This window comes from Sesamum indicum, linkage group LG9, assembly GCF_026168435.1.
Source record: "Sesamum indicum cultivar Baizhima isolate 11 linkage group LG9, ASM2616843v1, whole genome shotgun sequence".
Classification (NCBI taxonomy): domain Eukaryota; kingdom Viridiplantae; phylum Streptophyta; class Magnoliopsida; order Lamiales; family Pedaliaceae; genus Sesamum; species Sesamum indicum.
The window spans coordinates 10,408,503-10,480,591 of NC_142665.1; the positions used below are offsets into that span (position 1 = coordinate 10,408,503).

Sequence of the window (72,089 nt, forward strand, 5' to 3'; positions counted from 1 at the left end):
TTGTATATGTGCACAAAAGAACTATACATTTTTAAATAATTAATGGGTACAAGAATAAAAAATTCATGATAAAATTTTCAATGCTTAAAAATTAGTATATATATTTATTTTATAATTATGAAATTAAGCTAATTTTTTCCACAATTACAAAAACTAATACTTTAAAATTTTGTGTATAGATTATGTTTAGTGGTACGCCTCCTCTACCACATGGTCGTGGACGTTGCCGCGGTCTTGGCCCGCCAGTTCCACCAATGTCGTTTGATGCTTTCCATGTTGGGGAAGCCATCTTTCGACCACCGCCACAACCTGACACGGCCGTACCTTCAGCCACCGCGAATACTCCAAATGATGTTGGACCATCTGCTGTGGCACCCCTCTTTGAGGAGGCCGGACAGCCTTCTGCCATACCAGCGGCTGATCCTGCCCATCCGTGAGCTGCTCCACACCACCAGTAGTTCCTCCACCATCAGCGCACTAGTATATCAGCCTCAATGACGCGAGGTAATTTTGTTTAAGATTAATATTAGGAATTTATGATTAATATTTAGTATTGTTTTATCTTTAGAGAATTAGTAATTAAAATTTCCTTTCAGGTCTGATAAAAAATTTAACGAGCGCATCAATACGGTCGTGCGAGGATATTTTTCCCACCCTTGGGGATGTTCGACGCAGGTGGCGGAAGAGCACCAATAGTTTTGGTTCGAGAGCATGAAGATTTATTTAAATTAATTTATTATCTTATAAGCTAAATTGTTACATGAATTTTATTAATGCTTTTCTAATCTGATTTTGTAGATATGACCTACTGGTGGAATTGTGACGATTTCCTCCACTAGCGGCCCAACACAACCTCCGACAGACCCCGTGCCACCAAACGATGACAATATGAACGAGGCTGACGAGGAGGGTTTACATTAGGGTTTTTTTTTTTCAATTTTGCAATTGAATAATATTTTATATTATAATAATACTTTTCTTAATTATTCATGTTTCATAATTAATATTTAGGCAAAATATCACTTTTGGTCCCATTAGATAGGGTCATTCTCACTTTTGGTCCCACGCTTTACGTGTTCAACACTTGTAGTCCCAAAATCCTAATTTTTTAACACCTTTAGTCCCACTCCGTTAAAAACTGCTTGTCACATGCCGTTAGTCAGCTGGTATGGTCCATGTTGGTCAACAGCAAAATATCATTTTTGGTCCCACTAGATAGGGATCATTCTCACTTTTAGTCTCACGCTTTACGTGTTCAACACTTGTAGTCCCAAAATCCTAATTTTTTAACACCTTTAGTCCCACTCTGTTAAAAACTGACGGAATTGGCGCTGAAAACAGACTACAATGCTTGTGTACAGTGTTTGGAGGGAAATAATGGCACCAAAAACATATTTTTTTGCTATATCTAAACAACCCACAAACACCACACAACATTCTTATCGTTTTTTCATAGGCCAAAAAAACAAGAAATATACTCAAATGCACTGGTTTTGATCATTAATAAAATCTGCCAAATACTACCACAAACAAACCAAAATGTGACAAAAATCTTCTTACAATACCTAGCAATATTTTGTTCCTTGAAACTCCACAAATTTTCCTTGCCAATACAAGCAAAAAATCTGATGCTATACAAACCAAAAACGGCTGCCAACAAGTCATAAAGTCCTTCTAGTCTACGATCAAGCAACTTCTCAAAGTGGCTCACTAAGGCTTGCATATGGAATACATCGACCCCACCTTGTATCGTTTGTCCCGAGTTGTTGTCATCACTTGCTTGAACAACTCCTTTATCTCGATTTTCTGCCATTTAGTAAAATATATATAAATATTTTTATAGAAGCCTCACCAAATTCTTGCCACGCTCTTTTTTTCTCTCTTTATTTTTTCCCTCGTGTTTCACTCCTCACTTAATGGGCTCACACTTTTGGTCCTCATTGATTGTCTCACTTCACTCAACACTCTCTAATCTAAGCTCCTGTGAAACTCAATGCTTTATCTAGTGACTCAAAAACAAATATCAATTCTTTTCTCAACCAAGTATGTGTATGTGGACGCTTCACACTCACCCGTAGCTAGAGAATGGTCTAAAGAAGTTTGATACAACTAGGGAAATGAAGACCAATTGGCTTATAAAGATAAAAGCAAAGTAAAGTGATGAACGAATTTTTTTTTGTTTTTTTTGTTTTTGTCTTTTTAGGCTGCTCTTCCTTTTTTTTTAGCTTTTCTTTTCGATTTTTTTTTATAACAATCGGAGGGGGGGAAGGTACGAAATATTGTAGTGGTAGACAATAGATTCAAGGTAAATCAAACGAAAGAAAGAAATCCTACCGTATCAACTTAAGCTCTGATACCACATGATATGGTATCGACCATAGGTGTCCCAATCTTTACGGCGTAGACTAGAAATGGATAAAGTGGTCCGTGACCTGAGGAATGTAAATAGCCAACCACGTTATATGAACGTGACATACTATTTAGAACATTCAACAAACCACGAGCACGAGTAAACAAATCCACACAACGACACACTTGGGTCGAGCACGAATTGGGGGCTTTGTGAATTTGAATTACCAATCTAATAGACTAGATTGACAAAGCAAAGGTTTCACCAAAGCTAAAACAAGTATATGACTCTCTAAAATAAGAGAACACTCAATATTTTATAAACTTAGATCAATTCTTGAATATTTCGATTATATCCCGCATGCATGGCTGGTATGTGCCTTTTATAAGCCTAAAACACTTCCAAATTAACCTTTCATATCCCCATGTGCCTTTTATAGGCCTAAAACGCCTCCGATTGTGACTTGATCCCATTAGCAAAGACTAAGTTGGATTAGGCTTGAATTACTTCTTGCATTCTCTTCAACCTTTCTCTTGTCATTGGTTCACTTCCAAATGTTAAATCTTGATCCATTGGATCTTGAATTTCTTTTGCTTGTTGGACGCCCTCAGTGTTCCTATCACTTCTCTCTCTCTCCATTTGCATTCTTCTCACTCTCACACACTCTGCTTCAGATGTTGAGTTGCTTTTGATGAAGATTAAGCCTTCACTGCAAGGAACCACTGAGAACTTGCCGTTGTTGTCCTGGAATGTCTTAGTCCCACTCTCCATTAGGGTTTTGGGACTATAAGTGTTGAACACGTAAAGCGTGGGACCAAAAGTGATATTTTGCCGTTGACCAACATGGACCATACCAGCTGACTAACGGCACGTGAGTTTCCATCAGTTTTTAACGTAGTGGGACTAAAGGTGTTAAAAAATTAGGATTTTGGGACTACAAATGTTGAACATGTAAAGCGTGGGACCAAAAGTCAGAATGACCCTATCTAGTGGGACCAAAAGTGATATTTTGCCTAATATTTATTACGTTCTATTATTTCTATTTATTCAATTAATTAAATTAATAATTAAATTAATAATATAATTAATTATAATTTTATTAACTAATTTAATTATTTATTGTAATTTTTTGAAAATATATAAATTAAACTATTTATTAAACTTTATTAAATATATAAATTGAATAATTTATAAAAAAAATTATTTTAAAGTAAAAATTAAGAACAGTTTTAGTAATTGTAAAGAAAATGTTACAAATCTAAACAAATGACAGTTCCTAATACCATTGATAAAACAGTTTTAAACATGTGTTCGTAAAAAAGATTGACCGTCCCTAGTACCACTGCTAAAACAGTTTTAGAAACGTGTTCCTAAATAAGTTGATCGTTCTTAATACCATTGCTCATACAATTTTAAACACGTATTTTTAAATAAGATTGTCGGTTCTTAATACCATTGCTAAAACAGTTTTAAATATGTATTTCTATATAAGTTTGACCGTTCTTAAAACAGTTACAGGAGACTGTTCCAAACAAAAATTTGACCGTGCTAATACTATTGTAAAGATTGACAAGCATGTAAAGATTGACAAGCAAACAATTCCAATGACCGTTGCTAAATATATCACCTATACAAATAAATACGGTTCTAAAATTCAGACATGAGTATTACAAAGACTGTTCCAAAGTAACCCCAAATAAATAATATAACCTCATCCAATCCATTCCAATTAAAAAAAAAAAAGAAATTCTTGTTATAGAAATTCAATATTAAGAACGGTCACCAACAATGTGTTACAGTGACTGTGTCAAATTCGAATGGTCCTTCATCAACCATTACTAAATATTTGTAAGAGGTCCTTTAACTTTTGCGTTCTCATTTTAGCCCCGTAAATTTTTAAAATCACTCAATTTGGTCCCCCGACAGAATCTAAAAAGAATATATGCGGAGCTGGGCTAAATTCTGGACCATTTTACCCCTGAACTACTTTCAAGCACGAATTTTAGTCCATTTTCATTATTCTTGCATTTTTATGCATTTTTCACCCATGCTTGCCTAAAATGGTATCAGAGCCTAGGTTTATTGAAGAAATATATTATTATATTATATTTTGATAATATTCATCCACTAATGAGGAGATTTTCCAAGAGAAAATAAAATCGAACGAAAGTTCGAGTTATTCTGAAAATATGGAATATTTTCAGATTCCGAAAATACAAAGAAGAGAATTTCTCATGAAAATTCTTGACAAATGTGACAACAGTCCCAAGAGGATTGATCCAAAACTTCTCACGCCAAAAGAATAACAAGAGTGGCTGAGAAATTTTGAAGTCCGACAAGTACTACCAGGAAACGCAGTGAGACACATACATTCCACTGAAGTCCATGATAGAATCCTAGCCAGGAGAAATGGAACCGGTAAATTCCTACATAATTTTAGTTCTAAAAATTATGACTGATTGGAAAGAACTCAAGCCGGATACATCAAAGATCTCCCAAGATCTGAGAGAGATACAAAAGACGGTTCAAGACTATGGACATAGGTTAATACATATACCTATGAAAATAGAATCCTTGAGCCAAAAGGTGGACGAGGTCCTTAAGCTCCTTCCCGATCTACACAAGGGTCTTACAGATCTGAAGGCAGAAATTACAGATCTTAAAAGAAATCAACGAGAGAGCCCTCAGACGTCTAGATCCAAACAGGAGCGAATCAGGGATGCCCTTGGAACGATACCTCTTCTACACCAGAAGGGGAAGGCCATGGTGATTCCAAAGCCGAAGTCCAAGAGAAGATCTGGTTATTGCTTCTATTAGATCTATAAAATAATGGAAGTAACAAGAGCAGATCTCTTAGATCTACAAGAATTGGCTTAATCCTTTTCCCAACTCGGGATCGTGGATTTAGTCAATATCCAAACGAATGAGATCACTCCAGCATTACCACTGCCGGAGGGAAGTACATGCTCTAATGATCCTCCATAGGATCAACCAATGAGAGAAAGTGCGGACTTCCACACTAATGCCACTCCAACGTTTGTGGGAACCAGGCTAAAAGAAAATTCAAGAAGAAATCCAAAAAGAGTATTGGAGAATACACCTTGGGCAAGGACCATGCTCCAGCCCTTACATCCATATGGCGCTATACTGAACCTGGATATTATCGATTTTCGAAATACCAAGAAATTGATAAACGAATGGGTTGCAGCAATCAAGATAGCAGCAACTACTCTAGAGCTCGACAAAGAAAACTTCATAAAGCTTGTGAAGTTGAGCTTAGAGGGATCGGTAAAGATTGGATGGGATAATAGCCCAGAAGATACCAAAGCTAGTATCCTTGTTGGAGATTCGAAAGGCGCGATAGAAGATCGGCTAGGAAGGCTTATCAAGATACACTTTATTGGAGATGGATACTTCGAAGGAAGTAGAGCAAAAAAGGCTAGAGAATATGCACAGGCTCTCTTCAGCCTTGAACTTAGGAGTATTTGCGCAGTAGATGAGTACATCTATTGGTTTCGTAAATATTTCTTCCAGAGTGGAGTAGCAACAGAAGGAGCAGCTCCAATGTTCTTCGCAAAGATATGCAGTCCATGGAGGGAAATATTGATCCAATCATACAAAGTACCTGAAGGACAGCTAGATTCAGTAGCGCGAAGAATGTCTTTCCTTAAAGACAAACTGAAGGATTGGTGTTATCAAGCATCCATCCAGAAGAATATGAAAACATTGAGAGGTAAAATCAAATGAACCCCTCTCTGCTGTGATAACAATGATTTTCCAACTATTATAGGAGAATCAAGTGAGGCAAGAAAAAGGAAGAAGCAGAATAGTGACTCCTACCCCAGGAGTTCCAGAAGAACCTTTTCCTGACAGAGATCATGGTGGTCCAAGTCCAAAGCCAGAGCATACAAATATGGACAGAGAACAGGACTAACAAGGGTTTCATCCCAAGGATCTAGACTAATAGATACAAGATCCACCGGAAGGACCCCCACAAAAAGAACTATCATACGAGCCCATACCCGAGCCAATGAAAGTTTCAAAAACTGCAATTGTTGGACCTGCGGAGCAAAAGGACATATATCCCCCGACTGCCCGCAGAAACGTGATGAATTATGAAAATTTGAAGCTACAGGTGACATCTTAGATGCAGTATACTATGGTGACTTGGTACCTATTTACCAATTTGAAGACCTTCCATCAGACGAAAGTATCTATGAGGAAGAAATAGAAACTGATTCGGATGGATCTTCAACCGAGTCAGAATAATTACAACGAGGGAGATAGGCTTCAAACAACCGAACGCCTATCAAGATTCTTTTCCAGAATGACGGTGTCAAACAAAATCATGGAAAGAATCATGCGACAAGATTCCAACCTCAGCCCATACGATGGATTTAGGATTGGAGGAATTGGGAAAGTCCTAAACCAGATAGGACTGAACCAAAGAAAGCATCACCATAATCTACAAAGTAAGTTCAGGTGAATTTGTTATACCAATGGAACTTACTAGTAATGTGATGAAGATGCAACTAGTTCCTAAAGAAGGAATTCTAGAAGAATTAAGTAAGTTTAGAGAAGAAGTAGTTATTACTATGAAATGGATCCACATAGGAACTATTGAAATAGTAATAAAAGCAACTTTTAAGGAAGGAATTGATTCAGAAATACATTTATCAATAATGGATAGAAGAATCAATAACTTAAGAGATGGTTGTCTTGGGACAATGATAGGAAATTTGTACGCAGGAAAACTGATGTTTGACATTCATCCTAGGATTGCATACAACCTAGCAGACCAAGATTTTAGTAAAGTCTTAACCCTTCATCAAGATTTTAAAAGAAAAGATCTAATGAAAGAAGGAAATAGATCGTATTGTATAACCTATAGAATTGCATATGCCCTTTCCAATACCCATCATTCAGATTTGTTTCTTAGGAAAGAATATATTGAGATTCCTAGAATTTTCAAGGAGTTTGCCAAGGTAATGACACCAGACCCTATTAAGATACCTAGAATAGGTGGTGTTGATATTATTATAAAAGACCACCCAGTCTTAGATCGGACACTTAGCTCTAGGACTGAGATTAGTAGTAGGATGTCCTTTTCAGAAGATTAGATTATAGGCTACAAAGGAAAGGAGAAAGAGTTATTAAAAGCTTTAACTCCTCAAGAGATTAGGGTAGACAACGTAAAACTTAGATGCCGTAAAGTATGGAAAGAAATACAAGTTATATTTTACATCACTAAGAAAGAGAATTATTTCCCTTGTGATGACTTATATCATTTGCAGCAACTTGTTGTTGGAAAATATGAGGGCATGCTAGAAATAGCAGGCCATGAAATTTTAGTTGCAGGTGTTGCAGGTCGAGAAAATGGAAGTATGACTTTGGAGATAAGTTTCCTCGAAGATCATAAACCATGGGGAAGAAAAGGTAACGGAAATTCAGTCTTGAGGGTGTTACCATAAGGATTGAATGACGAATCCCTTTTCTATATACATATCTGTTGGTATATTGTATGATCAATATAAGACAGAATATTTTGCAGCTTATCTTGATTCAGGATTAGGAATTTGCACGGCAAAGTCTGGATTTTTCCCTAAGGAAATAGGGGAGACCTTGCCCGTTATTGCAGGAAGGGATTTTTCACAAAAAATCCTGATACTCAATAAGGGAATACGAGAAGCCAAAATCATGATTGGAGGAGCATTTGGATCACCCTGGTTTAGGGTAAAAACACCTCCTATATACTTTCATGATACAGGTGCCGATATTTTGCTAGGTAACAATTTCATTCAAACATTTGCAAAATATATGCAAGATAATCAAAGGAATCTGTTAATCTTTACTACTAACTGTGGTAGTGAGATACAGGTGTTGTGAAGAGAAAAGGCATTTAATAGGATAATGTCAATATATTTTCGTAGCAAACGTGGTGATTTTGATGCCAAACTAACTCATCCAAAAATGCAGGATAAGAGAAAATTTGGTAAGGTTCTTTTGTCTTTCAGGCAACAAGGACTCATAGACAGTGATAGCTTCTATAAGGAATCCAAAAAGGAAATTCTGAACCTTAAAGAAGCACTACTGGAAATGAAATCGCTAGACATCAGCGAAGAGAGCAGGCTTTCTCTTGAGAATGTCAAGAGGCTTATCCAGAGGAACTTCAGTGAAAATCCTCTGGCTTGGTGGGATAGGAACAAGATCGAAAATACTCTGAAGGTCAAAGATGAATGCAAATACGAGTATGTTCGATACAAACCTATCCAGATGAACATGGAGGATAAGAAGGATATGCAGATGATAATCAAAGAACATATCAGTCTTGGACTCATTGAACCCGGAGTCTCTACCTACAGTAGCCCTGGATTTCTGGTAAGAAACCATGGTGAAATTAAGAGAGGTAAATCCAGGTTGGTTATTAACTATCAAGGTATTAATAAGATATTAGAATTTGATGGTTATTACATTTCTAGTAGAGAACACTTAATTGATTGCATTAAAGGAGCAAAAGTGTTTTCTAAATTCGATTACAAATCTGGTTTTTATCAAATTAAGATTGAGAATGAATCAAAAAAATTTACTGCATTCTCCACACCACAGGGACAGTATATCTGGAATGTGCTTCCAATGGGTTTAGCTAATGCACTCCAGATATTTCAAAGAAAAATGGATAATCTTTTCGAAGATTATTTTGAGTTCATGTTTGTCTATATTGACGACATACTAATTGCATCCAAAAATATGAAAGACATTAAACATCTTGAAATATTTTCCAAGACATGCTTTAGAGAAGGTTTAGTACTTTCTGAAAAGAAACCTACTATTGCAGTCAATAAGATTGAATTTTTAGGAATCCTTATTGACGAAACAGGAATTGAGTTGTGGGAACATATTGTGGAGAAAATGCGCAATTTTTCAGATACACTCAAAGACAAGAAGGAATTGCAAAGCTTCTTGGGAGTTGTTAATTTTGCAGGAATCTTCATTAAGGATCTTGCAAGATACAGAAAGGATTTTCGACCACTTCTGAAAGAAACAGAGAATTCAAAGTGGAAATGGGAAGAAATCCACACCAAAAGGGTTCATGAGCTAAAACAAGTTTGCAGTAACCTTCCAAAGCTTCCTGTACCACAAGACGGAGATGAATTGGTAGTCTATACAGACGCCAATGATTACAGATGGGCGGCAGTGCTCATGAAGAAGACAACTACAGGGGAAGAACCCTGTAGATATACCAGAGGGTTGTTCTCAGAACAACAAGCCAAAGTTTGGCACATAAACGAGAAAGAATTCTTTGCAGTTTGGAAGGCTTTCAAAAAATGGCCTTTATTTTTACTTACTAAAGAATTTACTTTAAAAGTTGATAATACTAATGTTAAGGCTTTCTTAAAGAATAAATTAGAATAAAAAATAGAGAAAGCTTGTATTATCAGATGGCAAGCAGAATGCCAAAAATATTATTGTTATAATATTATCGTTATAAAATCTCATGAGAATATTCTTGCAGATTTCTTGACGAGAGATGGAGGCATCTGAAGCAAACTCCATCATGTTGAGACTCAGGCACCTTAGGAAAAACCTCGAGGAGCTTGACAGAAAGTTTGGACAGCTAGCGGTTAACGCCCAAGTTGCCGGACAAATCCAAAGAGCTGATCTAGACACTGTCCAGGTCGCAATAAGGAGTTCCTTATTAGCATCCACCTCGCTATGGAATAACTTAAAAGAACCAATTCGGAAGGCGTCTCCTTCGGGACTGAGGGAGCATGACCCAAAATATGCCTTTAGAGTACAGGGCTCTAGACCTGTAGCGTCGGATTCAAATACCGATTGCACAAGGCCATCACCAGACTCTGGTGAAATGGCAACAATTAAGTCCCAGGAAGTGCAAACTCCTGTTGATTCAAGTCAACCCAGCACCTCCGGGGTTAAGGAGGGAGAGATTAGCCTTAGGCGAGTGACAGGCACCTCTAAGGTTAATACTAACGAGTTAATATCTTCTTCTACTTGGCAGGACTACCAGCGTATGTGGGAAAAATTAATTTCCCACAAAGGAGTAAACCCAGGCAAGACCATTATCGAAACATCCGAAAAATATAAAAGAGTCTGGATGTTAGAGGGGTCTAAACCAGAAGATGTCCGAGAATGGTATGATTTTGGAGCTCTTGCTTCAGTTCATACTATGTCACCAAGTTTTCCGAAAATCTCAAAACATCCGGAGTGGATTAGTGGGGCGGTCATTGATTCATGGCAAAACAACCCCCACTTGAAGAGAGACGATGTTCTGGAGATAAAATTTGTTTTAGTAGCTCTAGAAACTGCAGGAAAGGGGTCTCATCCAGCATTCTATTTCATGAAGCTGCAAAGGCCAGATATGGTAGCTTTCAACAAAATCAAAGCTGCCTCAGGAGAATCTCCCTTGGTATCAGCCATTAGTGAAGATAGTATCTCTACCAGGAGAGCTTGGGGACTATGGGTCTGTCTCACAGAGATGGACAAAGTCAAGTATCCATTCAAGATTTTCTCAAACAAAGTGAATGGATCATTCCTGTTAAATTCCATGACAGGAAAAAGCACAGAGTTTGCTGAAAGCTTATTCGAAAAAAAGAGGATGTTAATCTGGGAAAATAAGTTGCCGGCAACCGAAGCCACAAGGATGAAAACGTGCAACATGTTGCATGTTGGGCAATGACATAACCATTTGTGCCCTTGCTGCAAGAAACAAGAAAAGCCCCTGTTCGGAACAAAGATTCGGGTCACGAAAAATAAACCCGAACCGGACCAACATAAGGGAAAGAGAAAAATTTTTACCAAGAGAAGTAAAACTTAAACGATGTAAAAAATCGAGAGGATAAGACTGTCGGCAGAAAACAACATAAGCCAACAGTCAGCAAAGCAACCAGTTGGAAATCATATGACCGACAAACCATTATGACAGACAGCTAGAAATCACAAGGCATGACGAACGCAATGACGTCATCACAAAATAAGTTTGGAGTCCGAATTACAAGTCCGCGGACGCCTATAAATAAAGATGCAAGAAAGCAGAAGGGGATGATCAGAAAAAACTTCTCCTACTCTTCAAAGCATTATTCTGAGTGTTTTCAATCTTTCTAGTATTTTAATCTTTCAGTTTATGGGGGTTTCCCCAACGAGTCTAGTCCTCTATCCTATGAGAGGCTTAATAGTTGTCTCCTCCAACGGAAGAATAGTATCTATGTAATATTTCTGATATTTTTTCAAATAAAGAAAGGCTTCTGTTCCACTTGTTTATCGAAAAAATTAATAAGTCTCTATTTTGAAACGCCTTTTACGCCTTAAGGTAGGAAACGAAATAGGGCTGTGTTATTTTGTTACTGAAGGAGCCAAGTTTCTGCGAACCATCTGCTGCGGTAGTGTGGTTGGAAGAAGTCCGTAAAATCGAGGACTTGGAATACCCAGAAGCAAGGCGGTCAAACCAAGTTATGAATTTTTAGAGGTTTAGTTATATTTCGGAAGCATGATGGGCCAAACTAGGGCATGTGTATGGACTATATTCATTTTTCCTAAGAAGGGCAAAATGGTCACTAATTTGGCTGGAGGACGAAAATGAGAAAATTTAAAAAGATACGGGACTAAAATGAGAATCTGAAAATTAGGGGACAAAAATGAGAAATCGCAAAAGTTACGGGACTGAAATTGTTTTAAGCCCTATTTGTAATGCCATCTATAAGGATGGAAGAACCGTTCCAAAATCTTTTCAAATTAATTATATCAATTCCAAATTGTTCGAAAGAAAAAAAAAAAGAAAAAAGAAAAATCATTTCTAAATCCGTCCCAAAATTTATTTTTTCTTTTTAATGACCGTACAGGCGGTAAACCGTGCATGGACATATATTTTAGCATCCTCCAACAATCCAAAGAAGATGAAAAAGTGGTTTGGATTGAGAATTCCAATGTTGTAAGTAGATTTGAACAATCCATCCGTGGAAAAACTATATTTTAGATCTTATAGTTATTGGTATAACACTTTTAATCGTAAAACTTATTATATTTTATTTTTTCATTGATGAATTTAATTTTGAATATTTTTTTTTTATAAATTTAGTTCTGTGTTAATAATTTTTAACCCCTTCATATTGCAAAAATCTCATTTTTCTTGTCCTATAATTTTAAATAATTAACACAAATATTGTCAATACAAAACTAAATTTATTAAAAAAAAAAAGAACTAAATGGGAGATGTACAGAACTAAATTATTAAAAAAAAATTAAAATACAAATAAGGTAAGTTATAGAACTAAAAGGACTAACAATTCATAATTACATGATCAAAATTACAATTTTGCCAAAAAAAAAATATACTGGTTATACAATGTGGAGAAGTAGGGTGCATGGGATCCATGCCTGTTTGTTCTGCGCCATACCAACGCAACCTTAATTCATTGTCGGGGAATACCAAATCCCCAACCATATTTGAGTTCCATATAAATTTCACAATACTGTCAGGCCCCATCATGTCTTTTATATATATATATATATATATATATGCTGAAAATATGCAATAAGTACAACCTTCGAACTACGACTTCTACCCATCATCCTACGCCTTCCTCCCCCCCCCCCCCCCCCCTCCCCTAATTCTGAGCATATTTTTATTACAAAATACATACGAAAACACACACACACACAGTTGTCTGCGTGTCCATGTATATATATGTATATAACATAAACATGCAGATATAGAGAGTGACCAATTGGGACCTTTTATGTTATTTATTTTTTCTTTAATTTTTTTTTCTTTGAGGAAATTAAAGGTTAGATCGAGCAATTAAATTTGTTGCGACCGTTTCAACTAAGAGAATCTAATTATCATAGTTCTTTTTTTTATCTAAATTTGATGGACATTACCGACCTAATCACCACAGTCTCATTGTAAATTTTAATTTTTTATCATCTATTATAAGAAAAGACATTAGCTTATAATACGTTGGCATAACAATTAAAATATTTAACTATTTAATTAATAAAATTGGTTACTAAATTATAAATAAAAATTCATAAATTATCACACTTGGATAAATTTATTTTAATTATTAAACAGTGTAATTTTTATAAAATTAAAATTAGTTAATAAAATATATAGTTAAACTTGAATTTGAAATTTGTATAAATAATTAAAAAAACATATATGAATTATATTACTCATCCCTATTAAAAGTTACTTTCAAACCCATCTACTTTTTGATAATTATAAAAACATCCCTTGAGGGTATTTTTATCCTTAAAATTTATATTAAAGGTTGATTGAGTCAATAGGATATTTTTTAATTTTTATTAAGTTTTTTGACAGAAAAAAGATTTTCATGGATAGTTTCTGTAATTTTTTAAAAGATAGGAGTGGTGATTTGTGTTAAAAGAAAATAGATTAAAGGGTATAATATATAGGGAAAACTATTATTTTAGTTCGGTAAGTATGCCTAATTTTAATTTTAGTCCGATAACTATGTCCATATTTGTTTAGGTCCAATAACTTATGAAATTGCTTACTTTTAGTCCTTTGACAGATTTTTGGATAATTTTATCCCTATACAACATTTGAAAGGCAATTTTAGTCCACATGCACTCAGAGGGGTAAAATTGTCCGAAAATATGCCAGGGGACTAAAAGTAAGCAATTTCGTAAGTTACTGGACCTAAATAAAAATGGACATAGTTATTGGACTAAAATTAAAATTAGGCATACTTAGCGGACTAAAATAATACTTTTCCCTAATATATATTTATCCCTTTAAATTACACACGTTCATCAAGTTTGTTTCGACAATCATTTGCTATAAATTTTAGGATCGAATACAACATATATTTATCACTGGAAGAAATATGGCTTTTCATTATGATCAATTATTATGTTTAATGTCAAAAATTGTGGTGGATATTAACCACGATTGTGCAACAAGTACTTCTGCAAGTGCGATGCCAAAATATTTACTACAATCAAACACTGTAACAAATACTTTGTATAGATAAAATCAGGAAAAAGTATTATTTTAGTCCCTAAGTATGCCTAATTTTACTTTTAGTCCGATAACTATGTTCATTTTTATTTAGGTCCACTAACTTACGAAATTGATTACTTTTAGTCCTCTGGCAGATTTTCGCACAATTTTACCCCTATGCAACTTTTGAAAGGCAGTTTTAGTCCATATGCACTCATAGAGTTAAAATTGTCCGAAAATCTGCCAGAGGACTAAAAGTAAGCAATTTCGTAAGTTACTAGATCTAAACAAAAATAGACATAATTATCGGACTAAAATTAAAATTAGGCATACTTAGCGGACTAAAATAATACTTTTCCCATAAAATCATAACTACAGTAAAAAAAATCGAAGTTTTTGTGTCGATTTTTCCAACTGCAATAGATATTATATAAGATTTACTATAGTTTTTAAAGTGTAGTAATTAATAGCATACAGAATAATCATTTCTTTTGCAGTGTATTTGTCTTCTTAACTTTTATGTTCTGATATCAAATTGTTGTTATAATTAGCCAATTCTTGAAAATAATCAAAATTCATATAGACCAAGAAATACATAAAATAAAATAAAAAAAAATTACTGACATTGGTAATATATAATGATGTAATTAAGGTGGATGAATACTAAACTAATCCAAACACATTTATATAAATATAGGTTAATTAAGGTGGTAGGTATAGTAATAGTAGAAACTAAAATAGTAACCTATACTATGGGTACCCCTAAGCCCCCACTAAGTTAGTTAAGCTGTATTTGTCCAAACCCTATGTCTATATATATATACAGTTCCCAGCTACCTACATTCATGAACCCCATTAGTTTACCCAACCCCCTCTATACCTCCTTTAATGTGGGACAACATTAATTATTTATGTATATTTAGAAAAATAATTAATTAAAATAATATATCCAAAGAAGGATTACCCTCTTTTTATAATTGAAGCAATAATCAGGGAAAGTCATATTTTTAGTCCCACAAATTAAATTTATTATCAATTTTAATTCGTTCAATATTGCATTTCATAAGTTAGAATTTTTTTTTTCATTTTTAGTCCTCACGTAAATTTTTCATCCAATAATTAATAGAGAAGTCACATAATTGTTAGTCCAGCACGTGTTTAACCAAAGGTTCCGTGAATTTTTCGTTAATTACGAAGACTAAAAATGAGAAAATTTCTAGCTTTATGAAATTAAAATTACAGTTTTTCTCAATAGTTTGTAAATTAGAAAAGTACTTTTACCTATACTTGATTTGACTAAACATAATCCATTGTAATGTTATGCTTGAATTGGATTGACAGACGAAGACGTAAAAGTTTACTGATTTAATCTATTTTAGTGATCATAGGGTTATAAGTGTAATTTCTTAAGCTACTATATTCATTTTTATTTCTTGTACCATTTTTGTTCTTATGATTATATTACAAGAAAATGGACTCAATAGCGATAAAAAAAAATTATTATCAAGCTAATTAATTGGTTAGTAAATAAAATTTTTATTGTAAATTTACATTATTTAATACAAGAAAATTTATTTTGTGATGAATTTAGCAACGAGAATTTTACTTGTTAACGAATGTAACAACAAATTACTTAGAATATATATTAAATAATGTAGATTAGCTATGAAAGTTTTACTTACTAATTAATTGGAAAAAGTATTATATTAGTCCACTAAGTATGCCTAATTTTAATTTTAGTCCGATAACTATGTTCATTTTTGTTTAGATCCAATAACTTACGAAATTGCTTACTTTTAGTTCTCTGGTAGATTTTCGGACAATTTTACCCCTATGAGTGCATATGGACTAAAACTGCCTTTCAAAAGTTGCATAGAGGTAAAATTGTCCGAAAATCTGCCAGAGGACTAAAAGTAAGCAATTCCGTAAGTTACTGGATTTAAACAAAAATGGACATAGTTATCGGATTAAAATAAAAATTAAGCATACTTAATGAATTAAAATAATACTTTTTTTTAATTAATTTAATACTGATTTTAACATCAAATTCTTTATGTAAGAATTAAGCTATTTTTTTACAGTGTTGGTAGGATTAGGGACTAGGGGAAATTACATAATTTGGTCGGCTAAATATATTTTCAGTCACATTACTTATATATTTTTAAAAATAGTTTAATAACTTGCAAAAATTTAATTTTCAACCCATCTTCCAACTGCCCTTAGCAAATTACGATGATCGAATTGGATAGTATCACTCTCAAAAAAAAAAAAAAAAAGAAAGAAAGAAAATTGGATAGTATGACGACTTTACCCTTATTAACTTCGAATTTCTAGCAACATCAATTACTATAGTTGTGGGAAGTGCTGCAAGAAAAGGGACCAATGAAGTTGATAAATTGCAATGCAAGAAAGCAGTCTGCAAAAAGTGATGAAATGTGTGGAAAACATTTATTGTGTTTTGAAGAAATAGCAAGGAACGAGGTTTGTTTTGTTTCTACTCAATCAAGTAACAAGATTCTTGCCTAGGAACATCATCGATACGTTGCCTCCTACATATATATATATATATATATATATATATAATTTTATCTGAAATCGAGTTTTATCAAATTTAAATTAATTATATTATAAGTATATTATATTTATTGCAGATTGGAATATAATTTAAAAAAATAATTAATTTTATTGTAAATGTAACCCTGCAATGTAATTAGCTTAGTTCGATCAAATTTAATTTAATTAAAAATTTTCATATATATATATATATATATATATCATCCATGAATATGTTTGAAATTCAAAGAAAAATTACATATGTTTGTTCTGTAATTATGTTAAATTAGGATTAATTAAAGAATTATAGATGTTTGTTTTTTTAATTATATATAATTATGAATATATATATACTACATATTAATGAAAATCTTTCCTTTTTCCAATTGGCAGTGGTGAAATATTATTTATTTTTTGTAACTGGGGGATTAATGACTTTAATTTATATACATATACTCTTTGTCCGTAAAGGATGTTAAGATTAATTCTTTTTATGACATAAACATAAAAACTTATTTCTTCCCGTTAATTATATCTTTATATGCTGTAAAATATATATATATATATAAAAAAAAGGAGTAAAATAGTTTTGGAATAGCCATCATTAATTAAATCCTCAAATAGTATCATATTTATCTGAAATTAAAATACAAGGCTCAAGGAAAATTAAAGTTCAAACCAAGCATCAAATCTACGTACAAATTTATTTATTTATTTACTAATTATACATACTTTTCATTTTAATTATTAAATTTAATTATTTCTTTGATAGAAAGAACGAAGTAATAGTTAAACATAAATTATTAAATGTATTTAATGACGTATCGCGAATATATAATTCATATTTAAATTACATAATTGCATATATAGTATAGCTGCATTTTTACATATTTTTAGACATAAAATAACTTTTTTTCCGTCCCATATATATATATACTATATAGCTACGACATATGTAAGCTCAACATAAAATCACCATCTCTAATTAAAATCTCACCAAAGTTGACTTTGATATTTCATATTTTCTTAGGCCAATATGGTGATAATTGATCTTCGTAATAAATTGATTATTTCATACACGTTTTTAGTATTTATATATAGCACTCGTACTAGTTAAGAAAATAAATAATATATAGTAATAAAAGTACAAAACAAAATCAAGAAACCGAAAATTCTTGTAGGAAAAAAATTAAATTTAAATAAAAAAATCATAAACAATTATATATCACATAATAAATATTATCAAACACACATTTGTTATCTTTTATGAATATATTTTTTATTAATTATATATGATTAAATTTCAATTCAACCAAAACGATATCATTTTCCACAACGGAACATGTTAGTTTCTTGCACAAGGGTTGCGGCGGCGCTCAACCACTCCCCAGATCCCGCCACCGATTGCTGCGACGCAGCGCTTACAGATTATTAATCAAAAACGACTGAAAACATGAATAACAAACTAAGGAAGACTCAAGAATTCAAGAAAACCAGAACAAAGCTCCGGCGGCGGCAAAACCCCGCCGTTCTTGCTACCCACAAAAGATTCTTCGTATATATCGTTATTGTCTGAAAGAACGCATCATGTTTTGTTAGAATGAAATGAACGGACATGAACACAAGTCATAGAATAGAATGTACGAGGAAAAGCAGAAAAGTGTCACAAGTTTCGATGATGTTTTACAGATTCTTTTTCTTCCAGTTTATTCACAAGGTCATGCACAGAATCAGACCCCTAATGGAAATGAAACGTATTTTCCTATATTTATGAGACAAGAAACAAGATAATCAGTTTTTCTGTATGAACATATATGATCAGTGATATATATATATATAGATGTGTGTGTGTGTGTATGGGAAAAGGATCCAAAAAGAAGACTATTATTTACACATAATTTAAGCACAAGTACAGTGTAATTCGATCTTTTTTAACTTTCTGAAAGTTAAGATGATAATCAAGATCACACTAATTTACCCTCTCTCTGATCTTTTCAATGTTTTAATCATAGCTCTCATCATTACCCCAGCATACTTTCTACACTACAATCATTCCTACTCTGATGAAGAACAAATCCATGATTCCACCATACCTTCTCCCCTAGCAGCGGCGACGTTTTCCGGTGGCCCCTTCTCTCCGTTAAAGCTCGACATAGAAGAAGCCGAGTAGTTCATCTTGCCGTTTATCGTGTTCCGGGGGAAGCTGAAGCCGCCGATGACAGGCCTCAAACTGTCTTTATCTCCTTCTGGGCTCGCCGGATTATTGTCCCACCTTGCGGCATTGCTGCTGTCGGTGTTGTCGTTTCGGTCCCGGGCGTTCTGCGGTGGTATTTGGTCGGAAGTAATCAGGTTTTGGAGGCTGTTAAGGGTTATCGGAAGACGACTCTCGCGACCCAGATTGCCAAATTGATCGCTTGATGGGATTTCGAATGAGTTGTGAGGTTTTGAGCCGATTGCGGGAGGATTCGAGAATGGAAATTTGGGGTTGGTTTGGAGAGAAGTGAGGAGTGGGTTTGGAAGGTTGAAAAGATTTGAACTGTGTGTGAGCGGCAGTTGGTAGTTAATCTGTGGAGTTGAACTAGAAGCTGCAGTTGTAGTTGAAGAAACAGATGAAGTAGTACTAATGATATTGTTGTTAGTAGTAGTTGAAGCAGCTACCATGGCGTCGGCGGCGGCGGAGCTCAGCAGAGAATTACAAGAGGAAGCAAGAAAAGGTAGCGGGGGTTGAGCTTTCTGGGCGAAGGGACGGCGGAGGTACGGCGGCGGGTGAGCGGCGTCCAAGGAGATGGATCTTGTGCCGAAAAGATCGAGCCTGCTTCTCTGGAAAGGAGAATTGTTGAAGGGTGGGGCAGGGATTCCAGTGAATTCTTGAACCATGGCTCTAAAATTGGTGGTATCCGTGGTTAACACGGTGGTCGGCGCTCGTCTAGAGGCTCTCGACCTTTTCTTCGGGTTACGCGCCGCCGTCTGGTTCTGATTCTGCGGCGGTGGCGGCGCCCCGAGGGTGGGGCTGCTACTGTCTACTCCGACCGCCTCCGGCTGTTGGAAAGCTGGCAGAAAAGGGGAAGAGCTGGAAAGCATGGGGTTGATGATGATATCATGGGTAATTGGATTCGGGTCGGATCTTGGAGCCGGAGCAGAAGCCCTGGGCCACGCCATGCTTGGATTGAGGAGAGACGAGTAGTTGGAAAGCGGGTCAAAGAACGCCGGCGCAGGGTTGGAAATTGGTCCACCTCCCATGAAAGCCGAAACAGAGTCGGCGGCGGCGCGTGAATCGTACTCGTCATCGCCACCACTCGACGACTGCAGGCTGCCACTGTTGCCAGAATCCATCATTTCCTCCTCTCTCTCTCCCTCTATCTCTCTCACTCTCTCTCTCCTCTTCTAGTGCGAGAAAGTAACTTCTGGAAAATCAGACAAAAGAGCACCAATCAATAAAAGAACAAAGGAATAACGTAAGAAATCGAGCCAGAGATATGGACAGAGATTTTTCCATTTCTGCAACTGAGATCTTTCTCTTCCTTCTCACTCCAAACACACACACACAAAAACAAACACATAACAAAACAACAGTAGCAGCTGCCACTAAAAGACATGAACATCAAAGTACCCATATCGATGATCAGTACTTCAAGAAAACCTCTGATCTACTCTTCTCCTCGTCCTTTACGAAAAAGGGTTCTTGCCTGAAAAACTGATCTCACTTTTCTCTTCGTAATTCCGTCTGTGAATTAGGGTTTCCCCCAAGAGAGTGCAAGAAAAAGGGATTCTGTTTACAGCTCTAAAAGAAGGAGAGGATCAACAGCTTCACCTCTGCTCTTTTTGCACTAGAAAAAGAGAAGAGTGGGGTCGCCATGAAAGAGGGAACTCTCACTGTGTGTTCTTGAGAGAGAAATTGCAATTTTATTAATTTATTTCTGAGTGTGTGTATGTGTGTGTGTGTGGTTTATAAGATTTACAGGGTTGAAAAAGATGATCTTGAGAAAGTTTTACTTTTCTTTTTCTTTTTCTTTTTTTGAGGGGTGTTGGGGATAAAGAGGTGAGAGTACAAACAGCCAAATTAGAGAGGATGGTTGTTGTTGAAAGGTATGAAAGAAACAGAGATCTAACATCATCCATCTCTTCTCACCATATAAATGTATGTATATACATACAATCTTTGAATTCCTTATTATTAATTAAAATAAATAATCCAAAATATAAAAATGTCTTATTCATAAGTCAAATAATCCATTTATTTCATTTTTATGCCCTATATAATTTGGGCTTAATTGCATTTTTAGTAATATACATTAGATGAAAAATTTATTATTGGCTATTAACTAAATCATGGTAATTAATTATTTTTAATCATAATTATATAAAAATCAATGTAAAAACTAATATTAACCACCATAGCAAGTATTTTTTATCATGGCTATAAGTCATAACAAATATTTTTGTTATGATTTTTAGTCATGATAAATATTTTAGCTATACTCACAAACACTATGTCGAACAATCATTGTGTGGTTATGATTAATAACTACTTACTACTAGTATTTATTTTGAACTATATATGACTAATAAAGGTCAAATTTCTTCTAGTGGTAGCTATAGTGATTTGGCACTTTAGATCCGTAACTAGTAAGGTCCTTTACCTTTTAAATTTTACAATCTCAAAATAAATTTGATCAAAAAGTGGCATGTCGCAGTTAAAATCACAAAAAATACATCTTATTGACTGAATTATAACGATCTGCAAAGTGGTTGATGTGAAAATACGAAAACAAAAAAGAAGAGAGGGTGGCATGGCATAAGTTATGTCAGCAAAAATCAGTCAATAAAGCCACTATTATTATGAAAGATATTAGACAGAGGATTATCAGTGTTAATTTATCTCGTTCTATTAGTTCATGTGCGTTATATAGATTATGACGTATTTCTTGACCTGTCGAGCGAGAAACCACCAGTTGAGCACTGTTGTACTGTACGATCTTGTTTTATTAATGAAACTTATATTTATCAAAAACAAAAAAGAAATCAGTCAATAAGATGTGTGTATGTGTGTTTTTAATCGGCACATGACTGACACATGTCACTTTGCAGCCAACTTTGGAATTTTGCCGATTTTATCTTGAAATCGAGAAATAAAAGAAAAAATGAAGGACCATTTTACGACTCTAACAAATTATAGGACTAAAGTGTCAAATAATTATAATTGTAGGACTAAAAATACAATTAAGCCTAAAATTTGTACATGACACCCTTTTTTTTGGGTTTTATAAATATAAGTAGTTAAATCTATATGTGTTTTCAGGTACAATTTTAATTGTGTCTATTCAATGTGAAACCTAAAAGAGTAGCGTACTTTGAATAGTGTGGTATTTCCATATTTAATTCTTGTAAAAGATTTCTATTTTGTGTGCGGCATTTGCCAACAATATATGGGATTATTAATTTGCCAATTAGAAGAAATTAGAGGATATTAATAATTACAAATAAATTGTTACAAATTATTTGCATTAATTGATTAAACATTTTATTTTACATAAATAATAATTTTTATAAACTTATAATAATAACAAAAATCACGTAGAAGATGCCACTATATACAATATTTGGAAAATAAATTGTACACAAAATCATTAATTGTAAATAATCACTATAAGAAAATATGGTATTAGTGACAAACTATTAAGCGATAATTTTTAAGTTATTATATTAATAATATTTATTAAGTGACAAAAAATTTTATCTTGTCGCTATATAATTATTAGCGACAAAAAATGTGTATAAAGTTGTCAGTAAATATAATTAGTGACTCATCTATAGTGACACATAAAATAGTGACAACTATTATTTGTTATCACCAGATCGTCATTATACATGAATCACTAATTGTATGTAGCTACAATTTTATACATATTTTTTTATCACTAATTCATGTTGATAACAATTTTAACAAAATAATAGTAACTATTAAAATCATGAAATTTGTTATTATGAGAAAATAAACTGTCTTGTCACTAAATATATATAACTAGTGACAATATTAAAATTATCACTTGATTTTTTCTTTTGTTTAATCTTCTGTTTTCTTGTAGTGAATTTGGGATGATGAAAAAGTTTGTGATCCTGGATATATATATATATATATATATATATATATATGTGTGTGTGTCTGTGTGTGTATTGCCACTGAATTGACTTATGAAGTATTTTGTGTACGTCAAATAAGATTAAAGGTCTTGATTTCAGAAGGTGGAATGTCTAATATTTTTTATGATGAATTAATGATTCAGATAATGTATGGATACTGCAAATTATACTCAAGATTGAAAACTTTCACAGATCAGATAAGCAAAGATGGAAGGATTTGAAAAGATCGTAAGGACGAAAACATGTCAACAGATAGTTTGAAGTACGAAGCTTAATGATGTCTTTGTCTGATAATTGACTGAGATACTATAAACTAGTTCGAGGTCATGAGTTCAAGTGTCACAAGATGTCTGTGTATTTGTATGGTCTTATGTGAGGTTGTTGCAATTTATTTCATAATTTTTTTTATATTAATGTATTGATCGAATTGATACATTATATAATTGTTCAATTAATATTAAAACATTAATATAATCATGTAATTTCCATTTATATAAAAAAGGAAGTACAATGAAATGCCACACAGAAGTCCAAGGTCGACAAATTCAAGATTATCCCATCAATCGATACATGAGATATGTTCCAGTTGATCATATTGTAGAGTGAAAACAAATCTATGAATAGATAAGAAAATCAAAATTTGAGTTATATCGAGAGTTTTGATCAACAAGATTGATCATGATCTACAAAATCTAGGGAAAAAAGTATTATTTTAGTTCGACAACAAGTTCGCTAAATATGTTTAATTTTAATTTTAGTTCGATAACTATGTCTATTTTTTGTTTAGGTCCAATAACTTACGAAATTGCTCACTTTTAGTCCTTTGCCAGATTTTCGGACATTTTACTCCTATGAGTGCATATGGACTAAAACTGCCTTTCAAAAGTTGTATAGGGGTAAAATTGTCCGAAAATCTGCCATAGGACTAAAAGTAAGCAATTTCGTAAGTTATTGGATCTAAACAAAAATGGACATAGTTATCAGACTAAAATTTAAATTAGACATATTTAGCGGACTAAAATAATACTTTTCTCAAATCTAGAACTTACGTATCAAATTTTGACTTCTAGTAATACGAAAATTATCATTATCTTTATAATTATTAGATCAAAATTGTAACTGTTCCCAGAATCTGTTGTGTCCTTGCTCCAACCGATTTAATTTGTAGGGTTAAAAATCATTACATTATATATATAAAATAAATTTTTAATAATTTTTTTGAATTAAATGTAATTTTTATCTCATTATTTGGCGTTTTCGTTCTTTAACTTTCTAAAATAACATTTTGGTTCTACTCCCACGGACGAGAATGTTTGAACCCCGACAAAAAAAAGGATTAAAATAGCAAAAATTTAAAAAATACAGGATGAAAATGCTTCTCTGGAAAGCTAAAAGACAAAAATATTGCCAAAATGATCCAATAATACAGGATGCACGTGCATTTTTTCAAAAAGAACGATCAACTTCGACAAAAAAGAAGGATTGAAATTGCAAAAATTAAAGAGAAATATAATTGAAAATACTACCCCAAAAAATTACAAAATAAAAACATCAAATAATTTAAATTACGAAAAGTAAAAATATATTTAAGTCGAATTTTCCTACTTTTAATGTGGTATGGGTTATAGTTTGACACATGTTGGGTGTTTTGAATGAAAGAAAAGGATAGTTGATGAATGGGATGTTTATTCTTACAAGCTTTTTGGACATGGGTGGACGATGATCTGTTCAACCATCATAACTAATAAACCTCATTACTGTTTCATAAGTATTTTGCTGTCTCATTCCTTACATTTTTTCTAAAATTCTCCTTATGTATTTATAGCTTCCAAGTTACACGTTTATACGTGTAGCTACCTCAGTAGTTAACACGAGTTTCTCCATGGATTTCAAGTATCCTTGGTGGGAACTCTTAGCTCAGAAAGTTATATTAATGATATTATATATTAGGGTAGATTATATTAGGTCCATCTTATATTTGTCATGATTATATATAAATACTTTTTTATTGGACGAAATTATATTTTTAATCCCAGATGATGGAGGTTTAATATTTTTAATTTTTTATTTTATGAGATTTTTAAAATGGTATCATAATAGGAAAAATTCGACACAATTAGTCTATTCTTTGCGGAATTTTTAAAATAGTCCCAAAATTTGGGAGATTAATGTTGACATTAATCTCTTAAATCCTGCAGAAGCAAAGGATTAAATGAGTTGAACCTTAAAACGGAGGACTAAAAGTGTTAAACTCCCTATCCTACGAGACTAAAAAAATATAATTTTTCCTTTCTTGTTTGAAAAAATTATAGATATCCTCTAAAATTAACGATCGTCTAATAAATACCTCCTTATAATAGGTTGTCACGAGGGGGTATTTGTTAGACGTTCATTATTCAGAGGAATATTTGTTAGACTATGGGACTAAAAGTGCAATTTTGCTGAATAAAAAAGTATTGTAATTATAAAAAATCTTAAAAAAAAATCTATTGTAATTTTCCCTAAATATTATATAGCTCTTTTTACCAGCTTAAATTTTTTAAATAAAACGGTCGTTCTTTACGAACTAGATAATAATACGAATAGATCCAACAAATAAATAAAATGTCAGTTCTTTTCCCCTAAAGCTTTTTCCGTTTAATAAATAGATCCATCTGTTAGTCACTATAAAAACAATTGAATGAAAATTTACATTCACCACGATTCACTTAATACTGATGTAATGCAAATCAAAATAAATCTTTTCAAATCAAATTACCTTATACATCTTCATACCCTAATATATATGAGGTACATGTTCACCTTTATAAGGGTAGTTTGGTCACAAATGATTTGTTTGGCCTACAATAAATTTGTAAGTGAACCGACTTAAATGCTTATTTTTGTTTAATTTTTTTCTGATGTCAGTAAATTCTATGAATTTATTAATGCATGGATCAATTTGTTGAATGAAAACAAACGTCAAAGGTTGCTAAGTGTAATTTCTCAAATCACAAATAATTTATGCGTAATTATACTAAATCTCCAAAAAAAAAAAAATGGTATACAATTATCCCGCAATAGTATGTACTAATGATCGGGCATGATATGGGTATATCATTCCCATTTGAAAAAAGACATAAATAACCCTCCAACAACAATAATATACCACTGGAGCCCCGAGATCGGTGTCTTTCTATCCGGGTCGAGTCGCGTCTTTCCATCTCGGATCGGTTGCTCGATCCGACCCACTCTAATGACCCGAGATCTAGACCATAGATCATCTGACAACTTATGATTTGAGATGATGCCACGCGGACTAGAAAGTGGGCACATTTAACTCTATAATACCCTCATTTGATTGTATTTATGGAAAGATATTTTTATTACTCGCTACCTCATTTACTACTTGAGGTCGCCATTTATCATCTCAAACTTGAACTGGTTTAAGCATCGTACGGTCTTCGCTACAGACCATCCCAGCTAGCCTAACGTGTTTTTCTCTTCTCAGTGACCACTGAAACATCTGGGATAATCATATTGGATCGTGGATCACCTCCTCCCGGGAGATCGCATCATACTGGATCGCGGATCACCACCCCTTAGGAGATTGCAGTTTTGACAAGGATAAGTTGGTGCCGTATGTGGAATATCTGAGAAGAGCACCCACGTTCTGAGATGGAAGGAACATCTAAGAGAGCTGATTTCAAATACATCTAAGAGAGCTCATTCATTTGGAAGTGGTGAGGAGGTCCCTCAAAGGCGAGGTGACCAGATAGTTGAATTATCGAGAGATGAGCTACAACGATTGATCGAATAGACAGCAGAAATGCACTAGTGACTTCAAAGGAGAACAACTATCCCAATAATAAGAGATTCTAAGAGGCGACAACTATTCAAAGGAAAAGAGGTCAAAAGGAACCCAAAATGTGTGATAAGCAAGGAAGTGCCTGAAAAAAGGCCAAGGATTTAGAGATCAAGATCTCAAAGAGGGACATAGAAAGTTGAGATCTAAAATTTGGTAGAAGTACATGACCTTTAGATCAACATAATGAGTTGTATACACAAGGAGGAGGTGAATGTGATGAAAGATGCTAAGTGGGCGACACCTAAAAATGGCTAAGTATTTAGAGATCGAGATCGCAAAGAGAGGCATAGAATATTGAGGAAAGACGATGGACACTCCGGCCATAGAAAAATCAGGTTAGTACTGTCATTTTCTTCAAGATAGTATTGTTATTTTCATAAACATAGAGGACATACAAGATTTTTGGTGCTTACAAGATGGGAGCGAAAATGTTAATTAGACAAGGCTATCTAAAAAATAGTGGTAAGAAAAATTGAGGCGAGAAGAAAGAAGAACAATTAATAAGATCGAATAGTAGATCCGACAGTATAAAGAGATTTACAAAGAGCAGATCTCAATAAAGTACTTGGGAAAAGGGTCATAAGAATAATAGCATGAGAACTCGTTGTAGGTGACTCTTGTAGAGTAGTAAATTTCGCTACAAATATTTAGCAAGATAAGGAGATTAGCTTTAAAAATGAAGCTTTGGACACTTGAAGAGTCGGGAGTCCCATGATAATTAGAATAGAAGAAGTTCGGTTTTGTGTAGAACCCCCCCCCCCCTTCCCCCAAAAAAAAAAAGAAAGGGTTCCGTGATACATAGAACAGAGAAATTATGATCGCACCAAGAGGTTCAAAAATTGATGAAAATTAAAGCGTCCCACGAGGTCACACTTTTATCTGAAAAAGATTCTCTTCACGGAGGTCGCGCTAGCATTTGAAAAAGATTATCTTCATAGAGATCGCACACCGAGGGTGAGATCGCATTATTATCTGAAAAAGACTAGTTGAGCAATCTAAAAAAGATTTATCTTCATGGAGGGTACTGACCGAGGTCAAGGTCACGCCAGCATCTGAAAAAGATTATTTTTGTAGAGGTCGCACACCAAGGTCGAGATCAATATTGTTGTATAAAAAAGACTAGTTGAAAAATCTGAAAAATATTATCTTCATGGAGGTCGCGCTAGTATCTGAAAAGATTATCTTCATGAAGATTACGCGCCAAGTCGAGATTGTATTATTGTCCTAAATAGTTTTAAGTACAATGTCTTTCTTGCTATAATATCCACTTATAAATTTATATGCAAATATTTAAAAAGAAATTACAAAATTCGATGCTGGTAATCACTATCTTTTAAATGAAATTACTATAGACTTGAGGAATATGTTTGAACATTTACATAATACATATCAAGATAGTTTTTCTAAATTCCTCCCATTTAACTATCAATAAAAGTATATTTATATATAATAATAATAATAAAGGAAAGACTTGTTACATGCATGTACTTGGTCAACAAATACAGACAGGCAAAGGATAAAAATTAATTTAAGTGCAAGTCTCCAGAAAAGCCTTGTAGTAGGCTAGGGGGTCCTGGCTGCTAATTGCTTGCTTCTACCAAGTCTACACGTAATGCTTTCAAAGCAGGTGGCAAGTGGCTCATCTCTCTAGTACAATTTGATGTTAACATGACATACACCCCACAGAATATGTATACACATTTATATGGACAAATTAAAACGTACTTCCTTAAATTTTACTATAATTATAAAAAAAATTATTATTTAAAAAATTATAAATACTCCTATAGACAAATAAAACTTTATGTTCAATTTAACGAATGACAAGTGCAAAATAATATATTAATTATCAATTATAAATTATATTCCATTTTTTATATAATTTAGAATTTATTAAATTAATCTCATGAGTAAATAGTTAATTTAATTGATTTTTTTAAATATAAATAACATATCAATGGCCGACAAGTGTCAAAATTAAAGTGTTTCTTTCAATCAAATCATGATTTGCAGTCAAAGATTCGAGCTGAGTAAATAGCGTCATCTGCAACAACTACATTTACGTTCTAATCAAATTAAGATAAATAATCCGATATTTATCTCTTAAAAAAAATACAAATACTAAAAAGATAATATCAAATTGACCATCATGCCATGCCAAATATTTGATATATTTATCATTTTATATTAAATTATAAAGAGATAATACAAAAAGATATTCAAATACATCATGACTTTAACTATTTGACACTTATATAAGGGGTTCTTAGAACTCATTATGTTGGAAAATTTTGATGGCCCATGATCAAAAATAGGTAGGCCCAATGCACCCACTTGGAAGGCTCATGGTTTTATGGCCTAAGCCCACAGCTCAAAACCTGACCCGCCTGACCCGGTTTAACTCTCTACTTAAATGTGATTTACCCTACCATTTCTACCTAATTTCTTCTCCCCCATTTTACAGCGTCGTCTTCTCTTCTCGCTCTTTTCTTCATTTCTTGTGGTTTTTCTATGGTTGTTGGGACTTCAACCACCGCCATTTTATCTTGGCACCTACAACCAAAGCCACCTTAAATATGTGGTTGGTTCGTAGTTTGGGTAACTTAGTGTGTGCAAGAACTAAGTGTGAGGAAAAGGGGCATTTTACGGCCAAAGGGCTTTGTGCCAAACTTGAGCAATCGTGGGTGTATTTTAGGCTGCCTATCTCTGTAATCGTGAGTAAAGCCAAAATACGGATCCGGCTCTCTGAGTCTTTTGTGTGTTCGATTTTTACTGCTTTGATACTTAGTGTATTTTGATCTGTTTGTAATCCGCTTTGCATTTTAAGGGTTTGAAACCCATTGACTTGTAATCGTGATTAGGGCCTACACCTAACACATTCAAAACACACAAATAGATTGAAGAGATCTAGAGAAGAAAGGGCAAGTTAATTCTCTCTACGAAGTTTCTCGAGTTAAAAAATATTCAAAGTGCTCAAATCGGAGATTGAGTCATTTGTCAAAGGCGTAACAAATTATAACGTTTGATTCATGATTACAAGTGGAAGCCCTCGAATCAATGTTATAGATATCCAATTAAATTTTCAATAAGATCCAAATAACAAATTCATTTTGAAATTCTCAAACTCAAAGCCAAGACTACAACGTTTAATTTATGATTACAGGCCTGAACCCTCTAATTAACATTATAGAAATTCATATTCAAGTCCTAAGTAGATCCCATGAGAAGATTTTACCTTTGAATTTGTTGGGTCTATAGAATATTACTTTGAAAAGAAGAATCTAAGAATAATATAGAAATTGTCCTTACTTTTACCTGTCAAATGTATGCTTTTATTTGTGATAATTTTCTTATCTTTTGATTTTCAGACATGATAAAATTGTGTTTATAAATTTTGCCATCCTCAGTCCTCTTACCTCTTCTCATCACAAATCAACTTGAAAGAACAATGAAAATAAAGAATAATCTTTCCAAGTCTTCAAATTTCAAATACCATACGTCGAGCTTGAAAGCTTCACTTCAACAAAATGATCATGTGGGGGCAAGTAAAGATCGCGTTATGTGTTACCTCTCAAGTTTCTACTTAAGTTGGGCCAAGTAAGAATCTAGAGAGAAAGATTTGCTTGATAATAATAAGATTCAGCGATCGTCAACAAGCCCAAATGTTGAGATTGCATTAGCTACGATGCTCCAACTCACTCAGTAGAGGAACAAGTTGCACTATTGACTTTTGTGTTGGAAATTTATTAATATGTTCAAGTACATGGTGATTAATTTAAAAACTTCATGACAAGTTTCAAAGTATCCCAATGTAAAATGAATTTGAAGAGAAAGGTTTTTCAATTCCATGCAATACAAGCAAAGGTATTTCATATTTCTACCGATGGATTTATTTCTATTGAGCACGTAAAGAATACTGTCAATGAAGCACTAATAAAAACATATGAACTTCGATCTCAGAAGTTCAAATCTTACTTGAAGTTTTAAACAAAAAGAATTGAGCTGCTGAGAATGCCAGAAACTACCAGCCTCTAAAGGTTCAACAATTGACTTACCATAGGACCCTAGGCAATATATTGCTCATTTTGTTGAAACTTGCAACAATATTGGAACTGATGGAGATCTTTTAGTCAAGCAATTTATTTTATCCTTGAAAAAACTCTGCTTTTGATATGTACATTGATCTTGAAGCAAACTCCATTGATAGTTGGAATGATTTACCAAAACAAAATTTTCAAACGCTTCTATAGTACTCGACATACTGTTAGCATGATTAAACTTATTAATTAACATTAGAAAAAGATGAACCCGTGCTTGAATACATCAATAATTGGAGAAATCTATCGTTAAAATACAAAAATACTTTGTATAAAAATCTTTATAGTCGAGTTATGTTTTCAAGACATGTAGTGGGAACTTCGCTACAGTCTTCAAGCAATAAAGCCAAGAACATTTGGAAAGCCAGTGACTCGTGCACATGATATTGAAATGAGCTTAAATTGCAAGAAAGAGGAACGCTCAGTTGATGCCAATGATGATCGTGATGCAACATCATGAAATTTTTTTTAATTTTTCAGTGCTCCTGAATATAAACATAAATTATCCAAATGTCTTAAAAAAATTATTTTCAATGCTCCTGAATATGAGCATAAACTATCTAATGTCACCAAAAAATAATTTAAAAAACTCCTTGATATGAATGTAAACTATTTAAGTTAAAGGAATCTAAAAAAAATACCTCCACTCCATTTCTAAAAAATTAAAAATCACAACTAAAAAATAATATAAAAAATTTAGCAATAAAAACAATGAAAAAATGTACTTATCTTCCAATTTACACAACTTGCAAATTTCCTTGTGCGAATACTTTGGGTCCAAAATGTTCGAATTGCTGCAGCTTTTTGACATTCACACCCCACAGCATAAAATCACTCAAATAATATTGTGACCTATAACATTCAAATCACTCAAAGATATTGCAATTTTTGCAAAAACTAAAAAAATAAAAAAAATTATTTCAGAATATTTCTAATTTTTTCTGACTTTTTTGGGATAATTGTTGTAAACAACCAGCAAATTGGTGCAAGAAAAAAAATGCTTCACTTTCAGCCATCTTTATACTTCTGAATTGAGGGCATTTTGGTCCTAAAAATGAAATGGTCAGTCCCATGTCAACTTTTCTAAATGGTTAGATTAAAAGTTAGAAATGACATAATTTTTTTTTGGTAAGTTTTATACTTTAAAGGCATCTTACGATTTTGGTGATAGTTTAGGAATGATGAATGCATTTTATCCTAAAATAAATAAATAATTCTCGATGTTTGTAAGTAATTATAGTTTAAAAATAATATTTAAATGAAAAACTATAAATGACAATCACATAAATTGATGAGAAACTTAAGTTTTCACTAAAATTAAATAATATTTGTTAAGATTTTAGCTATAATCAAAGTATTTGTCGTAATTTTTAGTTATGATTAATAGTCTGGTCTCACTTATTAAAACAACAATATTTGTTGTACAGGTATAATTCAATTATAATTCTCAATAATTTTTAATTTAATAACTATGATAATCAATCGTGATACGATATTTGTATTTCCTTTTGTTCATCTACATTTATATATATACACACATTAGATACATACATATATATGTATAATATATGTGTTGAAGTGGCATTTTCATCGTACTTGCAGACAAAAATATGCTCCCAACAATTAATTATGTTACCAAGTAAGGCAAAATCCGCGTTTTGTACGCAAATAATGCCACGTGACACTCTTAACTTACACACACATATATATATTTTTGCTAAAATCTTTTATAATTTATTTGAATTCTACTGCTAATCGAATAATCTTCTAAGCATTTTAACTTTTTTCAAGATTATTTTTTAACTAAAAATAATTAACTTGACTTGCGATTTGATTGGTGCATATTGTCTAATTTCATATGAGCCTAACGGTTTTATATTATTAAAATGCCTAAATATGACAAAATTGTGCAGCTTTCCTTATTGGACCGAAGGCAATACTGACAATACCACACTATGTGACACGTTGGGTTAAAACCCGTTTCCTTAAGATGCAATTTAATAAAGCAAAATCGTACGGCTCCTTCCTACAGGAGCCGAAGCGGACAATATTGCTATGGGTTGACTGTGTTAAGTCCTCCTATCTTATAAAATATATTTTAAAAATAAAATTATAAAATTCATACAAAATGAAAAAAATATTATCGGAGCACTAAACGAATCACAGATCATGTTGATTGCAACGGTACATTACTTGCTCTGGATCATAACCATAAGAAAATAATATTACAAACATTACAAAATTCCCATGTGAATGAGAGACAGGTGGCGTTGAATCCCCAATAGAAACAAAAAATAGATTACCTAAACAATTTTAGTTTAGCCAATAGGTAAACACGATTTAACATGTGTTATGTTGCTTGCACCTGTGAAAGAACAGCGTAAGGTGTAACTGTATGTGGGCACTACATGGGCACCGCAGGGGAGAGAGAGAGAGATAGCAACGTGGATTGATTGGACTTGGCATCATCATGATCCGGGCCGTTGGATTTGATGATGAGATTCTCTTTCTGATGGGATTTGCGGGTCATAATTCCAGCTCATATATGTATAATTATGCTTCTCTTCAAAAGTAGGGGTTGCTGTGAAAAAGAAAAGGACCAATTTCCAAGTACAAAAATTCAGACTACGTTAAAATATTAATCAAAATTAAAAATTTAGGCGAATGCTTTGACCATAATGAAAAGGCTAAACTCTGTTTTATCTCTTGTGTTTTTATGAGATAACCAAATATTTTTTTGTATTTTTTAAAAAGACCAAAAAACCCTCTCTGTTTTAATATATTCAGCACAAAATCTTCATTCCGTTAGTAACTAATGGAAAATGAGGTGCACTCACCTGAAGTGTATTTGAGCTTGATTTTTGTGTATTTATTTACTAAAATGCACTTTATTATATTTAAAATTACTATGGAAATTAATTATCTTTGAATTTTTTATTTGTATTTTTCTCTCTCCTAAAAATATATTTTTTTATTCTTAAATATATCTTTATATTAAATATTAAAATTTCAAAATATAAAAAATTTATATTACAAAGATTAATATACAAAATGTATTTTTTGAATCTAGATATATACATAAATATAAATACTAAGCAATTTTATTTATTATAAGTTCTAAATTAATTTATATATAATAGTTATTATAACTATAAAATTTTAATCACCTAAAATGTACCTTTAAATTAATTTAAATATTATAATTATTATAATTATCTAAAATTATTTTAAATGAACTAAAATATACATTTAATTAATATAATTACATTAATTCAAAAGAACATCGACCCGCATAGAAGGGCGACGGTAACGTTATCGCCCTTTTCTTTTATTTGGGCGACGTAGCCAAATTTGGGGGCGACGGTCATCTATGGGTTGCCCCTATTTGCATGGGAGGCGTCATCATTCCTCCATTTGTAGGGGATGGCGACGGTGGCGCAGGGGATTGGGGGGGGGGGGGGGGGAAGCCGAGGTGGTGGCGATAGTTGGGAAGGGAGTAGGGGGGGGGGGGGGTTGATGGGTGGGAGTAGGGTTTTTTTTTTACTTGTTCTTATATAATAATATTTTTTTATATTAATTATATTATTTATATATAACATAAATTAAATAATTTGTTGGATTCAGGCATTTTATCTTTTTTAAAATATAATGGTTGAAATTAATTGATTAGATCTGACAATAATTATTTAATCAAAGAAGATCCAACAATTATTAAAATAAAAAATAATATATAATAAAAACGGCATAATGGTCATATTAAAAAAAGTTGATGCTGTTGAGTCAATTTAACGAAGGGGCAAGTAAGTTATGTTTTAATAAAATAGAGGGGGGAGGTTTTCACTTATTTTAAAATATAGGGGGATTTTTATCCAAATTTTTAAAATACGTAGGGGTTTTATGTTATTTAGCCATAACTAAAATGGTAATTTACAAAGGATTTTTCTTGTAATTTATCATAATTATAAAAATACTCCTTTATTATTGAAAAATTACAAAGACCTCTTAAAATTAACAGTCATGTAACAAATACCTCCTAAAAATGGACTATTACGACGGAGTATTTGTTAGACGCCCATTAATTGTAGGGGGTATTTGTGATTTTTCAAACAATAACGCGAGGTTTGTAATTTTAACAAACTATTTGTTGTAATTTATTTTAACTAAAATTATAGTAAATATTAATTAACTGTGACTGATATTTAAATTTTGCTTCATTTTGTTTTATTGTGGTAAATTATATTAATTTATTATGATTTTTAAATACTAAAAGAATAATTCATTTTCTTGCAGTGAGTGTATGTAAATTAATATTTTTAGTTGAGAGAAATTATGAAAAAAAAATATATGGGTACGAATATGAAAATAATGGGAATGATAAGAATGATAAGTGACAATAATTTTAATCGCATATTTATAATGATAAGAATTACATATAAATTTGTCATTATAATCAATTATTAACATATTTTAGGTGAAATGTAAATTGCATTAAAGTAAACTATAAAGATACAACATCAAGATGACTATCCTGGACCCTGGCTTCGCGACAAACTGACTACTCCCTATTCTGTTTGGAGATACTAAACCCAAGCAATATGCCAGATTTTGTAAACGAAATAGTTTACAGGTTAGGAGTCAGATTTTCACTGAGAATTCTAATTCTAACTTGGTTCTCCACAATTGCAACAGTTATTATGGCGAAGTGGTAACACCGGTTAAACGACTATAGTTTCATTCTCTCCAAATATGATAAATAAAAGAAGCTAGAGCAGCCTGCATTAATCAGATGCCTGTTGATCCAGGTAGCTTATACAGGTCGGATCGTGACCCACTAATAGTTGTAGGTTGGGTCGCGGGCAATTCAAAGCTCCCCGTAATGTAGATCCTGATAATAAAGAAGTGCGTTAGGCTTGTTAGGAAGCCCCCAACTAAAGCCTCTGATATTTAAGTTAGAATAATTGGGGTCGAAAATGATTTGAAAGCCTTTAATATAGTCGAAAGAGTAGTAAACGCAGCATACCATAAATGCTCATAATTAGCAGTATTTATAGGTTTCCATACCCATATTGGGTAACTCCACGTGGCAACATCTAGAAGAATGCCTGCCAAAAGATTCATCGATTGATAATTTGGGACGGTATCTCAACCCGCCCGCTATAAAGTGCGCGGATCTTTGTGCCATTTTTGTTATTTGTCTGCATTTTACGGGTTTTTTCATCATTCTGCTCAAAAGGGGGGCTATTACCTTTATTATAACTCCCCTACCTCTCCTAGTGCCATTAATTACACTAGGAGAAGTTGATCAGTTCCTTGTCAGATCGCCGCCTCTTAGCCGTAGATGATTGCTAATGTGTCAGCATCTAATTGCTCTTGAAAAGGCGCGCTTTTTCCTATTTCTCCCTATATATAGGCTCTCATTTGACTCTCTTGACCGTCCTTTCTAGAATAGCTTTTGAGCTGCATCTGGAGATCATCTTCCTTCTCAACTTTCTTCCTTTCTCACTGGTACTTACTCTTCCCTACTCTTAATATCTTCCTCTAGTTCGAGTTTGTCCTCGAGGTTGTTGGCGACCTCCCCTAGGGAGTTAGTAGGTACTTCGCATGGTCCTAGTTCCCCTATAAATGTCTTGCAATCTCCTTCCCCTCGTCGTAGGGTTTCGACCATTGATCTGTCGGTGGAGTTAGTTAATTCTGACGAGGTCCCCCTTCAAATAAAGTACCAACACATGATGGCTAAGGATCCCTGGGCTGGGATCATTAATACTGTTAAGACCCCTATTCACCAACTGAAAGAAAAATATTTCATTCCTCATGATTATGAGGTCTTGATTCCTCATTCTTTTGATAGGATGCATCCCCACCGAGGGGTTATGTTCTATCTCGATTTTACATTTAGAAGCTGGTTTTCATTTTTCTTTGCTTCGCACTGTAGACAACATTCTTAGTAGGTTAGATCTCTATCTCATGCAACTATCATCCAACTCCATAAGCCATATCTTACTTTTCATCATAGTTATGCGACGTCTAGGTCTGCCCCCTTCCTTTGAAAATTTCTGGTCGCTTTATTCCTTCATGACCTCAAAGAGATTGGGTGAGAGGAGTTGGTTTTACCTTTCAACCTTCAAGGAATAATGCTATTTAGATGATCTCAAGTCTAACGTACTTCCCTGGCGTGACAGATTTATTTTTATTCGAACCCCACCTGGTCAAAATTGGTCTTTCCAGTGTGATTGGTGTATCTCAAAGCGCAAACCTGAAACATTTAACTACATCAAGGAATACTGGTACCTTCCTAAGTGTCTTCTTGTAGAAAAGGTTTTCAAGCTTGTGGACCTCTCCCCAGTATCACTCCATTTAGGGGTTCTTTAGGTGACTTTAATTCCCTTAGGTTTTTTCTGCATTCAATCTCATTCTATTACTTACACAACCTTTACTTGCAGAATCTATCATCATGCATGCTCGGATTGCCAACAAAGTAAGGACGAAGAAGGGGACCCTTCCCCCAGTATTTTTCAGGAATTGGCCCAAGCCCGACCTCCTACTCCAGGAAGGACGCCCTCTTGTGGCCCCTCCGATTTTGCCACCGCACATGTCGAGACTAAGGTTGCAAGCGGGAGCACCTAGAACGCCCAAATTGCCCCTCTCTTGTCGAGGTCCTTTCCGCACAATCCCCTAAAACTTAGGTTGAAATCGTGGCTGCCCCAGCTAGTCCAAGCAACAACAAGAAGAGGAAGAGGAATAAGGGGAAGAGCAAGAGTGGGAGCAAAAGTAAGAGCCAGAGTAAGAGCTCCCAATCGACCAAATCGAGCAGATAGAAATGTCAAGAAGCTCGGGAGGCAGCTGATCGTGCTAATGAAGTCCAAAATCAGGATAAGCTGCGAGTGCGATAAGAGGTGTGGAAATAAGCTAGAGAAACTTTGTGATCTCCCAACAGTAGGGTCGCCGAAATGTTGGGAGATAAATTGACTCCAACTGAGCCATCTCTAGCTCCAGTAGTGTCCTAAGGACGATGGTGGGGCAGGATTCTTGGGAGCTGTACAGAGCTTCTTGCTTGGAGCGTGATCAAGTGGTCTTGGCCCAGACCTCCCACACCTTTGTGGAAGAACATTTTGCTCAAAACATGGAGCATATAACTTTCCATCTCCCTTGCTTGGTTAATTAAAGTTTACTCTCCTCATACTTAATTATTTTGTAGGCGATTTCTTTTGGCCATAACCTCTCCCTGCAATGCTCGATGTTGCGCCATGAAAAAGTGTTGGGTGATACAAAGATTGTTGAGCTCGAGTAGCAATTTAATCAAGCTTAGAGACAAAATAACGAGCAGGCTTCCCGGCAAGCTCAGTTGGAAGCAAAGGTCGAAAAGTTTGCCCAGCAAATAGACGACCTCATCCAACAACTTCAAGAATCTATGTCTGCTGTTGAAAGAGATCACCGAGTGGCATTAGATACGAGGAAAAGGGAGGGTTTCACGGCTGGTCATGAAGCCGAAATGGCTGAAGGTCAACTATTCTACTTGTAGTCAGACGAGCACAAGGATTCCATCACTCAAGCTCATCTGCAGGGAGCTCCTGACTTCATGAAGGCTCCTGTTTTTTTAAGGATGCAGTGGAGACTTAAGGCTGCTGACTTTCTAATTGAGGAATTCAAGAAGTGTTAGTCGCAACTTCAAAAGCTTAATGGGTTTGTTGAAGGCTTCGATCAAACCAAGCTCGACCCTAATTTAGATGGCAACCTAGAGCCTTACCCAAATGAACCAGAGGCCCCTATAATTGAAGACAAGTTCGCCTACTTGCTTGAATAAATGGATCAGGATTAGACTTTGTTGAAATAGATGCACTTATGTTCTTAGATCGATAGACACTTATGTTCTTAGATCGATAGACATCTTCTTTGTAATCTTTTACTTAAGTAGATGTGTACGCGATCTGATTTTTGTGAATGGATTGACAAACTCATGATCAATAGGCCACTTACATGCATTGACAATGTCATGAATGATAAGAATATTATTTTGCTAAAATATTCTTCTCTTTATAACAAGTTGTCTTCGCTTATAAGAAATCCTTTAAATCTATCAATGATCGTAGACCGAAATGATCTTTTTCAGATTGCTATGATGCCCTACTAATGATGATTGTTCACCTAACCTTTAAGATAGATCTTTCTCAGATTGCAATATTTGTTTGATGTAAATGATCTTTCTCAGATTGTAATATTTGTTTGACGTAAATGATATTTCTTGGATCGTAATATTTGTTCGACGTAAATGATCTTTCTCAGATCGCACTAGTACCTTGATTCACGGGAACAATCTTTTTCAGATTGTAATAATATCATAAACCATATAAGTAATCGGCAAATAAGAACAATCTTTTCCAAATCGTGAGATTTATTAAACAAAAATAACCTTTCTCAGGTTCATTTATAAAAGGTACTTTTGGGATTAGGGGCCTTTCTCAGACCTTTTACAAAAGAGATCCTTTTCCAGGCTCGTTCAACTTCAACCAAATTTACGTGACCTTTCTCAGGTTGCAACAATTGATATGAAAAATCCTGACATGAAATCCTGACCTTTTTTAGGTCCTCTACAATTCATAAGTCTTTTTGTCTATCTTGACAAACTCAATATCTCGCCCTGGTCGTAAGAATTTGCAAACAAAACTGACCTTTCTTAGGTCGCTAGGCTCCATACTTTTCTTTTTCAAACTTCACCTAACTTGCTTATGCGTAAAACCTTTTCAGGTTGTGAATGTTCAATGTTCTTGGTAAGTCTGTTCCTTCCATATCTTGAAGGACGTAGGTTCTCTTCTTTTTTACTTCCACCACTTTGTAAGGACCTTCCCAAACCGAGTTGAACTTACCCACATGCCTCGATACCTATACCTTTTTTAGGACGAGGTCGCCCACTTGAAAACTCCTAGGCTTTACCCTTCGGTCGTAACCCTTCGTCATCAAATTCTTGTATCTCAATATTTTTGCATATGCCGTGATCCCTGTTTTCATTGAGGTCGAAAGAACTTTCTTGTGTATCGTCTTTCAGATCATATTGGCTCACTCTCGCAATTTCTTTCCCGATGTCCGCAGGTATGATCACTTTCATTCCGTATACTAAACAAACTGGAGTTTCTCCAGTTGATGTCCTTGGAGTGGTTCTATAAGCCCATAGCAACCCCGGCAATTCCGAAGATCCTTTTGGCTCTTCCAATCCCGCCTTTAAGTATTGTAGCAGGATCCTATTTGTGACCTTGACCTGACCGTTTGCTTTAGAGTTCCCGACAACCATGAAATTTTGTTGAATTTTAAGTTCCTTGCACCAGGCACAATCCTATTTCCTTGAAATTGGGCTTTGTTGTCTGAGATCAACACTCTGATGTATGCCACCTGCAAAAAATGTATTTCCAAGTCAAAATTTATTACCTCTTTCTCAGAGATCCTTGCTAGTGCCTCTGTCTACACCCATTTTGAAAAGTATTCGACGGTTATGATCAAAAGCTTCTTTTGTGCCACTGCTTGTGGGAATGGTTCCACTATATCGATCCCCCATTGATTGAAGGGGCGTGGGATCTTGACATCTTCAAGCAGGGTCACTGGTGCATGTGTGACTGCAAACTTTTGACAACTTTCACATTTCTTATTGAATTTCTTCGATTCTTCGACCATGGTGGGCCAAAAGTACCCCTGTCTTAGAATTTTTTAAGCTAGAGATCGCCCTCCTGAATGGTTTCCGCAGCTTCATTCATGTATCTCCTTCATTACATTCTTGGCCTTTTCTTCATTCAAGCACTTGAACAGTATATCTTCAGCTGTCCTTTTATATAGTTCTTTCGCCAACAATGTAAACCTATTTACCTTGAGTTGCAGCCTTCTTGCCATGAGGGGTTTTCTAGTAAGATCCCGCCTCTCAAATACTGTACAAAGAGTGTTTTCCATGATCCATCCTCTTCAACTGCATTGATCATGCTCTCCTCAATCATTGGGGCTTCCTTAATCATTACTGCAATTTTTGTTTCTTTGACCCTTGATACCATGCCTCTGAATTTAGACAAGGAATCTGCTCTCACATTCTCTTCCCTGAGAATCTGATGTACTAGACACTTATCAAACTTCTTTATTATTTCTTTCATCCTCTTCAAATATTGCGTCATGGACCACTCTCTGGTCTCATAAGATTCTTGCACTTGCATCACAACCAATTGGGAATCTGTGTGTACATCTAGTTGTTTTACCCCTCCTTCCCATGCTATTTGCAACCCTTGAATAAGAGGTTCATATTCAGCCTGGTTATTTGTTACTGGAAAAGATAGCCTTATTGCGATCTCGATCTCGATACCTTTGGGTACTTGCAAGAAAATTCCTGCTCCTCCATTGCTCGAGTTTGATGACCCATCCACGTGCAGTAACCACCTTTCTTTTCCTTCTGTGGTTCCTCCATGAGCTCTACTATAAAATCTTCAAACACCTGGGCCTTGATCGCATTCTTAGTCTAAAACTCGATATTGAACTTTCCTAATTCCACTGCCCATTTGACCATCCTCCCAGACACATGTCACCTTGACATGATTTGCTTTAACGAATGGTTGGTGAGTACGACTATGGGGTGTGACTGAAAGTATGGTCTCAGTTTACGAGCTGTCGTCACAAAAGCAAGGGTCAACTTCTCGATTTGTATGTTCTTAGCCCCTTGTAACATTATGCTAACGTAGTATATTGGGTTCTGTGCTTCATTTTCCTTGCATAATAGTACCGAGCTCACGACGTCTTGTGGTACCGCCAAATAAACATACAACTTTTCTCCAGGCAAAGGGTTACCGAGCAGAGGTGGGGTCGCTAGATATGCTTTTTTAATTCTTGGAAGGCCTTCTGACATTTCTCAGTCCACTTAAAATCTTTCACTTTACTTAAAACCTTAATGAAAGGAAGGTTTCGATTAGCTCACCTGGCTGTGAAGCGATTTAAAGTCGTTATCTTTCCCATGAGCCTTTGAACATCTTTGATCGACTTTGGCGACCCCAACTTCACGATCACCTTGATCTTCTCAGGATTTGCTTCTATCCCCTTCTCACTAACCATGTATCCTAGAAACTTACCACTTCTTATCCAAAATGTACACTTGGAAGAATTAAGCTTCAGCTTGTATGACCGCATGATTGCAAATTCACTTTCCAAGTGTTTTAGGTGGTCGTTTTCGAGCTTTCTCTTTACCAACATATTATCAATGTATACTTCCATCGTGTCCCCAATTAGATCCTTAAACATTCTTTTCACCAGTCTTTGATATGTCGCCCTCCTTTTTCAGTTACAAATGCAGTTTTTTCGTTATCTTCCGTAGCCATAAAGATCTGATGGTAACCTTGATAGGCATCCATCATGCTAAATAATGCGCATTTCGCCGTGGAGTTTACGAGTAGATCTATCAGATAAGGGTCTTTGGGACATTCGTTATTTAAATTTTTGAAATTAATGCTCATGCACCATTTTCCAGAATCTTTTGGCACGATCACGACGTTAGATAGCCAAGTCGTGTATTGGATCTTTGAAACAAACCTAGCTTGCAATAGCTTATTGGTTTCCTCCTTGATGATCATGTTCCTTTCGACCCTGAATACCGCTTCTTCTACTTTACTGGCTTGATCCGGGGATCTATATTGAGTCGATGCATTATGACTTCAGGATCTATCCTCTTAAGAAATCTAAGTTCATAACAACATGTCACTGTTCTTCCTAAAAAAAACTATGGTCATTATTTCTAACTCAGGCATCATTTTGCGATCCGATCCTGGTCGTTCTGTTGAATTCTCCTAGGACGAGCTCGACCTCTTTATATCCTCCACTGATTCTATTCTTTTGATTATTCCTTTCTTGGCCCCCTAACCCTGTCCTTGCTCATCTTTTCTCTTCTCTCTCTTCCCGAGATCAGTCTGTTTAATTAACAAGTTGTAACATTATTGAGCGGCCCTTTGATAACATCTGACCTCTCTCACTCCATATTTTGTGGAAAATTTCATCTTCAAGTTATAGGTCAACACTACGGCTCTAAACATGTTCAGCTTTGGTTGCCCAAGCACCAAATTATATGCGAAAGGATTGTCGACCACAAAATGTTGAACTATGCACTTTTTACTTCTTGGCTCTTATCGATACTGGGAGATCAATCAACACTTCAAGCACTACCTCACTTCCTCAGAACTCGATTAGAGGGGTCCCCACAAGTTTCAACTTCAGCTCCCCAAAGTCCATCTTCCTTAACACATTCGTATATATAATGTCAACAGAACTTCCATTATCAATTAACACTTTGGGTACCTAGTAATTGGCAATATTTATCTTAATCACCATGGAATCATTCTATGCCCCCAATCCCGAGCCTAAGTCTTTGTCACCGAACACGATCTCTTCTTGATGCTCAACACTTAATATGTGTTCCTTTTGGTTATACTACAATTGTGTGCATACCTCTTGCTAGCTCTAGAAGAATCTCCTCCTATAGGTCCTCTTGATATAATATGGATGACCCCTTTTGTAGGTGCATTATCTTGAGCTCCTTCCTTCATGAGGTCACTTTTCTTGGTTTTATCTCGACTTTGAGATTTGCTCCTCCATCCCATTTTATGATTACCTTTTGCCTCGTTCCTCCATTCTAGTATCAAGCCTTTGAAATATCCCTGTCGGATCAACCTTTCGGTCTCGTCCTTCAACTGGTAGCACTCCTCTGTATCATGACCCTTGTCCTTATGGAACCTGCAATACTTGTTAGAAAATTTTTTTGCGGGGGTGTCTCGTGCCTTACTTGGCCACTACAAAAGCCCTTTCTTTTCCATCATCATCATCGCCTTCTCTCTAGTAGTGCTTAGAGGGGTGTTTTGTGATACCTAGGCTGATACGGTACTATTTTTTTCCGATCTTTCTTAGATCAGTACCTTCTTTCTTTTGGTCTCTCGAACCCTTTATTGCGACCTTTGTCCCTAGACCATTCATTATCCTTTATGGTGTTGATCTCCTACTCATCTGATATATTTCTGAGCCGGCTTCATCAACTATTCTACCCCTACTGGCGGATCTCGAGCCAATGCCAAAGCAAAGGGTCCTTTCTTAAGACCTTGGATGAATATACTAACCATCATGTCAATTATGATGGCTCCAACATTTCATTAATGAATCTTCTCATAAAGCTTTTCAGAGTATCCTCTTCCCTTTTTCTGATAGTGAATAGGTAAGTGGACGACCTTTTTGCCTTTTTCTTGTTGGCAAAATGAAAAGAAAATTTCTGCACCAACTGCTCCAATGAATCATTCGGCTCACTAGCTAGATTTATAAACCACTCTAAGGCATTTCCTTTCAAGAAGGCCATAAATAATTTAGCTTTGATTGAATTTGTTTGCCCGTGCAGATTCATCACTAATTCAAACGCAACAACATGCTCTTGAGGATCTTTGCTTCCATCATACTTAGGCAAATCTGGCAACCTGAAACCACTATTCACAACCTTTGTCAAGATCCTGTTAAAGAACGGTGAGTTTCTGTTCTGTGCTATGATCTCTCCTCATTTCTTTAGCTTGCTGGACTAACTTCTCGATTTGTTTGCTAACACTATCGACCTCTGCACTAGAAATCCATAGTTGCCTCGACATCACCCTTTTACTATTTACTTCATTGGACATCGTCCTTTTTGGACCTTTCTTAGGTCCTCTTAGTGTTATTCTATCATATTCTGCATCAACTTCTTTCTCTTTAAATAATTGCCTATTCACTCTATCCTTTGCAGGTGTTATCATTCTCCTTTCATATTCTACTATAGCTTTTCTAGTCGCCTCTTCGATCATACGCCGAACATCCACTCGAGTTAAATGAAAAATTTGATCCTCCTCTCGTACTGGAGTCTCATTTTCATACTGGTGATCTCTCCTAGAGGTCCCTCTATATCGTTTGACACATTCTCAAGATTATCCAAGTAGCTTATACAGGTCAGTCGTGACCTACTGATGGTTGTAGGTCTGGTCGTGGGCGATCAAAAGCTCTCTGTAATGTGGATGCTGAGAAGAAAGAAGTGCGTTAGGCTTACTGGGAATCCCCAGCTAAGGCCCTCCGATACTTTAAGTTAGAATAAGTAAGGTTGAGAACGATCTAGAAGGCTTTAATGTAGTCGAAAGAGTATTAAGTGCAACATACCATAAATGCTCATGATTAGCAGTATTTATAGGTTTCCGTACCCATATTTGGTAACTGCACGTCGCAACATCTGGAAGAATGCCTGCAAAAAGATCCAATGGTTAATAATTCGAGCCTAAATTTAAGTCGGATAGGGCGGGTTGGTCCAGTGACCCGACCGGCTAAAAAGTGCGCGAATCTTTGTGCGATTTTTGTTATTTATCTGCGTTGTTAGGGCTTTTTCATCATTCTGCTCAAAAGGGGTGCTACTACCCCTATCACCTGACTCTATACCTGGCAGAGACCCAAATCAGTTCCATTCTCCATTGCGAGTGAGGCGAAGCAAACTTTGTGCTGGATTGAAGAAGGGAAAGACATTGCCTAGAGAAGTCACACTCAAAGAAGAGATGAGAATGTGTTTCCAAAACATCCATATTACAAAGGCAAGAAACCTGGGAGGGAAGATTCAGCCAAAGTTTGTCTCCAGTGGACAATTTGTCGAGAATGGTAAGCCAGAGGATGAACTGATCGTGAGGGATTTTGAAAGAGCCATGAAAAAGAGAGAACTACGGGACTTTAGCAGGCACAAAAGTTTGATAAGTCGAGAAGGTAATAAACCTGTTATTATTAAAACACCAACTAATTGAGTAAGTACCTCTAAGAATGGGTAGCAACACGTCTTGAATAATCTAGAGTACTGGAGATGAGGTAGAGGGCTATTTCCAACTCATGCCTTCTATGATGGAAGAGAGTTTGGAACCACGAGGGAGGCCAATAACAACAGATCCTCTTGAAAAAGTAAGAGCGAGAGGGCCTAAGGAGTGCCAAGGATCGGTCCGAAGCCAAATGGTGTCTCCATTACCAATATGAAACTGAAGCTTTGACTGAACTGTTGGCAGCATTTTGATTGGCTTTCACCAAACCCAAGTGACATTGCATGGACATTGGTCCCAAATTGAACGCTTGTGTAGTCTAAAACGCCATACCCACTTCACTCTAATGGAGTTATTTTTGTGAGTGAGAACATCCCAGAGATGCTTGCACATGAGTGCTTTATTGATTGCTAGCAAATTGGGAATACTTAGTCCTCCACACTCCAATGGTGGACATACCTGGTGCCAAGGAACTTTCACATATCCAGAACCCGAATTACCTTGCCGCAAGAATTTCTAAAGCTTCTTCTCGAGACAATGGATCACACTCTTGGGTAAAATAAATGTAGATGACCAATACACAGTGAGAGCAGAGCACCGACTTGATAAGTTGAGTGTGGGCAGCAAATGAGAGCTGAAGGGAACCCCAACTCAAAATACGATGGTCTACTTTAAGGAGTAAAGGCCTAACATCAGCAATAGAAAGTTTTGACGATACTAAGGGGAGATCCAAATACTTAACTAGCAGGCTCCCTGGTTAAGCACAAAAAGGAAATCGCGTGCAAATATCGTCGCCGACGTAGAGAGAAACAACTAACTCTTTGATGGGTTAGCATAAATACCACGCATGCTTCCAAATTCCTCAAGACCTTCTTCAAAAATAGAGACAGAATTTACATATGCTTTGCAAAATAATAGAATATCATCCACAAAACAGTCCGAATTTAAGTTCAGCTCCTTACAACACCAGTAGTACAAGGAGGAGCTAGCTCGCTGCACCCAAAAGTTTACAAAGAGGTTCAAAATCTCCATGACTAGAACAAATAGGTAAGGGGCAGAGGGTTGCCTTGCCGAAGGCCCCAAGTTTCTTGAAAATAACTATGAACACCTCCATTAAGATTGCATGAGTAGGAGACCGTAGAAATACACTCCATAATCCAGATTCTGAAGCGTGGTGGAAATCTAAACAGATGAAGCGTGGCGTGTAGAAAATTCCACTCCACCGAATCAAAAGCTTTTCTAAGATCCAGTTTAAGAGCATAGGAAGGTGGGAAATTCTTCAGATTATACCTCGCAAATAGCTCTTGTTCCATCAAAATATTTTCACTAATTTGACGTTCCGGAACGAATGCGTTTTGATTAATTCCAATCAGCTCCCCTAGGACCTTCACGAGTCGAGCCACCAAGACCGTAGTTTTGTACAAAATGTTACACCAAGCAATTAGCCTAAAAGTCGAGACTAGTAATGGGTGTTTAACCTTTAGGCACTAATGTAAGAAGAGTGGCATTCAATTGTTTGAGCAGGCGTCCTATTCTAAAAAATTCTTCCACTACCAATGTGATATCTTCTCTGATTACCAACCAAACAGCTTTATAAAATCCCACCGGGAAACCATCAGGCCTTAGTGCTTTGTCATTAGCCATACTAAAAATTGTCAATTGAATCTCCTCACCTGACACTGGGGGCTCCATAGACGCTGCATCTTAAGTACAAATGCTATGCTTGACGAGAGACGCTAAATGCTCCATGGAGATGAAATTGGTCTATCTAGCCCCTCCCAACAGCCGCTGATAATAGGAAACAAATTCATTCATAATGTCAGCTTGATTAATAAAGTTATCCACATGCATTGAAAATTTGGTAAAATTTAAGAACTAATACAACGTGAAGCTATTTGAAAAAGACACGAGAACACATATCTCCTTCTTTCAACCAAGTCAATTTCGCACGCTGCTTTGACATAGCCTGTTCCTGCTGGAGAACTTTGAAATAAATTAGCCGACAACATTTCTCAAGCATCAATAAGAGAGCTTTTGCCTGAAAACGCTGGACTAAGCACTGTACCTTCACCAAAATATCAGCAGCACGGCGTACATTGGCGTGTAAATCTCCCTTCGCCTGTCTAAGCTTTAGGAAGATAGGCTTAAGTAATTTCAGCTTGCGGGTAATTTCAGACATATGTGAGCCATGAATATGGTGTGATCAGACTCCCTATACGTGCTGAAGGAAACGCTGGGACTGAGCCAAGAAGTTCTCAAACGAAAATATTGGAGTAGGAAAATGCTATTGCTTAGTCGAGCAGAGTATCAATGCTAAATGACCTAAAGTGCGAGGAGTATTACAGAGATAGAACTGAGATGGCCATTTGACTAACGAAGATTTGTTCACTAATACCTAATCAAGCCTTTTCCATAAGGATCGTGGTCCATCACTTCTGTTATGCCAAGAGAAAGGAGCCCCTGTCATTGACAGCGAAACCAAACTAGCCTCGAGGAGACATTGTTGAAATTCATTGAAGGCTTGAGCAAGCTCGACAGAAGCACCCATGACCTCACCAGATTCTATAACTGCATTAAAGTACCCAAATAACATCCAAGGTGTCTCCCCTGCTACCTCATAATAGCGAGAAATGCGGGGCCACAGCTCACCGCCTAGCAACAAACTCATTCGCCCCATAGATAACCGATGTCAAACTGGTGGTGTGCAAATGGAGAATCTCCACATTACAATGGAGGATCTGCTAAAGAGCCTCCAAGATCTCAACTTTCAATTCCCTAGTATCCCGAGCTAGCTATATATGATCCCCCGAACCACTGTAATCAGAAAACCAAGAGAATCTATTGCAAATAGTGGTTTGGATGTGCTGCCATTCCTTGTCGAACTCTTGTCTCCATTATCGCTAAGAAAATAATTCGGAACTCGCGGATGAGAGCAGTGACCGCCTGCTAACGATCGAGGTGATTCAGCTCTCTCACATTTCGAACACTAGCTTTAATAACGATACATTGCTCGGCGGGCTGCTCGTGCTATTAGGATTTATAATTCACAGATTTTGGCCGGATCTATTCGTATTCTAAGCTTATTTTGCATGGAACTTTTGACTTGCCATTCAGATGTGGCTACGTAACAATGACAGGCATTAGCGGTGTGGAATTGTAATCGAGCATAATATATACTCAAGCATAATCGAGTAGTGGGTAGTCCCTGATGATCACATCCTGATATAGTGGTTTATCAACCCCACTAGCTACCGTACTCAATCCCTCTATAGTTCAATATTCCATAAGTAAGTGCTTGAGTCGGATCCAAACTGATACCTCATTATGGCTCAAGAACAATATATTGTCCTTGGAAAAGACATGGTCCACCATCATTGATTTCTTCCATGGTGGCCTCCATCTTAAATTTGAAGAAATAAAAATCATTTGTAGTCGCTGTAACTGAAAGTAAAGTCGGCCATGCAGATTGCACAAAAGCCTTAAGGTGATAAAATTAAGGCTTCTTACACAATAAATAATCCACCGCAGTTGTAAGCCAATGTTTAGCTCCTTCGTCAATCATAGCTAGAGTTGGTCTAAAAAGAACCTCCCCATTTTGGAACTCTGGAGGAATAAAGTTCAAAGTTTGATGAGAGGACTAATGAAAACCTTCCGTAATACGATCAGAAGGGGAAACAAGTGGAATGGTTCCAACAAAAAATTGATCTGCCATATTCTGCTGCGGACTAACAAGTGCCTAATGAGAATCCTCAAGATGAGGGCAAGTTTGGGTTCCATAGCGGCATCAATTATTCCTCTCGCACTAGAAGGAACTGGACTTGAAACCCTAGGAGGGTCCGTGCACCAGGGGTCAACCATCGCAACCCTATGATCTAATCTAGCCATAGAAGGTAATGCCAGGGGAATATTTCTCCATGCAGGCCATGGCGGGGGGGGGGGGTGATTGATACAGGGTTGGAATACGATCAAAACTGAACGCAACACAGCTCCTCGTTCAACCCTAGAAATAGGCACTGGGTTGTGCGATTGCAAGTCCTCATTGGCTATTCCATCACCAAACCTTTAAGCCCACTTATCCTGAATTCTATCAAGGACTAACATGGAATCAACATCTTCCTAATCAAGAACACATTCCACAAGTGCCACGAAGTCTCTGATACTGAAAGAGTTTTAAATTTGTGCATACTCGTCGAGTTGTCCCATGGTACTCTCATCAACCACCACAATTTTTGTGCTATCAGCATCTTCCTCCGCCAGGCCTCCGCCTCCATCTTCATCTACCACCCGTGTCGCTAGGGTTAGGATACTATAGTGTGTGTAGTTCATGTGAGAGAATAAAGAATTTGAGACATCATGGTCTATTTTGTTAATATAGTTATAATAGTAATTGAGCAACAATAAAGATATAGTAACAATAAATAATTATCGTCCTATTCATTGTACACATGTCACTAATTATTTTAATAACAATTTCATGCACATTTTTTTACTTTTACAGAATAATTATCATTGTTAATATTATGAAACTCATTATTATATGTTACAAGATAGGGATTTATTGTTTCTTAACATATATAATTAGTGATAATATATTTATTTCTTTTCTTTTTGCAGTGTTTTTCAATCAGTAAAGTTACATAAATTTCAACACGTGCTTTAGATATAATTAACAGTCTCTCATTTCACTAAAAAAATATGATTTTTTGTTATGGTTAATTACCATACTAAAAAGTAAAAAATCATGCATAATACTAATTACCAACGGTTATTAACTGTTGTTTCAACTAAAAATTATGGTAAATAATTTGGCCACTAAGTCAACAATGATGAATGTTAATTAACTGCGGTCAAAATGTAGTTTTCGCATGAATTTTGTTTGATGGTATTAAATAATAATGTGGTTTTATAAATCATAGTGATTAATGATAAGTGTCGAATCCACTAAAAATACTATCCTACTAAAACCTTATGAAAGTGATAAGCAGGGTCGAATCCACAGGGATTGGTTAAAATTAATTCTTACAAGAATAGAAATAAAATAAAAATAAGGGGGGTTTTGATTAAAAATCTAGATTTAAAATTAAAGAGAAGAAAAGAGTATTTCAAACAAGAGTAAATGTGAGAAGAATATTTTAGTTAAAGACGAGATCATGCTTATTTCCACTGTTGATCATAGATGCAAAAATGACAATCATTCATGAAAGATAAATTGGTTATGGTCATTGGTATGACCTATTGCCTCACGTTTCCTTACCTTATGGATAGTCAAGGAACGTCTATTGACTAAATCCCTAATCAGTAAACAACCTTGGGAACATCCTTAAGATTTAATTTACCGACAATATTAAGAACTAGAAAGGCCCAATTCTAATCAATAAATTCCTATGAGGATTTATTTAAGTTAGATTGTGCATTCCCCACAACATAATTAAAAATTTCTACATAATTAATTATACCGTGTTACCACTAATTATTGAACTAAACAAACAATTACGAATTTGCAAGTTCAATTGGATAGGCAAATATTGTTGATAATGAATAACGATACATATCATTCATAAATCAGATTATTCTTAATAAAAGTATAGAGAACAACACAAATACCAATATGAACGTCTTTTTGGAATTTACGTAGCCTAAACAAGAGAGACCATCATATAGCTCTACAAGCTCTTGTGACTGAGTTCAGGTTACAATTCCTTGGTCTCCTAGAAACACGTGTTCATATAACAAATATTAATCGCATTCAGTTATCGATTTTGCCTCAGTGGAAGTGGTTTGTGGATTCTGTTACTTCTGGGAATAAAATTTGGATTGCTTGGGATAATGATGTGTTTGACATTAACGTGCTTGATGTGGGATCCCAATCTATTCATTGTCTTGTGCTTATTAGAGCATTACATACGACTATGCTTATTACTGTTGTTTGTGGGGCTAATGAGGTGGTAGACCGTCGAGAGTTGTGGAACCACTTGGGCATCCTTGCTGGCCAATGTAATGAGGAGCTGTGGTTTGTAGGTGGGGACTTCAATGCTGTATGAGACCTTAGTGAGGTGTGTGGTACCTCTTGGGATATCAGGTTAACCATGGATGAATTTAATGCATGTATACTAGACACAGGATTGCTGCCTTTGCCCATTCAAGGGAAGTGGTACACGTGGCATAATTGTAGCACAAACGCGCGTAGTCTATGGAAGAGATTGGACAAAATGCTCATTAATGATACTTGGTTAGAGAGATTCCCCGACTTCATTTTACACTAGCCTTCTTCCACGCACCTCTGATCATTCGCCATTAGTCCTTTTCGGGGACAGACAACAACAACTAGGGAGTATGTTCAGATTTTGATAATTATCTTACCCTCTCACCCGATTTTCTTCCTAGTGTGCAGAACATTTGGCAGCATGACATTGTTGGTGTGCCTTCTAATGAGGTTACTCGTAAACTTAAAGCTTTGAAACCTGTCTTTCGGCAACAAAAGAGAAATAAGGGTGATCTCTCATTAAATGTTCAACTCGCCAAAGGTTTTCTTGAGATGGCGCAGTTATTGATTAGCTTGGATAGACAGAATGAACTCCTGCTCCAATTGGAGCATTGTTGTCAGTTAGTGTATGCCAAGACAATTAAGCTCAAGCAAATAATGTTACCACAGAGAGCTAAAATGCAATGGCTAAAATGAGGGGACCAATGCTCTTAGGTTTTCGTTCGTAAGATTGCTCAATGATGTACCTCTCATCGAATCCTGCAGATTAATGATGAGCACGGGACCACATTATTGGAGCCAGATGCAGTCATTGGAGAGTTTGTCTCCTACTATCAGTCTCTACTCGGCGGAGAGCGACATAGGCAAGCGATTGACATCTGATATTAAGACCATGGGCGAGGCATGTAATTACTGAGGAGGAGACTGTTGCTCTCCTCCAACTGGTCAATGCTGAGGAAGTTAAGTAGGCCTTTTTTAATATTGCTGAAGATAAAGCCCCTGGACCTGAAGGCTACTTGTCGGGATCTTACAAAGCAGCCTGGCCGATAGTGGGTACGGAAACTACGAAGGTAATCCTAGATTTCTTCACGATTGGAAAATTGCTTAAATAAGTCAACAACACGCATCTGACACTTATCCCTAAGGTACACGCTCTTACGCTGGTAGCCAACTTTAGACCTATCTCCTGCTATAATGTGTTGTATAAAGTCATCTCTAGGATTCTAGTGAAATGATTGAGTACAGTACTAGATAAATTAATTAGCCCCTGTTAAACTACATTCATACCTGGTCGTAGTATTGGCGATAATATATTATTAGCACATGAATTGTTCTCAGGATACAACCAGCAGCGTCTTCCACCACATTGCACCCTCAAGGTGGACATTAGAAAAGCCTATGATACTGTAAAATGGGACTTTCTAATAGCAGTTCTTCAGCTCTTTGGATTTTCAACACTATTTATTCGGTGGATCGAAGAGTGAGTCACGACCCCATCCTTTCTTATTGGACTTAATAGGAAACCACATGGATCTTTTATGGGCTCGAGAGGTTTGAGGCAAGGGGATCGTATGTACCCATATTTATTTGTGCTTGTAATGGAGGTTTTGCATTTATTGTTATTGCAATTGATCGACCAGGACATGCAATTCTAATTTCGTTGGAAGTGCGTACCCATTCGGCTCTTGCAACTTGGATTTGAAGATGATCTACTGTTGTTCTGCAAAGTTGACATGGACTCTATTGGTATATTTAAACAGGGGTTAAATTTATTTGCCTCCTGATCTGCACTTAGGGTTAATGCAAATTAATGTCACTTGATTATATCCCGATCGGCCCAGGGTATACAGACCAGCTACTAGCAGTGCTAGGATTTCAAGAGGGGCGTCTCCAGATGAGGTACTTGAGATTTTCACTCCTTTCCTCCCGACTATCTATAGCCGACTGCCAACTGATGTTGCTGAAGATTGATTAGCGCATCAATGGATGGGAAGGAATGCCGTTGTCGTATGCAGGACGTATCCAGATCATTAAATCTATACTCATGGCATTGAGTGTCTATTAACTTCAGCGTTTCTTCTGCTCAAGGGTATCATAAGGGCAATTGAGAAGTGGCTGAGAGATTTCCTGTGGAAAGGTACGACGACTCAAGGATATGCAAAAGTCGCTTGGAGGGATGTTTGTAAACCGATCAAGGAAGGCGGATAGGGACTGCGCGATATTGCAATCTTAAACCGAGCACTTATGTGCAAAAAGTTCTGTGATGTGGTACCATGTTATAGGACATCCATTTGGGTCAAATGGTTGCATAACAGGCGATTACGGGACGTGTCTATTTAGACAATTCTTGATCGCAGAGGTTCATGGGGATGGAAAAAGCTACTTTGCTTATGTACCTTACTGAGGCCGATGGTGGATCATATTGGAGATGGGACTTTTGTTTATCTAGGGCATGACCTGTGGCATGAGTTTAGCCCTTTAATTCACAGATTTCCGCAATTGCCACGGATACTGGGTCTAAGAGTTCAGGAGAAACTCAACCACGTTATTGTGGATGGGTAATGGCACTGACCTATCAACCCACGACATCTTGAATATCTAGAAATCATTCAGACACTACCTATAGTCCATGGAGGGAATGATTCCATTATATGACATTATAAGGATGGTCTACCTACTGTAGCATCTCTGTTTCGTTATTTGGACCCACCAACACACAAGGTAGGTTGGTCTAAACTACTTTCGGGTTCCTTGAAGATTTCAAGAGATAACTTAATCCTATGGCTTGCGATACTGAAAAAACTTTCCACGGCTGACAAACCGTGGTTCTCCCACATCGACGCCTGTATATTGTGTGATGAAGGCGTGGCCGAAACAGATAATCATTTGTTTTTCAGATGTCGATATTCCAATGATGCTTAATAATCCTTCGACAGTCGGTACACTTTCATTGGCCTAATCGTAACTGGCTTAGAGATATTACTCGGGCAGCAGCAACATGGAGAAGGAAACACATCATAAATGTGGCATATCAAGCATTGTTGGCTTTCTGTGTCTATCATATATGGCGGGAACGTAACCATTGACATTTTGAACAGACGGATCGGACGGCTGATTCACTCTCCATTCGTATTTTAGAGGATGTTCGGCAGAGGATACTTAGTGCTACATTACCTCCCTCTGTTAGTTCTTATCCGTTTTATAGAACATGGCAAATCCCTTAGCCTGTCGAGGGAGAACCCACACTTTGAATATTGTTGTACTGTACGACTATACCATTTACTTAATGAAATTTACATTTACCTAAAAAATACCAATATGAATGAAAGTAAAAAGCATAAATTAGTTTTACAACCCATTGAAATTAAGCATTCATCAAGTTTTTAACCGGATTAGAGGACCTAGCCTAACATGCTAAAGAGAGAAAAAATAAAAGAAGAAGAGAAAATATTATTGAAAAATGCAGAGAATATTCCCCGTAAGAATAAGAGATCAAAAGATCCAAAGATGTCTATATGGTGAATTACATCAAATATATATACTAACTAGTTACCTAATTCTACTAGGACTAAAAAAAGGTCAATTCCTAATTGAACTAAAAGATAAAAGGGAATAAAACTATTGTCCAAAATAGCTCTAAATTCTTGCAAAAAATCGAGTTTGAGTCTTTCCTTTCCAGACAAAAATCTGCAAGTTAGGGGTGCTCGTTTTTTCAAATTTGTCCAAATTTCCATCTTGGTTCTTTTCTTCATTTTTAATTCCATCTTTTCCTAATAGGTCAATGTTGCCAAATAATATATAATATTTAATTAAGAGTATTTTAATCACAAAATAAGTCAAAATATCACGTCAAATAAGTAAAAATGCAATCCTATCAATTAATAATATAGAAATAATAGTGTTGTCAGCAAACAAAGGTTTACTCAATAATAAGGTAGAGGCTTCGAAATGTTATAATTCGAACAGTCTGTATGTGGATGTTTGTTAGCTTTGTGATAGTTATTATTTATTTTTATTTAAAATAATGTATTTAATTAGTTTGATATTTGAATGCGTTATATGATATATGAACTATATTTATTTATCTTTTAATTTATAATTATATTGTACTTTTTTTTAAGTTTGATATAATTACACCCACAAGTTTCTTGTGATTTAATAAATTATAATTATTACTCCTGACGTTTATTTGTTCAACAAATAGATCCTTCTATTGACCAAAATTCAAATTTATTGATATTAATTAGCAAAACAAGTTGAATAAAAATTCATACTTACTGCCGGTCAAACATATATTTTCAGACAAAACTACTCTTGTAAAGGTATAGAAATGCACGTCTTTTCATTCTTTAGCTCTTGAGAAGATGTATGTATAAAGGTAATATGATTAGAAAAGATTTATATGACTTGCAGTAAGTCAATCGAGAATATATATAGATGTTATTTAAATTTTTTTACTATATCAACAAATACGGTGAGTTTTAACTAACAAAGGGATCTATTTGTTGCACGAAAATAATCATGAAATATACTAAATATAATTTTTCAAACTACATAAAAATTTAGTACAATTACATTATATTTTAAGCGAGAGTACATGATGGAATTATCCCTTTTTTTAAAAAAGAAAAATCAAGTATTTTTCACGTTTTCAATGTTAGGATTGGTGTTACCAAACATAATTATTGATTAAGATGCTCGTTATAGCATCTTACATATGTTATAAAGTTGGGCTGATTATAGATTATAAAGTTGAATAATTTAATAATTATACATAAATAATGTTACGTGTGTTGATTTGTTTCAATAATTAATAATAAACAATCGAATTGTCAATTATCGAAGATAGAATCAAATCTATGATCAGATCACTATAATATTTGATCCAAATCGCTAATGGGACCCTTAAAATTGAAACAAAAAATGAAAAATAGAAAAACAAATAAAGAAAAACAAAGACCAACTATTACTAAAATAAACAAATTATTTTCAATATTATAAATAGCTATAATTTTAAAATCACCACAAATCTCTACTATTTACCACCATCAGAGAAAACCAACGGCTTGTAGCTAGCCATAGCAAATTTGTAATTAATTAGTATTTAATATAATTTTTTATGTTTAATTAGGGTATTAATCAGAATAAATTATAATAGACTCTTTTGAAATTTATCATAATTATAAATATCTTATTATTATTTAAAAAATTATAAATATTACCTTAAAATTAACGATCATCAAACAAATACATCCTACGATAGACTTTTATGAGATGATATTTGTTAGACCATCATTAATTTCAAAAGAGTATTTGTAATTCTTTAAACAACAATGGTTATTTATAATTATGACAAATTTCAGAAAAATCTGTTGTAATTTACTCTATTAATTAACCATAGCAAAAAGTCATTTTTCTTCTAGTAGATGCATGACTTATTTCGCGAAGTTGATGCTTTATTATCACGATGTGGTTCAAAATTTCTTGTTTATTTACCTGTTATATAATAATAATTATTGATTAGTTGTAAATATTTGGGTGAGATTAAATTAGCCGTGTTTGAAAATTAAAACACAAAAATATTATCACAAATAAAAATATATATTTGATAGGTAAAAGTTGGTACAATCTCTATCTAATCATATGATTCTTCTCTTCAAAAATATATTTGACAAATTCAAATGTAAGTTCTTCTTGTAGATCTCCCTTTCACTTGTTTGAGTTTTTGTTCTCTATCTCTGTGTGCTTCGAATGAGCTCCAAGGACCCTTTTATATAGATCACAAATAGATAGAGTTATCATGTACCTTTTGTATAATTCTTTTATAATTTAATTTAAAGAGATAAATATGAAATATATTTGAAATGATATTGTTGGTCAACTTGATATTATCTCTTTAATATTTATATTTTTTAAAGAGAAAAAAATCACAAATATTTTATCTTGACTTGATTGGATTGTACACGCAGTCCATGTGGCGCCATCTAATTGGTTAGAATCTTTGACTATGAAGCATGATTTGATTGGTCGAGTTACTTTATTTTGACACTTGTCCACTATTGATTTGATGATAAAATATATATTAAAATATCAATTAAATTGTCTATTTACATTTGGAATTAATTTAGTAATTTTTAAAATATAAATAAAAAAAGAAATATAATTAATAATTGATATATTACTTTACACTTGTCATTATTCAATTCGATATAAAATTTTACTTATCTACAATTTGATATTAATAATTAATATATTTATAAGTTATGATTAAAATTTCTAATATAATTGTAATTAAGTCATTAATATTGAAAAAAAAGAAAAACAAGAAAAAAAGTCCAAACTATACTTTCTCTGCCGGAAGCACAACAAAAATTGAATTCAAGTACTCCAAGTGAATGGGTATTTTTGTCAACAATTAAAGTAATTAATCATGAAAAATAACTGTTTTTCTTTGCCAGAAAACTTTCATTCAATATAAATATATATATATATATATATATATAAAGTCTTATACGTGTACATAAAATTATTTGACGAATATTGTTAATATGACGTGGGCTAGTTAGCTGAATGCAATAGAAGTGTAAGGTTGGAGTCCTGCGGAATCCCGACTTGTCCATAAAAAGCTTTTTTTTTTTTTTTTTTTTTTAAATACGAATATTTTTCTCATTTTATAAGAATTTATTGTATATTTATTTAAAATTTTTTTATTATGGTGATGTACTAATCGAACCAATATATTGCTACTTAGTTTATTAAAATATTAATGTAATATTACGTAATTGTCGGTTTTATATATAAAAACAAAGAAGTTCCCCTGAGGTTTGACATAAGTATACTTACCTTTTTGTTTTCTGAAAAATTACGAATACTTATCTTGATTTTAATGGCCGTCTAAAAGTTAGTCCAATCAGTCAATCTTCATTAAGTTTCCATCCATTTTTGTGATGAACTGACCAAAATGTTCTTGTAAACTAAAAGTTATAATTTTCTTTATTTTTTAATATTTTCTAAAATTGTTTTTATGGACTAAGAAGTTTATTTTTTAATATTTTTTTATCTATTTCATTCAATTTTTTATAATTATTTTATTTTTTTACAAAATGAAAAAATATACAATAAGGGCAAATTGACAATTTCAGACCTCCATCCAAAAATTTTATAATTTCATCAAATATTAGCTAAGTATTTATAATTTTTAAAATAACGAGAGAGTGCTCGTAATTATGTCAAATTTAAAAATAACTCGTTGTAATATATCCCCGGAGAAAAACTCAGAGTGTTGGGGTAGTTTTGTGTAGAACATCCGACATCAACAACCCTCTATCTTCATTCTATTGTCATCTCGACTCTCTGTGAGAACTAGCAATACATAGCATCATCAGTCCCTGTCTCTAGACCTCGTTCTTTACCAAATCACAAGATGGTAGGATGGTAGTAGTACATCCAACATGATCAGCCTGTTAGAATAGGTGACTAGAAAGCCAATTTAATTGGCTTTTATGTAATCTGTTCCAGCAATTTTGGTGTAATTGTGACATTGTTTATGAATAAAGTGAGTATCCATTATCTAGGAATTGTATTTGTTGTGCTCACTGATTATGTTTATAGGCTTAACATCACAATAAAACCCACAAACCAAATTGGACAACCTATGTAGTTGGGCTGCGCATTGGATGGTGGCCATGAAACCAACTTCTGAAGGTTAGGTTTGAAATATTCAAAGTCGAGGACCTCGAGACTGGGCATCGAGAGTCCTATTGAGACTTGCACTAAAATTGCATTCATTGGATGAGTGTCGTGTTTTATTGACAATAGACGTTGGACGTCTATGCAACGTTAGTGGGTGGTTGACAAGGTTGTCAAGCCAACTAAACTGACTCGCGGGAAGTCGTCATATGAAAGCCTTGGATGCTTGATCGGTATGACTAGATCTTCCTGGCTCCGCTAGTACGAGATTAGTCCTTAGACTTGAGGTACCATAGTAGTTGTATGCATGTGATGGTTGTATCTTGGATTTGACGAAAGATGACCGTATCTTAGATGGGGTTATTACAAGTCCTGTTCAGTGCAATAAGAATATGTAGTGAGGACGATGGGTTCCAAGATAGAATCCGTCACCTTTCAGTATATGACTGTCAAGTCTCCTATGCGCTTTGACATGGTTGGTGCTCTTAGAGTCTGTGGCCACATCGATTGGTTGAGTAGGGATGGTTTCCTACGTCAATCAATAGAGCAAATGCATCTCGAGTTATCGAGCATTGTATCTAGTTCAGGATTGGAACCGACACCCAATTCCATGCCCTAGACTTAGATCGGGAGACGTATGATGGAAGAACCGTACCTGTACGATACTCGGAAGCCTAAATATTCACGTCAACATTTACCTAGTCTCTAGTGACATGGACCGTTGCTAGACGGCCACCCATGGTGACTGGAATTTTCGATTAATGGTTAATTAGAAATAAATTAATTCAATTGAATTTAATTAATCATTATGTTGGACAAGCCCAAGTCTAGTTGAGGGTGAACCTAAAAAGTCACACACAAATCACTATGGAATTGGTGGAATTAATTTGGAATTAATTCAAGAAGAAATGAATTAATTTAATTGGATTAAATTCATTCGCTGAGAATATATATAAATGATTGGATCATTAATTTAGCAATCCATTTGATGGATGGCTCAAGAATTAATTAATTGGATTAATTAATTTTTTGGGCTTAACACCTTTAAATTAATTGAATTAATTTATTTTGTTTGGCTTAATTAATTGATTGGATCGAATATTTAGTATTTGGGTTTAAATTTATTTAATTGGATTAAATGAATCAATGGACTTTGGTTGGGTTTCATTTAATTAAATCGAGCCCGGTGCATTTGAAGTTCAAGCCCATTTGTGGGTGGTTGGAGCAAGTTAAGAAGGAGCTGAAACTCCTCACCATGATCAACATGATGGAGGAGTTATTTCATCATGGTTGGAGGTTATATAAATACTGTTGTGTAGGTTGTCTTGGAGGCAAACTTAGTAGTTATTGAATTTTGAATTTAATTGTATGTTATATACAAAAACTACACACATATCCATCATAACCACCACAAAAGCCACAAAATTTCTCTCTATTTTCTCTCAAAGATATTCTCCTCTTAGTTCTATTTTGAATTGGATTCAAATTAGAACACAAAACAATCCAAAAGCACTAAACACTAGTGTTGTGTTTGGAATTATTTTTCTTCTGGTTCTTTATTTTATCTAGCAATAGAACAAGAACTTCACCTTTTCATTTTGTGGTGTGGACAACTTAGATAAATTCTAGTTTGAATTCTCAAGTGAACGGAACGGGAGAACATAAAAGGAACAACGAACGTTGTTCTAAAGAAACAAAAGGTAAAGTTTTATATTATGTTTCTGTACTTTTTGTTTCATCCTCTAACCACATGTCTAGTATGTTTACTTTGTTATTATTATGTTTTTGACAAACACCGATCGCTCGAAAATTTCAAAGGAAACACCCCTTTGAAACGATTTTTAAATTTTTTTTATTTCACGCTTCAGTCACATTTTCTGGCCATACCGATTCTTTCAGTGGTATCAGAGCCTGGTTCGGTATTGTGGCTTTAGGATTAACATGTTATTATGTGTTGAGCATGCACAACGTGTTTAATTTGCTTTTGGAAAGCATGTGTTATGGCTTTAAAGCATGATTATATGTTTAGAAAATATGTATTAATTTTTCTTTCAAATTATGGATATCTATGCATTTTTTTAAATTGCATTTCCTGTAAATGCATGATTTTATTTTACTTTTTAATTTTTCTAGACGGCTACCCATGGGGACGGGCTTTATTGATTAAAGGTTAATAAAAAATTATTAATTAAATTAAATTTTAATTAATAATATTATTAGATACTAACCCAAGTCTAGTTGAAAGGTGAACTTAAAGAGTCACACACAAATCGCCGGAAAGGAATAAGGAATTAATTTGGAATTAATTTCATAATTAATTGGCTTACTTAAAAGGAGAAAGAGATCCATTGGATGGAAAAGGGCCCAAGAACAAATTAATAACATTAATTCATATTGGGCTTGTCCTTATAATTTAATAAGTTAGATCTTATTAAATAAGAATAATTTGATCTTATGTACTTAATTAGATTAAATACAAATTGGGCTCAATTAAATGGATTTTTATTGAATTGTATTTAAATAAAAATTCATTGGGCTTGTGATATTTTTAAAGGTAAAAATCGGCCAAGGCACTAATTTTGAGCCAATGGAAAAATCCATGGAAAGAAATAAATGGCGAACAAATTGTGTTTTTGGAAAGTGCAATTCTAGCCATTTTAGGGAACTCTTTATTTGGAAGAAAGAGAAATATGCCTTATAGATAATAAAATGTATTTAGAAACATTTTTAATTATCAAACAAGGTATATATATGTGAAATATAATTATTTGGGAAAATAATTATAATCATTGTAACACAACACAAAAAATTTCTCCTTCCTCTCTCGCCCCTCTCTTTCAATGCACTTAGTGCATTCATTGTCTCATTCTCTTCTAGCAAAGAGGATGTAGAGATTTCAACTCTGGTGTGGCATGGACGAATTAGAGGTTTGATACGTTGGAGCCTTAAGTGAAGGACATTTCAAGCGATTGTGAAAAACAAGAGGTATCGTTTTTTTCACCCTTGTGTTTTTGATTTTGATCCTTTTTCACAAGCCCCATGTATGTTTTTATTTTAGTACATCGAACGCCTGGGAACTCCAAGGGTACACCCCTTGAATTCATTTAATTCTCGAGTTTATTTTTCGTTATTTATTTTTATCGCTTCCGCTAGCGCATTATCGGGCCGTACTATGCGATCCCTTCATCATCAGTCCTTCAGAAGAATAGGCTGGAAAATGCATCTGCGTTCGGTTGAAACAGAGTACTCTTTAATATTGATGTCCACTAGCACAATGCAACTAAAACCACGTGCATTAAGTATTATCTGTTTTGATTGGAATCTTATTATATTATTTTTTTTAAAAATAAACTATGTTATGAAAAAAGGAACTCTTAAAACTTATAAGTTGCACAAGTTTGCATCCCACCTAATATGAGGTGGTGGTAATACATTCAACATCAAATATATATGTACTATTTAATTATTTCATATATTTTTCATTTCTAGTAAATTTCTTGGATAAATATTCAAATCCTTATATTTAACTTGCTTTTATTAATGATGTCTTAATATAATAGTTAAAATTGAGATCTTATAAATAAGTTTGAGGTTATGAGTTTGAGCCTCATCAGATCAATGATGCCTTAACATAATGGTTAAAATTGAGATCTCATGAATAAATTTGAGGTTATGAGTTTGAGCCTCACCAAACATGTTAGTATTTGTGTTACTTAAGGTATATATAACGTAATGGGTATTTTATTATAATCTCAATATATTTATCAATTTATGAATATTGATGCAATTATGCAATTATCGTCTCTATAAAACAAAATAAAGTGACATGAAACACTACTTTTAGGACAAAGTCAAATTCTAATATATTGAAATCCTTGTACTCAATCCATGTTAGTTTCAAAATTTTCCATTATTTAAAAGATGACTAAACCAAAGTATACTTTATAATTTTATTTATATTTAAAATTTTTATAATTTTTCATAATTTTCCGTTGATTCTCTAATTTTTATTTTCGGGAAAGAAAAAAGATACAGCAAGAACAAGAATGTATTTATAATTATACCAAAACTCAGATGAGTTCATTGTAATATACCTTATAATTATACTTGTCTTCAAAATCAACTTAAGGGTATTGTCAATATAACAAAAAAATGGTGTAGTGGTGTCATGAATCATCATTTTGTGAGTAAAAAGTATAATTTTTTTTATATTATTTTTATATTATAAAAAAAATATACAAACCAACACATCACATTTTAAAACAAAATAAAATAAAAAAAATTGATTGAGAATATTATTAATACAATAAAAGAATTCGTGCAGTGGTGTTACAAATTGTCATTTATAAGTGCAAAATTATTTTTATTTTTTAGTTTATATATATATATTAATATATAAAATATATTTTAACCGTTTAACCTCCAGATATATTAGACAAAAAGTGTAGCATCGACAAGACCCACAAAGCCTAATAACCTAAAAGGAGTTAAAGAAAAATTTGAAAATGTAATCCAATTATTGTTGTAATTTATAATTTTATTACACAAAATTAAAAGATATAACTATCTAAATAAAATGTGATCTAAATAGAGAAATTGAGGATCTATTAACGCGTAAATCTTTATCTACTTTAATATTAATTATTAATTTATTTATTTTAATAATAGTTATTTATTTATGTCTTGGTTTAATATTTACTTTAAAAAAAAAAATTCCATGATTACAATATGGAGTTTGTACCGTAAAAGTAAAGAAATATGAGATGTATGCTTAATTAGACCTTTACCTAACCCAAATAAGCAATAAGTCGTACACTTAAAATTTGGCACTATGATTAGACACCACTTACTTTTCTTGCTTTGCAAATATTCTACTCTTTTTTTTTTTAAATTTAAAAATAATATAATATATATATATATACCAATCATTTGCAATATAAATTCCATTCTTACCCTTACTCTTTATGAGCTTCATCTATAAAATTAGGAAAAAGTATTATTTTAGTCCGATAAGTATGCCTAATTTTAATTTTAGTCCAATAACTATGTTCATTTTTGTTTAGGTCCAGTAACTTACAAAATTGCTTACTTTTAGACCCCTGGCATATTTTCGGATAATTTTACCCTTATGAGCATATGGATTAAAACTGCCTTTCAAATGTTGCATAGGGGTAAAATTGTCCGAAAATCTACCAAAGGACTAAAAGTAAGCAATTTCGTTAGTTACTAGACCTAAACAAAAATGGACATAGTTATCGAATTAAAATTAAAATTAAGTATACTTACCGGACTAAAATAATAGTTTTCCCATAAAATTATCTAAAAAGAATCAATTTTTAGTTTATACAAATTGACAGAAATAAATTAAAGGCTCGTGATTGAAGCACACTTTAAGTCTTTATAATTTGTCAAAAGGTGAAAATATCAAAAGCTCGTGATCAAGCACATTTCAATTGTTTATGAATCACAAACTAGAAATCTTTTTCTATTTAATTTGTCAAAAGGTCCTCTTTGTAAGGTTTGGAATCATTTTTACCTCTAATTGATCACCTGCATATGGATACAATTCTTTTGCTAAGGTTAATATAGTAAATATAAGTTTATTGAAAAATATGTGGTCTCTCTTTCTTCATGCTTTGGTGGAATTAATGTTTTTTTTTTGGCCTTTTTACGATTTTTTTTTATTAAATGCAATTTATTCCCTCTGTATTAACTGAAAATTGCAAAAAATATCCCTGTAAAAAAGAAGATATAAAAAACCTTAGCTATGCATTTGTTTATTTTTCATCATCTTTAACAATAAAGTATTTTATATTTTAAATTACAAATGGTTATATCTTAATCATTATCATTTAAAAATTTGTATATGATCAATGGTCCATATATAACATTTTATCTATATTACTATTGAGTATATATGAATAATATATATAATATAAATAAATAAATATATTGTATATAGACATGGATAAATATATATTATTATAATATAGGAAAGAAATGCAATTTACTCCTTGTATTAAGAGAAAATTCCTTGCTTTCGCATACGGATTTGGCATGCCTAGCTTTATTCCTCTCTCTATGCTCGAGCTCAATCACATCGAGCCTCTCCCGTTGCTTATTGATTTTATTATTAGAGTAAGTATTGCTATTCCTTACCAATCAGTTACTTCACTCTCCAAAAGGTTGGCTCTGAAGGGTTTAGTGTGTAATCTAACAAGGCAAGGGGAAAGGAAAGAAAAGGGGGGATCCATCCTACGCCGTGTTCATCACCTGAAAGAATTTTCAAGGGTTTATGAAGGCATGCTTTAGAGATTTTATTCTTCTCAAGGGATCTTGTAATTTCCAACGGCATTGCTTGCTCGCTCCGTTGCTCGTGGGAATTCCACGCCCTAGTCTAATTGGGGGAGAACTCTTCTTTTAACTTGAATGTGTTGGAATGATAGTCTTTCGTTTTCTTGGTAGCCCTCCAGAAGCCAGATTTATAATCTTGGCTGGGCCACTCTTAATAGAGAGATTAGGGACCGATTGGCCAGCCCTTCCGAAGCCAATGACAAGCCCTTGAACCAACCCACGCCGGACCCCTCACTAGAAAGCAAACAACAAGCTGCAAATACCCCATGTGAAAAGAAAAGAGCAATTTACCTACCTCTATTTTCTATAAATAGAGCAAAATATCCCCCTACACCCAGCAGTGCATTACACGAGCTATCTTTGCATTTGGCATTAAGTTTCAATCAAAAAAATATTATTTTATGAAGTTAAACATTAATATACATCTATATAAATATATTATTAATAACATATATATATACATATGTACCTTTTCCATCCCTCCCCCGTTCCCATCCGTCGTCCTCCCATGCCCACCCCATCGTCCTTCCCGCACCTAGCCCCCTCCACAGCCCCGTCACCCGTTCCGCTCCTCCCCGTAGGCACCATTACCCCTTCTCTCTCTCTCTCTCTCTATATATATATATATGCAATCTTCAAATTAGATATAATCTACTCAGTTGGTTTATTAGTTAAATCTGGACCTTAGATTAAAATTAAGATCCAATGATTTTTAAATAACGAAAGAAATGTTATTCTATTTTTTAATTTTTAAAAAATATAAAAGCATGTGGGTAATCCACGAAACGCTTCACGATGGTGTTTTGATATATTTTTTTTAACAAAAGGGGTAAATTGATGTTTTATTTTTAATAGGAGCTTAAATTGTATTTAACCCTAATTTATAATATATATATTATATGGACTAAAACTAGACTATATATATATATTATATGGACTAAATATAATATATATATTTAACCCCTATGAGTGCATATGGACTAAAACTACCTTTCAAAAATTACATAGGGGTAAAATTGTCCAAAAATCTGCCAGAGGACTAAAAGTAAGTAATTTCATAAGTTACTGGACCTAAACAAAAATAGACATAGTTATCGAACTAAAATTAAAATTAGGCATACTTAGCGGACTAAAATAATACTTTTCCCTATATATATATATATATATATATATATTGCTACCCTTTGAACCTTTCCCCCCAGCCTGTCTACTGCCACAACCCATCCCCCCAATTTGCCCATTGCAACCCTTCCCCCCTCTGCCCGTCATCCCTAGCAAGAGGTCCCCCAACCCCCCGCTGTAGCCCTCCTCCCATGTTGCAACCCCTTAAAAGATTGTGGATTGGTCAGGGAAAGCAATGGGTAATGCAAAAAATTTAAAAATTCAATTAAATTCGAATCAAAGGGTATACCCTTAATATTTTCGGACGTTTAGTGCATGAAAATAGAGATAAAAATAACATAAATCATATGTAAGGCTTACGAAATACAATTCAAAAAAGGAACACGAAAACTTTATTCACGAAACCATTGCCTCTTTCGTGTTCTTTAAGTATAATTACACGCCTCCCCTGAAATTTGATATAATTACAAGTAGACTCCTTGTGGTTTAAATATTATATCTAGAACCCTGAGATTTACTTCCATCTAACAAATAAGTCCCCCCCTTAGTCAAAATTTTCTAATATTAACAAAAAAAATTAAAAAAATGTGTATTATCCCCAATTGACTTATTATTGATGTATTGCAGGTCAAATAATTTTTTTTATAACAAAATTACCCTCATACATCTTTACCGTATTAATGCATTTAAGGAAGTATATCTTCACCGTTATAAAGGTAGTTTAGTTGAAAAAAATATATTGACCTGCAATAAATTAGTAATATGTCCATCGAGGGTAAATATTATTTTCATTTAATTTTTTGTTAATACCAACAAATTTAGTAGATTTTTGGCTAACAAAGGGACTTATTTGTCAGATAGAAGCAAACCTCGAGTATTAGATGTAATTTTTCAAATTACAAATGATCTACATGTAATTATATCAAACTTCAGGCGAGGGTAGTGAAATTATCCACTTTCTTCAATTGGTTAGATGCATTACTCCTCGTCTGGTTCTCGTTCATAGAGGACTCAAGCATAAAATCCTTGTAAATCGGTACACACCACGCTGGGAAGACATCTACTCCCTCTTACTAGAAAGTACAATATTGAGGAATTAGAATAAAACAACACTATTGATTAGTCTTTTTGACTCACTCTTGTTTTTAACTTGATCCAAGAGGGAGAAAGTTATTTTCAGAGAGACTGAGAGAGAGGGTGAAAGACGTGAGTTGTATGCTGACAGAAGAATGACCTGATCATTCAACAAGTAGAAACTACTTTAGGTACCTCCCAAAACTCTTGCAACCTAACATCAAGAATGAAGGCAATCATATGATAATGTCAACTTATCAATATCACCGAGTGGGACTTTCCAAAAGCAAAACTTGGCCACCTCAACAAGGAAGAGTCCAACACCTCTTTGCGATACAGGAAATCAACTTGGTCATGGGCCCCTATTTAGTGGACTAGGCTTGTTTAAATAAATTAAAGCAAGTCCACGATTCAATGGAATTTAATTGAAAAAAATATAGGGTGTAAATTGCTAAGTTTTTTCATAGGGGGATAATTTAATCTTTACAATATCACAGGGGTTAAATTGCTACTCACCCTTTGTTAAATAATTCCCAAAACAATTCTAACAATATCCCGCCCGATAACTTATATCCCTCAGATCCTTTTGAGCATAAGCAATCTGCTATACTGGCTTGGCGACATGGATCTATTATATTTTCGACCAAAGTAATGCGGTCTAACTTTACATCTTCTCTTCCTACCATCGCTCCAACAAGATGGTGGTGCTTAAGAATTTTTCTTGAATTTGTGATGCGATATCGGACCCAAGAGCTTATGCCGCAACCTAGTTGTTATCCTCCAAACCACTTTGAGCAACTCTAAAGTCATCATACATTTGACTCCCCTAGTGAAAATTATTGTACAATTGTACTTGTAACCTTTCCAAGCCAATAGATCACCATTAAGCCTGAATGTACGTTGAAATTGGGACTAGGCATCATCCATATGAAACTGGAAGCTAGTATCGCCATAAGCTTTTAGAATCAACTCTGCCTTAACGTGCATCAAAGAATATTTTGTTAGTCCTTATTCAAGTACTAAAGAATAGTCTTGAATACTATACAGTGCCTCCTCAGTATAATGCTAAAAAAGTATTATCCTTTGTTATGTTCACAGCATGCACAACATAAGGCCTGGTGCACTGAACAAAATACCCATGCTGTCTACTATAAAGATATAGGGGATGTCAAAATCTTTCTAAGCTCTTCATCAGTCTACAAGGATTGAGTCTTTGATAGCTTATTCCAATGAGTAGGAATCTAATCATGAAGAATTGTGTGACTAATGTTTTTTTTTTATATATCCTAACATCTTGACATCATTGAAAATGAGCAGGACGTCACACACCTAAAATATTAGGAACTCAACTTAACTCCTACTGACCTTCTAATTAATTCTTGATTAGTCACAACTCGTATGATTATATTGAAATAAATATTTCAAATAAGTTCCAACCTAGTTTGAACTCCAGCTCAAGTCTTATGCTCCAAGCTGTACAACCGAACTGATGTTCAACATCGCTTGTCTTTATATCCTTGGATCATAATCTAATTGATTGGTCAGACACATAATTCCATACCTCAGGTTTTTAAGGCAATTTGGTCATCCTTCAGAGACTGGAATATAGTTAGTGGAACAATTTGATTACAAATGGTGTTTGCTTTATTCTACTCAGATGTCACTCTACTTGATTTCTCAAGGAGATACTCCTTACGTCGGTTATATTTTCAAATTCAATTTCTTTTAGGATAATGAATGATCCTATACAAACCTAGTCTGCCTCCCATTAGTCCCTTGACACATGTAGGACTATCCCATATACTCAAGTACTTTGTGGAACTTAGGCTTTACCATGCCACATGGGCCACGGTAGTTCAATGAAAATATCGATCGAACCATGCCCAGTAAGATTCAATTCCTCCCTTATCAAAGACGACCGTTCAATTTTAGTGCTCCATAAAGAATTCTACTAAGTGAAAATCCCATTCTTATTTAGATACTTAAAGAACTCTCACTAAATACCCATCACCTTTATACAATCGAAGGGTTTAATTTTGCAACTAATTTGGTTTTTCACTTCAAATCTAATCCCTCGGCCTTCAAAAAGGTCCATAGACTTGTGAACCCTCTACTAGTTTTGTGTATTTAGTGACCTACAAATATCTAATTGTGTCCAATCTAATGGACCACTAACAAGACACTTTGTCCCACGAAGAGTTTCACGGTCTTCTTCCTTCTCATGAAGGACTTTCAAGCTAGCAAGATCCGTTTATCTATCTAAACTCTTTGAATTTACCAACTTCCTTATCCTAACTAGTGACCCAGCTTTGCATGAAAGACCTGCAAGTTTTCTTGATTATCCATTTTTATTGTCTTTTTGGAGCATTCATAGTCCAATTATGTATATTATTAAAACAATTATATAAAAAACGTATCAAACAAGAGTAATCATTTTTTGTCAAATAAAAGAAGCTTTCATTGATAAAATGTATATAAATCAAATTTTGCAATAATAGAAAAGCATAATTTGGTCATTCTAGGTTACATAATTCTATCCTATCTCTGTCCTAACATTAATACTAATAGCTAACCTTAACTAGTCTTATATCCTCTACAGCAACAACCCTGCCATTACTTAGCTTTAGGATCGTTCATATCAGCCTTCTAGTCCTTCTCACCACCTGCAAACTATTTGCAAATATCAGCTTTTTAGTTGGTTATCCATATTAAAGGTCAAATCAAATGTACCTTGGTGGAGAGGAGTTTAGGACACTCCCCTTTCCAATGCCTTTCTTTCCCAGCACTTGATGCGAACATCTTTTGAAATCCTTGACTATTAGAACCCTTTTCCTCTTTACTCTACCCTTCCTAGTTGGGAAACATGAGTGATCGAAACACTGGCAACAACTTATTCTATCTTAGTCTTCTCCCTCTTCTAACGTCAGACACCTTTACCTTTCGTGTTTTAGGTTGAAGCCTCCGGCGTCAATGCCATGGTGCTGACTTTTCATCATTACCTTGTATTGGATCAACATATTTATCAACTCATGAACGCCTTTGTCAAGCAAATTTATGTTATAGTTCACTATAAACGGGTGAAAGGAAGAAGGAAAAAACTGAATAATCACGTCAATCTACCTCTCATTTTCAAGATCAGCATTGAGGTCCTTGAACTTCTCCACAAGGGATAGTATCTTAATTCCATGCTCTACTAAAAACGATCGTTCTATCATCTTGGTGTCGAGAAATGCCTTCGTCTCAGCATGTCTAATATGTTGGTCCCGTACTGCATAAATATCTTTTATGCGGAGCATCATTGACTTGGCATCATTATGTCTATCGTACGGTTTCTCACTATATTGCTATGGATGGAAGGCTTGGATTAATCAAATCATTTGATTTATATCCATTAATGGTCCTAATAGTTTACGCAGACTATCCAAGTGAGAATACATTTTTGATTTATGACTGAGACCTCATCAAACATTAATATCTTGTATGGGTATAAATATCCAATGTTTAATAAAGTATTCATAAAAGCCTAGCACGTCCTTGTTAGATGGTCATAAGGCCAAAACTACGGGATCCATTGAGTCTACAGTGAATCTATGGTATGTATGGTAGCCTATAGGATTACAAAATAAATACCCATTATCACACTATGGATTTTATAAATCTCTTTATTCTCGGGCTCTCCATCTTGGGCTCATCCAATGAGCCTTCTTACCATGGACTTCGTGGGCTCCATCCAATGGATTCTCCTCCATGGACTCCACTCCTACCTTACATTTATTTCTAAAATAAATAAAATACTTACTCCTAATCTACACTCATTACAACGTAAAATAGAAATCCCAATCAAAAGTTTGGGAGAGTATAAAAGGAGAGAGATAGAAAGTCTTATTATTACAAGACTAAAAATGACATAGATATTAAATCAAATAGGTAAGTAGGCCTCACCTAACATAAATAAACCATACACATGGACCATGGGCTTTTTAATCATCCCTTGTTTATTCAATAAACAATTATAACATATTTATTAAATATAAACATCTTCAACAAATAATAAATCAAATTTATTACAACATGATATCTAATATTATAAAATAATTAACA

At 34.5% G+C, this 72,089-nt stretch overlaps 2 protein-coding genes across 2 annotated transcripts; both read right to left on the minus strand.

Moving 5' to 3' along the window:
• Positions 1-18,751: 18,751 nt before the first annotated feature.
• Positions 18,752-20,911, minus strand: LOC105171216 (VQ motif-containing protein). Its single transcript, XM_011092256.3, has 2 exons — positions 20,494-20,911; positions 18,752-20,287 (listed from the first exon to the last, which is right to left on the minus strand). The coding sequence occupies exon 2, from the start codon at positions 20,217-20,219 to the stop codon at positions 18,939-18,941; it is 1,281 nt and encodes a 426-aa protein (XP_011090558.3). The 5' UTR covers positions 20,220-20,287; positions 20,494-20,911; the 3' UTR covers positions 18,752-18,938.
• An 18,974-nt stretch (positions 20,912-39,885) lies between these two features.
• On the minus strand, positions 39,886-40,251 carry LOC148786889 (uncharacterized). The gene has a single exon (XM_088885001.1). The coding sequence runs from the start codon at positions 40,249-40,251 to the stop codon at positions 39,886-39,888; it is 366 nt and encodes a 121-aa protein (XP_088741127.1).
• Positions 40,252-72,089: the final 31,838 nt, after the last annotated feature.

Excerpts from the sequence above, each read along its gene's own strand:
- LOC148786889 (XM_088885001.1), bottom strand. The coding sequence starts at position 40,251 with ATGGTTGTCGGGAACTCTAAAGCAAACGGTCAGGTCAAGGTCACAAAT.
- LOC105171216 (XM_011092256.3), bottom strand. The coding sequence starts at position 20,219 with ATGATGGATTCTGGCAACAGTGGCAGCCTGCAGTCGTCGAGTGGTGGC.